Here is a 72,089-nt window from a genome sequence, read left to right as displayed (position 1 = left end):
GCCCAGGATATGTAGGAAACCTTTGAAGCAAAGGTTCGGTCAAATCTTTTTCAAAAAATGCTTCAACGGAGTACTCGGATGGGCAAAAATCGCTCGCTTTATCTTTGCACGAAAACCCTTCGTGTCTCCGGGCAAAGAGGGGCAGCTGTAAGCACGTGATTTTTGCCCTATATGAGAATTACTCAAAAAATTCAAAAATAAAATGATTTTTCTTTGGTGTGCAATTTTGTGATATTTTGTGATATTTTGAAGAATTATTTGTATTTGTATGTGCGTGTTTATTCGCTAAATTAATAAAAAATACAAAAATATGTCGCATTTTGCATGTAGGATTTAATTCTACAATTGTTAGTAATTAAAATTGTTTTACAAAAATTAAAAATTACAAAAATAGGCATCGTTTGCATTTTTAGCATTTAATGTCCAAATATACAATTTTATGCTTAATTAATACTTAATTGTGCGTTAATTGTTATTGGGAGTTAATTTGCGCCTTTATAACTTAATTTAGTTCTTAATAATAGTTTAAGTATTTTTATAATTTAGTTTTAGAAAAATAAAAGAAGAAAAGAGAGCGAAAATATAAAGAAAGTCGGAATTGGGCCTCTTCTTCAATTTCAAGCTATAGGCCCAAAAAATGGCCCAATCTTCCCTACGACCCAGTCCATTTCGAACTGGGTCGACCCAGTCCATTAACCCAACACCCCTTCTTCATTTTTGTCCACCACAAAACAAAACCAAAAAAAAAAAAAAAGTGAATTATCACTATTAATAGTTTTATTTTTTGTTTTTTTATATATATAAAAAAAATCCGAAAATATTTTATTTTATTTATTATTTTTATTTAAAAAAAATATATATATATATATATATATATATATATATATATATAGTAATTTCGGAAATGATTTTAAAAAAATAAAAAATAAAAAAATAAAAAAATGTAAAAGAATGTAGAAAATTTAAAAAAAAAAAAGTTTTAAAAAATTTAAAAGTAAAAGAAGGTTGGAATTAAAAAATAAATATAAAGATATCTGAAAATTTAAAAAATTTAAAGTAATTGAAAGTAGCATTTTTAAAAGAAAAAGAAAAGATAGTGGTTTATTTTTTAAAGAAAAGTTAAATAAAGTGAGATTCTCTTTTAAAAAAATAAAAAGTGGGATTTTAAATAAGATAAAGTAATTAAAGTTGGAATTTTAAAAATAAAAGTAAATAAAGGTGGGATTTCTTTTTCTAAAAAATAAAAGCAATTTGTAAGTGGGATTTCTTTTAATTAAAAAAATAATAAAATAATAAAAAACAAATCTGAAAATTTCGAAAATTTTGCTATAAATAGAAGAGAAAATTTAGGAAGAAGGGTGGAAAAAAAGAGAGGAAAAACTAGATAGAGAGAAGAAAAAAAGAGGGGGCGGAGTGAGAAGTATACACCCGATATACATTCTGTATACACTGAATATACAGGGGCAGAATTCATTTTGGAGAGTTTTGAAGTTGAAAAAAATAGTTACTGCTTCATTGCCTCGCTTAAGATCTGAAATAGTCAGAACCTTCCTGCCTTTTACTTCTTCACTATACTTGGAGTCGTTTATAGTCTCCTGGGTTTTCTGCTATTCCTACTGTACTGGTTTGCGATGTTGCTGAATCTGTTGTTGCTGTGTTATTACTGCTGCTGACTTCTCCTTCTTTTGTTCTTGTACTGCTGTTTCCAGGTACACATTTGTACAATCTCGGCTTGAAGCAAAAAATGAAATATTAATCAGGCTTTGTTCCTGTTGAATTCCTCCTGTTTAGATTTGTGGTTGAATATAATTTTTCTTTCTTCGTATAAAGATGTAGTTGAATGATTAATGAATAATGAGGTTGCATATGTATACTTTCTTCATCTAATAATGTTAGTTTAAATTACGGAGAATAATTAATCTGTTTTGATATTATGGTCAATCTCATGTTCTAGTATTATTGAATAACAGAATATAAAATGAAAGCAGTTTTTCTTTGTACAAACTCGATCGCAATTTTCCATTCGCATTAGCCGTAAACTAATAACTAATAAGTTACGTTTTTCAGCATGTAAATAATTAAGAGATTTTCTTTTAGTTTAGAGACGAACTTAATAGAAAATATAGTCATTGTAGGTTTATCCTGTAAAAATAAAAATGAGACGAGCCTCGCCAAATAAAACGTATAGATTGCGGGGCCCTCACAAAATGTATGGTTTAATTAGAATTCGGAAGGACCGTTTAGCGAATTTCACGGTCTTCCCCAAAATAATAACGCGATAGTCTCTTTAGGCGCGTGTTTAATATTTTACTTTCTTAAGCCTGGGTGTGCATTTCATGTGACCCGAATCCAAATCCCAAAACATCAAATAAAACGTGTTCCGGATTGTGGGTGCATTTCATGTAACGCAGTCCAAAGACGTGTTTTAAGCGATGTTCATATTTCTTTTAAAAACAATAATAATAAAGCGGTTAAAAGATAAAATTTGCACATAAGTTCATATTTGTATAAAATCAGACAATCAAGCCGAATATAACAGTTGAGCGACCGTGCTAGAACCACGGAACTCGGGAATGCCTAACACCTTCTCCCGGGTTAACAGAATTCCTTATCCGGATTTCTGGTACGCAGACTGTAATATGGAGTCATTCTTTTCCTCGATTCGGGATTAAAATTGGTGACTTGGGACACCCTAAATCTCCCAAGTGGCGACTCTGAAATAAATAAACCAATCCCGTCTCGATTGTCCTTTAATTGGAAAAACTCCCTTGCACCCTCGCGGGTGCGGAAAAAGGAGGTGTGACAACAATGGCTGACCATTATGCTTAGTGATTCTGAGGTAGCCCACGGACATTTTCTTCTTTTATTGGATTGCGTATATAGGATTGACATTCATCATTTTAAGAACACGTATACTTTTATTTTATAGTTCAAACATAATCTTATAATATAATATTTATTTAATTTTAATACAAATATTTACATGTTGAGATAGCAGGCACGCACAACACGAAGCCACTATCAATCAATATGTTATTCGCCTTTTTAAATCGTGTTATGTGCATTCCAAGTTGGATATAATTATAATTGTGATCACCAATAAATTTTAATTTTGGGAGAAATAAAAAATTGTCGTGCATTTAGGTTTAGTATTCTTAAGTTTTCTTTGTTAGGATTAAGATTTGTAAAGTTAAATAATTAACATTTGAATAGAACACAACAATTACATATTGGCTAAAAATAGAAATCCAAAAGTTACGACTAGGTCGCTATTTCTGATGACTCAACTTCTCCTATTTTCTTCTGACATCAACTTTGGCTCTATATTTTCAATCTTCTTTCTAAGCTTTATTTTTTTTCTATTGAGTTGGTGAATATTATGATATTTTCTTGATTTTATGACCAGTATCTAAATGTATTGATCCAAAGTATCAAACGAAAAATTAAGATGTTAAAAACAATAAACTGTCAAATCTTGAGATTGATTTTGATGGCAGAAAGGTGGTATAAAGAAAAAGATGGGGAAAAGGTAAATTAAAAAAATCGAAGAGATTTTATAGGGATATTTTGAAATTCACAAGTGGGGATATTTTGGAATTCACAAGTGAGGTTGGCTAATTTTTAATATTAAGCATGTATAGATGACAAATTGGTTCGATGTAGCTGAGATATTCCATTCGATACTAAAAATGGATGATGGATTAGACTTGAGTTCAATTACTATATTAACGTAATATTCATTTTACCATTTAAATGAATATAACGTTTATCTCGACAACATTAATATTATTTATAATTTATTCTTATTCTATATTATATGTTATATATATTTTTTATTGATATACGCAAAATATAATGCAATGCACGTACACTACGTAAAAACATTTGATACATTTTTGCTATATTTGCTTAGGTAAATATAAAAGAATTTTGTCATTTTTATCAAGTTAAACGATTTTTAATATTAGAGTTTTATCAAGTTACCAATTATATTTTTTCTAGTTATTTATCTATATTTACCTTATTTAATAATCATTACAGAAGCACACTCATTTTTCTTTGTTAGCCCCTCTTTCATAACTATATATACTATGTTACTAAACTCCATTCGTAATCAAATACCAAAAAATTAATTTAAAATAAATTCTCTTTGCTAACATATTTTTCATGGAGGGTATTTTCATGCAAAACATTTTACATCATATCAAACAGTTAACCACTTGTTTTCCACTGTGACTTCTCATGATCATTTCTCAAAAGAAACATATCAAACGATATTATATGGAGTATAAAATAGAGCGTGGACTATAGGTGTGTTTTTGTTTTCTTCTTTTTCATGAGGTTTAGGAAGTGATATGCGGACATTCATAAAATGTTTTTTATTGTGAACTTCTCATGATCAAACCAATATTTATACCAAACAAATTAATACTGTGTAGCAACCCTATAGCATGATGTCGTGATTGAATTTAAAAGAATGAAGCATTTTCTCCATTCCCTTTTTTCCCCCTAACTTTGTAACTCAAAATGCATATACTATACTGGACTTAGTTGAAGTCAGTGACTTGAAAATTAAAGGGGTTGAAGTCAGTGACTTGAAAATTAAAGGGCAAGCCCAAAAGATAATGTCATTATGTATAGCCCTAACAGTATTCTGCAATAGGTCGACCAAAGCTACGCTGATGTTCCTCTCATATCAAAATAAACAAATTGAAAACACGATGTAAAGCTAACTTTATGAGATAGAATTGCATTCGAATAATTTGACGTTTGTTATAAATATATTATATTATGGACGTTCATTTAGTACTCCATTGTAAATAAGCTTCTGAAGAAGCTTATCCATATGAGACTCTGCCGTAAATATGTGTATCTATTTAGTACCTTATTGGAAATAAGCTTTATGAAGAAGCTTATCACTTCGGTACCCGGTTATGGATAAATATTACCCTCGGTAGAAGATTATCCATACCGGGTACAATGAGCTTACCCTTTCAGTACTCCGTTATGGATAATTATTACCCTTAGTAGAAGATTATCTATACTGGGTACAATGAGTTTATCCATTTAGTACTCCGTTATGGATAAACATTGCTCTCAGTAGAAGATTATCCATATCTGGTATAATAGCAACTTACACAGCAGCTTGTAGTAGCAGCTTGCAGAAGCAGCTTACACAACAGCTTCCTTTCTTCTATAAATAGAAGAGATTTCAGTTAATTATGTACATCAGTTTGAATTCGAATAATATATCAGTTTCTCTCTATATTTATCTTTATTTTACAGTCTTTATTTTATAACACGTTATCAGCACAAGACTCTGCCATCTCGAGCAAATATTTTGGAAGTATCTGAGGTAAGAACTTTCTTTTCCTAAATAATATCAAATCTTTCTAAATTTAAATTTATAGCCCTGGATAAAATCGGGCAAAAGCTACATGTCTTGGGTATTTGATGCTGAAATTCATCTTGATGCGATGGGTCTGGCAGACACCATCAAGGATAAAAATCAGACATGAAACCAAGACCGTGCCAAAGCAATGATATTCTTACGCTATCACCTTGATGAGGGCCTAAAAATGGAGTATCTTACTGTTAAAGATCCAGTCATAGTGTGGAATAATTTGAAAGATAGGTATGACCACCTGAAGATGGTTGTTCTTCCACAGACACGATATGATTGGACTTATCTAAGGCTATAAGATTTTAAATCTATCAGTGAGTATAATTCTGCTATGTTCAGAATTATTTCCAAATTGAAATTATGTGGTGATAATATTACTGATCATGATATATTGGAGAAAACTTTCACCACTTTTCATGCCTCGAATATGCTCCTGCAACAGCAATATCGTGAGATGGGATTTAAAATGTATTCCTAACTTATCTCACATCTTCTTGTAGCCGAACAACATAATGGGCTATTAATGAAAAACCATGAAAGTTGACCTACTGGTTCTTGTCCATTCCCTGAAGTGAATGAGACGAACTTCCACCAAGCTAAACATGGAAGAGGTCGTGGCCCCAATCGTGGTCATGGCCGTGGTCGGGGAAGAAACTTCAATCATGATAATAATAATGCACCAAAGAAACCTCCTCACCACCAGCAGTGGAAAAAGAAGGAACAAAAGCATGAAGTAGTGCAAGCACCAAATGCAGAAAATGCATGCTATAGATGTGGAGGAAAAGAGCATTGGTCACGTACTTGTCGTATGCCAAAGCACCTGGTTGAGCTTTATCAAGCCTCCCTGAAGAAGACAAAGAAAAATGCTGAAGCAAATTTTATTTCTAAAGATAATTTAGACTTCATGCATTTGGATGTAGCTGATTACTTTGCACTCCTAGAAGGAGAAACGAGTCATGTAATCGGTACTAAATCTGTAAAAATGTAAATATTTTAATTTTTGTTATTTGTAATAGATAGTATGGTTATGTAATTATTGTACATAAATAAAAGTTATGCTTTGATAATGATGTTTACTATAATATATTTTATTTATGTCATTTTGAAGAATATGGATAATCCTCAAATTATGTTTGGATCAAAGACAAATCATGAAGATATTTGTGTTATTGATAATGGAAGAACTCATGCCATATTAAAGGATCAGAAATACTTTTCTTATTTGCATAAGGAAAAAGCAAATGTTTCAATAATTTCTGGTAATATAAGTTTAACTGAAGGCTCCGAAAGAGCCATTATATTTCTGTCTAAGGGAACAAAACTTATTATAGACAATGCATTGTTCTCCTCCAAGTCCCGAAGAAACTTGTTGAGTTTTATAGATATCCGCCGAAATGGGTATCATGTTGAGACAATAGATGAAATGAACAGGGAATATCTTTGTATTACAAAGAATATTTCTGGCCAGAAATGCATTGTAGAAAAGTTACCGACTTTATCTTCTGGCTTATACTATTCAAAAATGAGTACAATCGAAGCACACTCTCTCGTAAACCAGAAGTTTACGGATTCAAATACTTTTGTGCTTTGGCATCGCCGTTTGGGCCATCCTGGATCAATAATGATGAGACGGATTACTGAAAATTCGAGTGGGCATCCATTAAAGAATCTGAAGATTCTTACAAATGACGAATTTTCTTGTGATGCTTGTTATCAAGGCAAAATAATTACTAGACCATCACCAATGAAGGTTGGCATTGAATCTCTTGCCGATTTAGAGCATATACATGGGGATATATATGGACCTATTCACCCACCAAGTGGGTTATTTAGATATTTTATGATCCTAATAGATGCATCTTCAAGTTGGTCTCATGTGTACCTACTATCATCTCGCAACCTGGCGTTTGCAAAGTTATTAGCCCAAATAATTCGATTAAGGGCACAATTCCCAGATTATCCTATAAAGGCTATTCGCCTTGATAATGCTGGAGAATTCTCATCTCAAGCTTTTGTTGATTATTGTCTATCAGTTGGGATAAAAGTTAAACATCCTGTAACTTATGTTCATACTCAAAATGGCCTTGCAGAGTAATTTATTAAACGTCTGCAATTGGTAGCAAGACCACTACTTATGAAAACAAAATTGCCCACTACTGTTTGGGGCCATGCTATCTTGCATGCAGCATCACTTATCCGTCTTAGACCGACACATTATAATAAGTATTCTCCGTCACAATTAGTTTTTGGCCATGAACCAAATATTGTCCATCTACGAATTTTCGGATGTATTGTATATATGCCAGTAGCACCACCACAGCGCAGTAAGATGGGACCACAGAGAAGGATAGGAATATATGTTGGGTTTGAATCACTCTCTATTATTCAATATCTTGAATCATTGATAGGAGATTTATTTACTGCTCGATTTGCAGATTGTCGGTTTGATGAAACAAATTTCCCACAATTAGGGAGAGAAAAAGGAAATCAAAAGAGAAATTGTGTGGAAAGTTTCGTCATTATTTCACTTTGATCCACGTACCCCTATATGTAATCAGAAGGCCCAGAAGATCATCCATTTACAGAATATAGCAAATCAAATACCAGACGCATTTACTGATTTGAAAAGGCTAACTAAGTCACATATCCCTGCAGAGAATGTGCATATCCGAATTGATGTCCCAATAGGACCATCTACTAGCATGAGAGCTAGTGAACCTAAAGCATGCCTGAAGCGTGGTAGGACTTTGGGTTCTAAGGATCGAAATCCTCGAAAAAGAAAATCGACAAATGATCAAAACGATACTATGAAGGGATCTTCTGAAGAAACCCAAGATCTGATTAGTTCTGAGATTCCTGAAGAAATCAATGAACCCGAAGCTCATGTAAGTGAGGAACTTTTAATAAGTTCTACCGGTGATGGGATTAATTTAAATCGATCTGAAATAGTGGTGGATAATAATTTTGCATATAATGTTGCACTTAATATTATGCAAGATAGTGAGAATCTTGAAACTCGATCTGTCGAAGAATGTCAACAAAGACCTGATTGGCCAAAATGGCAAGAGACAATTCAATCGGAATTGAAGTCACTTGCTAAAAGAGAGGTCTTTGGACCAGCTGTCCAAACACCTGCTGGTATAAAATCAGTTGGTCATAAATGGGTTTTTGTACGAAAAAGGAATTATAAAAATGAAGTTTAAAGATACAAAGCTCGCCTTGTTTCACAAGGATTCTCACAACGACCTGGAGTCGATTTGATGAAACATATTCACCTGTTATAGATGCCATAACATTTCGATATCTCATCTTTAGCACTGCATGAAAAGCTTGAAATACATCTAATGGATGTAGTTACAGCTTATTTGTATGGTTCACTTGATAATGAAATTTATATAAAAATCCCTGAATTATTTAAAATGCCTGAAGCGAATTCAAAATCTGAGGAAATTTATTCAATTAGATTACAAAGATCTTTGTACGATTTAAAGCAATCTGGGTGCATGTGATATAATCGCCTTAGTGAATATTTACTGAAAGAAGGTTACATAAATAATGTTATTTGTCCATGTATTTTTATAAAGAAAATGGCATCAGAATTTGTTATACTTGCTATTTATGTTGATGACATAAATCTTGTTGGAACTCCAGAAGAGCTCCAAAAGGCAAGTGAATATCTTAAGAAAGAATTTGAGATGAAAGATCTTGGAAAGACAAAACTTTGTCTTGGTCTGCAAATTGAACATTTAGCAGAAGGGATCTTTATCCATCAATCTGCCTATACAGAAAGAGTCTTAAAACGCTTTTACATGGACAAAGCGCACCCATTGAGTACACCAATGGTTGTTCGATCACTTGAAGTAAATAAGGATTTGTTTCGACCTCCAGAAGAGAACGAGAAACTCCTTGGTCCCGAAGCACCATATCTCAGTGCAACTGGTGCACTAATGTATCTTGCTAATGATACAAGGCCTGACATAGCATTTTCTGTTAATTTACTAGCAAGATATAGTTCTTCTCCTACACGGAGACATTGGAACGGGATTAAGCATATATTGTGATATTTAAAGGAAACTCTTGATATGAGTTTGTTTTATGCTAACAAAGATAGTGCAGATCTTGTTGGTTATTCAGATGCAGGTTATTTATCTGATTCCCATAAATCTCGATCTCAAACCGGGTACGTATTTACATATAGAGGTACTGTCATACCATGGCGCTCCACAAAGCAATCTATTGTTGCTACTTCTTCAAATCACGCTGAGATAATAGCTATCCATGAAGCAAGTAGGGAATGCGTATGGTTGAGATTAATAATTCATTTTATTCGAGAAAAATGTGGTTTGGAATGTGAGAAAAGACCCACAATTTTATACGAAGACAATGATGCATGCATAACCCAATTGAAGGGAGGATTTATAAAAAGAGATAGAACGAATCATATTTCACCAAAATTATTCTGCACACACGATCTTCAGAAAAATGATGACATTGATGTGCAACAAATTCGTTCAAGTGATAATCCAGCAGATTTATTCACTAAAAACTTTAACTTTTGAGAAGATGATATACAAGATTGGAATGTGGAGACTCAAATATTTAAAACAAGGTTTTCATCAGGGGAGTAAAATATGTGATGCACTCTTTTTTCCTTATTAAGGTTTTTTTCCCATGAGGTTTTCCTTGTAAGGTTTTTAATGAGGCACATTATCTTTTAATGAACATCCAAGGGGGAGTGTTATAAATATATTATATTATGGATGTTCATTTAGTACTCTATTGGAAATAAGCTTCCTGAAGAAGCTTATCCATATGGGACTACGCCGTAAATATGTTTATCTATTTAGTACTCTATTGGAAATAAGCTTCCTGAAGAAGTTTATCCCTTCGGTACCCGATTATGGATAAACATTATCCCCGGTAGAAGATTATCCATACCGGGTACAATGAGCTTATCCTTTCAGTACTCTGTTATGGATAATCATTATCCTTAGTAGAAGATTATCTATACTGGGTACAATGAGCTTATCCATTCAGTACTCCGTTATGGATAAACATTGCTCTCAGTAGAAGATTATCCATATCTGGTATAATAGCAGCTTACACAGCAGCTTGCAGTAGCAATTTACACAGCAACTTACAATAGCAGCTTACACAGCAGCTTCTTTCTTCTATAAATAAAAGAGATTACAATTCATTATATACATCAGTTTGAATTCGTATAATATTTATACTTGTCTTTATTTTATAACAAAGTTTTTAATAATCATCTCATTTTGAAAGAGCGATTGCTCACCCGTAATAGAAGATATTGTGGTTTTATTGAAACAAGCGGTCCGTTTTATGATTAAATCAATCAGTGACACTTTCAAAATGCCAACTCAATTATGATAAGAAAAGTAATTTCAATTCCATTTGCTATAACGCCAGATCATCTAGAAGGAAAGAGAAGAAAGGTGTTACATACTTACATCACATGGTTGTCATAATTTTCTTAGATCATCTCCGGCCCTAACACTAAATTTCACATTAAAATAGTGTAACATTAAATTTACTTCAACCATTACACCATTTTTATACTAAAAGGGAATATTTCTTCTCTCTCTTCAATATTATATTATTATCTTCTATTTATATTTTTTTTATTTCCTTCAAACAAATTCTATCTTTTTTTCTTTTTTCCATATTCATCACATATAATTCACATTCACCATTTATATAATCATTTATTATAAAATTATTTTAAAGAATAAATCAACTAAAAGTGAAATCATTGATAAAAGATAATTAAATAAATATTACATCATAGTCAAATTTAATTTAAGTACCACATGAATATTCAACTTTCGCCTCTATTCTCCCATAAATGCTTGATTAATGCATTACGAAGTGCGAAATGCGCATCTTTATCCTTAATTTTTTTTTGTCGAGCTAAAAATTATTCAAATCGGTGATCTTCATCTACTGTCATTTTTACCGTAGGAGCTGGACATTCACGTGCATCTTGAATTGGTGCATTAAGATCACGCTCGTCCTCAATTATCATGTTATGCAGTATAATACATGTGTCATTATATCACCTCTTGAGGCGATGGAAAAGTCTAAGTAACTCAAGAAATGAAGCTTCGAGACAAAAAGAATTCAAAAAAGAAATAAAATTTTATTGACGAAGATGAATTCCATTGACGATCCAAATCTTCGTGAATTTTTGCGACAAGAACAAAAATGAATAATCGATAAAAGAAGTCAATAATTTCAACAACCACAAACACAACAATTTTCTATCCCATTCTCTTAGTTTTTTAGTAATTTTGGTGCACTGGAAATGACATACCAGATTACTAAACTTATGTTTTATCTTTTTTAATGTAATTTCAATTTTAATGTATCCTCTTTTGATGTACTTTTAATTTTAATGTATTTTTATTTTATGTATTGTTCATTTTCTTTTTTAAATTTTAGTTTTTACTTTTTAATTTTAGCAACATTAGATATCTTACATTTGCATTTTTTATTTTTAAATAATGGTTATATTTCTTTTTATACAATAATAATAATAATAAAATTAATTTATAATTTTATATAAATATAATATATACAAAAATTAATATATAAAAAAAGATATAAAATTAAAATTATAAAGATTTTAATATAAAAATTAATTATATACACAATATATGATAAATTAAAAGTTCAAAAAAATAAAATAATAAATAAAATAATAATAAATCAAATTTGGAGCTGATGAATAGTGTCACACCAAATTTGGTGTGACACTATTCACACACTAAAATGGTCTATAATTTGGTGTTTCATTGGAGCAAAAAAAAATTAAATTTTACACCAAATTTAGATTTGGTGCAAAAAATAGTGCACCATTGGAGATGCAACAACAACAACAACAACAACAACAACCCAGTATAATCCCACTTAGTGGGGTCTGGGGAGAGTAGTGTGTACGCAGACCTTACCCCTACCCTGGGGTAGAGAGGCTGTTTCCAAATAGACCCTCGGGATCCTTCCCATATTCGATTTTTCTATTTTTTGAAGGAAAGGGCTACATACTTATCATAATTAGATTTTTCTTTTTCTAGAAGGAAAATATAATTCTTCCATATTTGGCTAGTTCCTTTTCTTAGGGGAAAAGATTTGGACTTCTATAAAGTGAGAATCCTTCGACAGTATCCACAATGTAGGGTTTGGGAGTCTTGTTTAGGAAGAAATTTTTCCGGGACAAGTATTATTGCGCCACTTGTATTTGCCTATTTGTGAGGTTGTTCTCTCGATATTTTATACTCTCTTTTATTTAGTAGATTGCTCATTTCCGTCGTGGATGTCAATTAATTGACCGAACCATGTTAAATGTTTGTGTATGTTTTGATATATTTATCTTTTGTTGTGTGATTTATCATCGTTCAAGGTTGCTTAACTAGATTTCGCATTGACAAGCGCAAAACACAACATAAAATTAATGCTCGCTGGTCAAAGATAGTATAGTTAATTTATCATCTCCACGGGGATTGAATTTAAATAATGTTCAATTAACTTATGGTTTTCTGCTATTCACAATGATCAACACTTGATTTAGGGTAATTACTAACTACACTTAACTACTAAATTAAGATTACAACTAATTAGACTTGACCACAGATAATATAGTTAAACTAAAATGGTTTGTAAACAACATGAAAAATAAGGGCGACAGAATAGGTGTATGATAACTATTCAAGATCTTAACTCTGTTTAAATTCACTTCTAATGTTTTAATGATTTTCACGAATTCACTCGATAATAAGCTTAAATGTAAGGTCAAGATTCCTTTCTCGATTAAATATGAACTATACAAAATAAACTAATATGAAGCACTATGAAAATATGCAAGAATACGTGAATGGACTAATCTTTAGGAAAACGTCTCTCGAATATTCTCCTATCTTGGTTTAATCAATAATTTAAAAAGTTCTCTCGATTACTTAGATGAATTACTAAATTAAACCAAACCAAATAATATAAAGATAATCACCAACATATTTCTCTTTCGATTAAATAAACCGGTGAATAATTTTGCAATCAATTCAAAGCTCCATAAATATATTCAAACAATTAAACTAGAGTTAAATCTACAAACAACACTCAAAATACCATATTCGTTAAAACCCTAGGAAAGATCTATACCATAGATGGAGAAAGTCATCACAAATAAGTTTAAGAACATATAGAACATCAAAGACAACTTTGTAATACAAACTCACGTTTTGCCTGATTGTTGGCAAGAGAATTGATGAAATCTTGTGTCTTCAAGCCGTGGTAGCTCTCCAAAACTTTTCTAGGTCGAACGTCACCTAAAAAGCGTGTTTCCAGTGTATTTATACCAAGTAGGAACGAACTCGGACGAAACTACCCTCTTTGAGCCGAAGTGAAAAAACCTGCAAACTTATTACACTTCATGTGTCGCTCCCGCGTCGCACTATGCCTTGCATTAGTGTAATTTACTCAGTTGCAAACCCTCTGAACTTCGCTTGTCTGACAGACTTTTGTACTACTGCATCGCACTATACCACGCGCCCTGCGTTGCATTAGTGTATTTTATGTCAAACCCAAGAACTCCAAGTCTTTGAACTTCTAACGAGCTTTTGTACTAATGTGATGCTTAATGACACGCTTTATATGATGCAATAGTACATTTTGCTCCAGCCCATGCGTTTTCTTTCAACTTTCATAAGCAACGCTGGTCCACAAGTCCCGGATGCGATCCCGGTTTAATTCTTTGGCTTTTACACAAACTTCAAAGCTCCAAATTATTCGATTTAGCTCCAATTTATCTTTTTAATTCGGAATCATTTCCTGCAAGGCATAAACACGTAATAAGTACAAATCACCATCATTTAAGTTCAAACACACGTAAATTGCAGTAATTAAAATATAAACTACGGTTAAAACACAGGTTTCTAGCCTACCATCACGCATGACACCCGATTACTTCAATCCTATATAACAAAAGGCCATTCTTTTCAACCCTCCAAAGCAAAACTTATCCAAGCCATTTATTGCATCTTGTAAAGCTACCATAATATTTTTTGAATAGAGAATATGATTTTGAGGAAGCTACGTACTTTTAAACAAGTAAAAAAGGATGGGCGTGAAACTTTAATAGCCAATGCTGCAATCATCAAAGTTGGTACGATTTCTTGTGAGCAATTGATATATGAAATCTTTTTATATTCCCCGATCGATTGGAATAAAACCAAAAGACAAGCAAATAATACTTAACAAAGTATGTGCATACAAATACCTTGAGGTTAGAATGGTCAAAAACAGCGTAAAACTCAATAACATGTAGAGAAAATTGCTCACCAATACTAGGACTCATTGTCTTTTTATTCATATGTGTTTTTTAATTTGGATAGCAAGCATGTTCGGATAAGTGTCTTTTTATTTAGAACAAGGAATCTTAATAGCTCGGTTGTGAGGGTTTGATTCTTACCTTATAATCCCCTTTTCTATTTTCCCTTTAGAAAAAGACCTACTTTATGATTAAACCAACAACACCACTTTGAAGATGCCATCTTGTTTACAAGAAAATTTCCAATTCCATACGAAGCAAAACTTATTCGACCTATTAATTGCATCTTGAAAAATTACCCACACATCTTTCCTTTAAAGAGAAGCTTTGAACAAAGTAAACAAGGAGGGCCATCAAACTTTAGTAGTCAATGTTACATTAGCAATGGTTAAAAGAAAATAGTTATTCGTTTATAATATTCACTAAAAAATATGTTAGATAATAAAATTTTTAGTAACAGGTCCAATATAGATAAAAATCATATTATCTACTTAGAAAATAGATAATCAGATGGATAACTAATGGGTTAACTTTTACATCTGTAAAGACTCAAATTAGAGATTCCTCAAGTTTGGAAGAATAAAAATTCTCCCAAAAATGATCCTATTCAGGAAGTCAATGATAATATGGATATCCATATTATCCTCCGAATAACCCGTTTTTTATCTATATTAAATATGAGTCGGATCGAATAATTTACCCGTTTTTTAAGTTATACATCCGACCCGTCCGTTTGCCCCTAGTCAAAGTTAATACGAATTCTTGTGAGCAATTGATATGTGAAAGTTCTTTTTGACATTATTCGTGTATATAATTGGAATTAAAAAACAAACAAACCATACTTGAACTGAAAATTAACATGTTCAATGAAAAAACACTTGTATGTTATATATCTGTCTATTTACAAGAAGCAAGAGAGAATATGTTGTACCCCTCTTATATTAGGAAAACAAAATTGGCTGAAATAATTTTCCATGTCGCTTAATCTCGTATTCAAGCTATGTAAGTTGGTAATTAAAGAACGTTATAACAGAAACCAAAAAAGAAGTAACCTAAATATTAATATCAGAATTACTTGCTATATTTGTGGAGAAAAAGTAAAAATAATATATGCATCATTAGATCAGACAGCGGTAAGGCCATTAATACTGTATCTTGGTCTTGTTCTGTCTAGTGATAGATTCTCTTCTATGGCCTTCCTCTTGTTATTATTATTGGCTTGTAATTTCTGCTGTTGATTTTGTTCTGTATTTGACTCTGTTTGTGGTACTTCTTCTGATGCAATTTCTATTTTTTCTTGTGTCACAATTTTCTCAGCTTCTTGTTGCTGGCTTTTACTTCTGGTTTTCATCATATGAGGTCTAAGTTTATTAACATCTGATAATCTTACTGGCTTCAAGAAAAATTCTTCTGCCCCTCCTTCTAAACATCTGTAAATTAATACAAAAATAAATTATTTTTCCATCAACATACAGGAAGATAAAATTTATTTATTTTTTACTCCAAAAGAGATTAAAATTTTCTCATTTCTCACCTATTGATTCTTGAAGGAACATTTTCAGATGACATAATCACTACAGGTATGTTTCTCAGAGATGAAGATTCCTGTCATAGAAAAAAAACTTTAAGATTAAGTAAACACAAGATCTAAATACAAAGTTAAAATTGGGTTTTAAACTGAAATTTGCAAGAAAAAATACCTTAATTTTTTTGAGCAAATCATAGCCTGTCATCCCAGGCATACAGTAATCTGTGATAATAAGATTGATTTCAGCTTCTTGATGATTGTTGCCATCTTCTTGTAAACCCAAAAATTCTAAAGCTTTACTTCCAGAATCAACAGTAGTAACTGCATAAACAAAACACAAAATACCAACAACAAAAAAATCAGTACCAAAACAAAATAAACCATAAATTAAATACACTTCAATAAATTAAAATGAAGAAAGTACCTTGACAAGATGAAGTTTTTAATAGCCTTTCAACGAGTTTCCTGTCTATTATGCTATCATCAACAGCTAAAACATGAAACTGAGACTCTGCTTCTGCCATTCCCATTGTTCCAATTTTTCAAAATTAAAAAACAGATCTTTGAAATATGAGAAGAAAAAAAAGTTGGCTTTTTTTTTTTGATGGGGTTCTTGTTTTTTGGCTTACTTTAAAATGGTGATGAGTTTAGCTTTGTAAAGAAGTAAAAAACGCAACAAAATCTCCACAACTCACAAAGCAAGATCTGACCAAATCTTTCCAAATTTCTAAGCTGATTTTGAATTATAAGGCAAGCAATGGGCAAGTCTAATAAAAAAAAGGAAAATAATATAAAAGAAATCAATATTTTTACCAATCTAGAACATGGGGGTTGGCTACTTAATATTGTATTGGTTGAAGAAGATAATGATTCTTGGAGGTTGAAGAAAAATACATATAGCTACACTTACTATAAATATTATAGAGAAGAAAAGTTTTGAGGATTAGAAAGGAAAAAAAGGAAGGTAGGGGTCGGCTGTTTTGGAAGGAGGAGGGAGCAGGGTGGGTGTGTGTGTACGATGTTGGACCCACAAAATCCACCCAAAAGATACAGGTGATGTCAGTAGTGATACTTTTTTCCTGGTGTGAAATCTTGTGCGATTACCGTATCTTGAGCAGGTGGTAGGTGGTGCAAATATGCAAAATATTTCAGTCTTTTATTGTACAGTTTTCTGTCAATTTATACGAATGTGTGAAGATTTCGAGAATAAAACAAATTGCTATTTAACCGTTATTTTATAGTATATTTTTTAAATAATAATTATTATAATTTATAATATTTTTTATGTAGCTTCTAAATATATAAATCTCTTCAATCTTAATTAGAAATTTTAGGTTCGAACCCCAAAAATAATCCCAATAAGAAGTGCTTTCTTATATGAAAACTGAATATCTAGTGGGAAACTTAAAAACAACATTTAAATATTAGAATAAAGAGTTTAATTATAAGTAGTGGTATAGTTAAAATATTTATATAATAATTTTACTTTTGAGGTAACTATAAATAAATATATGGTTCAACTCAAGACCAATAAAAAAGTAAAATTAAATTAACTAAAACTTTAGTGCGTACACATCTAGTGGCTAAGTTTTCAATACGATATATCCCCATTAGCATATATTCTGATCCGCTGTTATTCATGTGTTGATGTTTTTATTATCAACTCATTCACCATCTAATGCTCAATAAATACTACTACCAGAAACTGTTGCTAATTAATTTTTTAATTTCGCACTTACGCTACTATTTAATAATCCCATAAAGCTGAATCGCATTTGATTTCGTTTACTTCCATTAATTGTTCTTTATTTAATGCTTCATTAGTTAGCTGATATAGTACCACTGCATTTTTATTGAGGAGAGATAACATATGCAAGTACAAATTTGTTGTTTTGAACATGGAGATTTGGTAACTTAACATAACTCCAATTTATGGGGAAGCGCACGGTTGACTACTAATAATATATGTATTTACTTTTAAGTCACCGTTTAAAATATTTTTAGTTTTTAGCCACTGCTTTAATAAATTTTAACTGCCCGAACGAAAATACTCTTCTGTTCATGTCCTTAACTTCAGGATTTCAGGACTACATGTCCTTAACTTTTGAACTTGAAACTCTAAGTTAAGGACTACATGTCCTTAACTTTTGAACTTGAAATTCTAAGTCCACGACTACATGTCCTTAACTTTTGAACTTGGAACTCTAAGTTCAGGACTTCAAGGCTACATAAGCGTCCTTAACTTTTGAACTTGTCACTGTAAGTTAAGGACTGCTTATCCTTAATTTTTGAACGTGTAACTATAAGTTAAGGACTGTCTGTCCTTAACTTCTGAACTTGGAAATCAAAGTTAAGGACCTATTGTCCTTAACTTTTGAACTTGTAACTGTAAGTTAAGGATTGTCTGTCCTTAACTTTTGAACTTGTAACTGTAAGTTAAGGAATGCATGTCCTTAACTTTAGAACTTGTAACTGTAAGTTAAGAACTGTCTGTCCTTTGTGGACATGTAATTTTTGACTCGCACAGTTTTAAAGTTTGTCATGGTCTTTATAGTTTGTCATGGTCTTTATATTTTTATTTTTAGTATAATTCTTGAAAAATACAAAAAATAATATATATATATATATAGTTTCATGTTTTACCTTATTTCTATTTGGTTAAGGTAATTAATATTTTTATAGCAATATATTTTGTTTTACTATGATTTTTACCTTTGTTTTTACATAACATAGATATATAAAATATATATATAGTCCATAGTATGATATATTAATCACAATTAATTTTATTTAAAAGAAAGGTTCAAAGCTTTATTTGTTTATGGACTTAAAAAGGGGGTTAAAAGTCCCAAATTTCGGCCCAATTTCGGCTAAGACAAGGCCCAAATTTGGGCAACCCAATCTCCTCCTTTGCCCCGTCTGCCCGACCCGCGCAATGCCCGTCCAGACCCGCCCCACTCCCCTCTAAATCCTAGCCCTCCATCCCCTTCAATCCCACGGCTAAGATCTATCCCCGCCTTGGTATAAAAACCTAATTTTACCCAACCCTAAACCTAAACACCCCTAATCAAACCGGCGCCCCCCATCTTTAGCCTCTGTCGCGTCCCACACCAACTCGCCGGAAAATTCACCAAACCCGGCGAGTTCACCAGTCCCACTGGTCCCCCCATCATCTCTTTTCCTTCTTCCACGTAGCGATGAAAACAAACTCAGGATATTTGCTAATGATTTCACCCAAATCGAATCCGCCTTCTCCCTCACGCGCTTTGGTTTTCTTGAGCAAATCTCGGATAAATGGGAGCGGTTGGATGTGAGTGAAAACATCCACGCCTTCCATTTTCCCGATTTTTGGTCTTATGGAAATATTATGAGGATTTTCAGATTTTTGGGGAGGTTTTTCGGATTTTTCTTGGAGAAGAAGAATAGAAGTTTCTAGGGTTCCTATAAATAGGGGGATTTTGGAAAAGGAAGGGGGAGAAGAACTAAGGTTTTAGGCTTCAGAGATCTTTGTTCGGATTCCACAAAAAAAAATCAAAATCGTACGGTTTCTTATTTCTGTTTCGAAAAAAAACATAAGAATTAGTTCATAGTTTTCTTTGAGTTTTTGTTCAACGATGGAGACTGATTGAGCCGAGGTCGAGTTCAGCGTTCGAGTTTTTTGTTCGTGTTCGCCGCCTCTATTCGTTCGTGTTGCTGTTTTTTTTGTGTTCGACCTTCGCACAAGAGATTGTACTCACCGATTTATCCTGCTATTACTAAAGGAATTTTGGCTCAAACAGGTTCATTTCTTTCCTTTTCGCTCTCATTAGTAGTGTGATTGAAAAAATGATAAGAGCCTAGTTAGTTTGCAATATGTTAAAGAGTCTGTTTAGCCGCGCCTTATTTGGAATTGATACTCTGTTTTACTTTGATATAAATTATATTTCTGTTTTTGAAGTTAAGTTCGTTGTTGGCTTAGCTCGATCTTTTTGAGTTTCTGAACTTTGTTTGTTGTGTAACTTATGGATCAGTGATGCGTGTCGTTTGCAAATTCAATTAGTGTCTTGTATGCTGGTTTGAAATCGAGATCGGGGAGGAATGAATATATAGATTAGTCGTGTTGAAATCTACTTGGATATTTAAATTGATACGTTTGGTTTCATTTTCAAGTTTGTATCCATGTTTTAAAGACCATGTACCAAAAGCACTGTTGAATAGTTTTGCTCGTTTAGTTGAGCTCGAACTTGAAAAGGAGTGTCGGGATTGTCGTTCAAAGTTTTCTTAGAGCCCAATGATCCTTTGTCACGTATCTAAGCACGAAAATTAGCGTGTTTACTTGAATCGACACTTGAGTAGCCTGTGATTACTTTGTTGGATCCGATCCTTGTTCTGCTTGCCTCCATAATTTTTGATGAATCAATTTGTTTAAGAATTACTGTTTATATGATCATAAAAGGAAACAAAAACGGTCTTGTGCATAATTAGGGTTCCTATTAAGGACATGATCACATTTGCTACTTAATAATTGTTCGAGGAGTCTCTTAAACATTTTGGATAGCAGCAGGACATAAATTGGCTCCGCAAGGTTTAATGTCTGGTAAAAGGGTGCTTTTGAAACCAAAGTTATCATTTTCAGAAGTCTAACCTTTGGTACATTAATCTCCTAAATGAGAAACTTCACATTTAGAAAACTATAATGCTTAAACCTCGTTAGGGACAAGCTACTTTGCTTAGATTTGTTTTGCATTGATTTCAAATTGCATTCTTGTAGGATTGCTGATTATAAATGTTAGCAGCTTAATCTATCGGCATGTGTTCAAAATTCTCGATCACAAAGAACCATGAGTTCAACTTGGTTTTGCCATTTGCTATTTGTCTTGGTAGAATCGTCAGATGTACTGCGATTAGTCTGAGTGTTCTTTTGAAATATAGTTCTTTGAGCTGAGAAGTAAGAATAATCAGTAATTAGAATCTTAAGAGGCTCTTATCATATTTTGATCCCTCATTTCGCTTTATTTCTTCTCGTATTCTTTGTGCTCTTGATGCTTTGTTGGACATCTTGAATGATTGTTGGGCCAGGGAATCGGGACAAGGCTGAGCTCGCTAGTGGTTTTATTTGTTGGCATGCTTTAAGATTGGGCTCAGTTTAACAAATAAAATCAACAGTTTAGAAAATGAGCATGATTTAAAATTTTCTTTTATTCGTTTGTTTATTTTGCTATATGGCCCTTTAGGAGCATGTTTTAGGCCGACTACACTTGGGTAGGCAAGCTTTAGGATTTTGTTAGCTTCGAGGCGAGAGGTCATTCCCTTAGTTAAATTTATCTGGGGAATGTCCCGAAGGACTTGCATATATTTTATTCCGGGGAATGTCCCGAAGTACTTGTATTTGGAGACCTAAAGTAGAACTCGTAGTATTTTATTTTCATTTTTATTTTTATTTCTTCTTTTATTAGGTGGGAACGACCTCGAGCCTCTTGTGTGTTTATTTTCCCGTTTCTGTGTTTTTACCTTAATTCGAATATCCTAAAAAGTCAACTTGATCATGTACGCAACCGTGATTTTCACGGGACTTGGGGAGTGCCTAACACCTTCTCCCCGAGTCAAATGAACCCCCTTACCCGAATCTCTGGTGCAGATTTAGTTTTGGAGTCTCAAGTATTTTGAAAGGAAAATATATTTTTATAAAAACGATAACCTGACACACCGAAATCAAATGTTAGGTGGCGACTCTGAGTTATTTCTTTTTAAACAAATTTTGTCACTTTCTAATTGAAAACCCTTTTTAAGCTTTACTAAATCTTTTTATTTATTTAAGAGGGTTGGTGAAGTTTGGTTAAAAAAAAGGGTGTGACATCCTTAACTTTTGAACTTGTGTCCTTAACTATTGAACTTAACTTTAGGACTTCAAGACTACATTTCCTTAGCTTTTGAACTTGAAACTCTAAGTTCAGGATCATGCCTTAACTTTTGAATTTAACTTTAGGACTTCAAAACTACATGATCTTAACTTCTGGGAAGGAATTGCATTTCCTGTTTACTCATCACTCTTTTTCTTATTTCCACAACGTCATATCTTAATCTTTTTTTAAAATCTCGAACCTCTCCCCATTCTCCTTTTGCTTTTGTAATCGTTCCCTTATGTTTTTCATGCTTGTTTAGCTTATCAACAAGAACTATAACCAAGGGCATTTAACACTCAGTAGCATTAATAGAAGTTCGTACCATTTGGTGCTCTCGTTGACCTTCCTTACCAATGGGTGAAGGTGAGGTTCCGAATACACGATTGCGCACCTTAGATGCGAAAATGAAACAATATAAATACACTGCATTTCCATTTGGGAAAAGAGATAGAAGAAAGGGTAACATAGTCTTTTCATATTAATTTTAATAGACTAGTGACTACTATTGCTAAACATTAAAAATGCTGGATAAAAAGTAAATACCAGCTTAAACAATGGCTATCCCACGCCATTTCTACCCAATTTATTGCCTTATAGTTGTGGGAAATCCATTAGTTGAGGTTAGAGCTGCCAAAACGAGCCAACCCATCCTAAGTCTCGTGGGCTTTTGAATTTGGCGGGCTAGGACGGACCGGCCCGCCATATGAATGAGCCTTAAAATGGTCAGCCCAACCCGGTCTAAAGAAGATCGCGGGCTAGGACGGGCTGACCCTTCAATTTTTTTTAGAAAAAAGAATTTCTTTAAATTCTTAAGTAATTTTTTCGTGACATAATCGATTAATCATATAACCTTCTTTTTGCTTAGAGCGTACAAAAAGCTTGATATTTGACGAGTAATCTCGTAATTGAAATGCAAATTCTCCATATCTCTAGCTCTTCTTTTTTAAAGTTACATGAATATTTTTTTAATACTTTTCTTTCGTTTTCCTCAAATTCAGGGATTGCTTCAATAAGTTTATATGTTGAGGTATTTTAATTTAGGATTAACATCATTTGTTGATTTCATCATTATAGTCCATAAAATTTTTAAAATTCCTGAAACTTGCTAGTGGTCAATTTTTTTTTTGTGTACTTAAAATTGATCTTTTTCTATGTTGAAGAGCAGTCTAAATATTAATAATATATTAAAGTAATCCAAACTTATCATTGACCACTTAAAATAATATTTTCTTTTGAAAAAAAATTATTATTAGCCACCTAAAACTTTTCGAGTTCGTTATTAATTAATAAAGAAAAATTAATTTTGTTAAATTACATGCATGTCAAAAATCTAAATTCTAGTTGATATGGAAAGGTAAATAAGAAATCTAGAGTTGGGGAATGAGGATTATAGTTAATAATTTTTTAGTTTTTATTTTTTAAAATATTAAATAGTTAATTAATTAAAATTTAATTAATTTTTGGCCCACCGGCCAGCCCAGGCCCAGCCTCGATCAAGCTTCAAGAGCCAACGGCTGACTTGGGCCGAGCTTATAAACCTCAGTTTTAAATAGGCTAAAAAAATTCCAGTCCAACCCTACTCAAATAGCGGACTGGGTTGGGCTGGCATCACGGGCCAAGCCTATTTTGAAGGGCTCTAGTTGAGATAGACTAAAAGACCAAGTAAGGTTTATAGTATATTCCTTTTTAAGTTGGATAAATTTCATTGGTAATTACTCAATTTAATTTTATTACATTAAAGTCATTAAGTTATTTCTCGTAATAGAAGAAATTAAATTTACGTTGATTTCTCAACTTTTATTTTGTTACAGTAAAGTTATCAAGTTATTTTTCATAACAAAAAAATCACTCAATTTTACCTAAGTATCACCGGAGTTCTTTAAACTATATCTTTTTGTAATAATTAATATTATTCAACTTAGCGTTCGTATCATTAAAAAAATATTATGTTCATTGTCATTATGTCTCCTTTGTTTCCTCATATGGCTTTCTATATTAGAATTTTTTTGTGAAATTGTGAATATTGTGAGAGAATTTGAACTATAAGTCCTGGTTATTCAGATTCCTTAATGAGATAAGTCTAAGTACTACAAAAAATTAAGACGAATTTTTAGAAATCACTATTGTTTAGTGGCTTTTAATTTCCTAATTCTATCATATACATAATTACTTCATATAGCCACTATTCAATTGTTACTGTATTGTATTCGTTGTATTCGCACTACTGTATTCATGAATACAACAGCAAAAAGCGCCTAAAATCGGGGTAGTCCAGCTGTACGCGCATGTATTCACATGTATTCGCGCTTATGTATTTATGAATACAACAGTAAAAAGCGCCTAAAATTAGGGCAGTCCAGCTGTACGCACATATATTCGCGTTGTTGTATTCATGAATATAGCAGCAAAAAGCGCCTAAAATCCGGACAGTACAACTGTACACGCATGTATTTACGCTATGTATTCATGAATACAACAACAAAAAGCGCCTAAAATCAGGGTAGTCCAGCTGTATACGCATGTATTCACATGTATTTGTGCTGCTGTATTCACGAATACAACAATAAAAAACGACTAAAATCAGGGTAGTCCAGTCGTACACGCATGTATTTGTGCCATGTATTCATGAATACAATAGCAAAAAATGCCTAAAATCAGGGTAGTCTAGTTGTACGCGCATGAATTCACATGTATCCGCGCTGCTGTATTCATGAATACATCAGTAAAAAACGCCTAAAATCAGGGCAGTCCAACTGTACGCGCATGTATTCATGAATACAGTAATGATAAATCACCTTTAAAATAGGCATGTCCAGCTGTATAAGAGAGATGAAAAACATAAATAGCGTATTTCATGCATCAATAGTAGTATATACCATAAATACTTATTTTGCTATAAAATATAAAAAGTAGCTATAGAAAATAACATTTTAAAATAATTTTGGTTTATAATAAATAAGGTGATACAACTGCTATAGGATAAATAGATATTGGGTGCACCAAGGCCAAGTAAAAGATGCTCCATCCGTTTCAATTTATGTGAACTTGTTTGATTGGACACGAAGTTTAAGAAAAAATGAAGACTTTTAAAATTTGTGGTTTTAAACAAGTCAAAAAAGGGCATACAGTAATTGTGTGGTTATAAAAGCTTCTCATTAAGGGTAGAATTGTAAGTTTAAGCTAAATTATTACCAAATTTAGAAAGGGGTCATTCTTTTTAGAACGGACCAAAAAAAATAGTATTGACTTTTGACCATTCGAAGAAAAGGGATTTGCTCGTGCAAAAAGAAAAATTCAATATAGCAAAATATGATATGGACCCACATAAGATTCTTCAAAATATGAAATCCTATAGCTGTCGAGATTACAGCCACTTAATTTCTAACAGTGATGAAAACCATTGACAGTGATTTTTTTTTAAAATGAGAAGTCAATTGAATGCTAAAATTAAGCTTAAGAATGTCCATTGCACTAAGATCTTTTATAAAAAGCCACTGTAAAATACTTTCTAGTGCTGAGAAAAAGTAAAAACGTAAAAGGAGAAACCAAAAAAAATATTCTCACCGATTCATATTATTTACCTTTTAATGTTTTTGCGCACGCTTTAAAAAATTATTTAATAGATTTAATTACAGAGATATATGATTAAATTAATACTATCCTAATTAAATAGTAAAGATAAATATGAAAAAAGTAATAAGTGCACATTATTTAAAAGTAAAATTTATTTCTTATTAATAGGAGCATTTAAAATCGGAGGGAATATTATTTGTGAGCTACCAGTTAGAATCAGAAAGACATCCTGCCAGAAAGCCCACATGTAACGTACAACAGTTATTGCTGTTTGTAGCTACTAATAAAAGATTCCCCGACTCAGTGTACAAGCTGTCTCATTGACGTTCACAGTGGAGAGCGAGCTGATGTGGTTGGTTAATGAGGAGAACTAACAAGCTTTTAGGCATGAAAAATGTGCATATAACTAATCTCATATTGAAAATGAGAGACGTGTGAAGTATTTTATTATACTGCAATTGATTACCATTTCAAAGAAACTGCATAAACACTGCTAGAAATTCGGCAAAAACCATCAACTTTGGTGGGTCAAAAAACCGGCCAAAACCGATCAAAGTTGGTCGGTTTTTCAAAATATTTGAATTTTTAATTTTTTTTTGACGAAACCAACCAACTTTGGTCGGTTTTCTTTGGCGCAGAAATGCGAAAAATTATTTTTGAGTCCCGCGAAATTTATTTTTCAAGAAATCGACTAACTTTGGTCGGTTTTTGCAATTAAAATAAATAAAAATTAATATTAAAAAAACCGACCAACTTTGGTCGGTAAATTCGGCCGGTCATTTTAAAAAACCCACCAACTTTGGTCGGTAATTTTATTTTTTAATAAAATCGACCAACTTTGGTCGGTTATTTTCGTGCGAAAATACAATTAGAGAGTATAAATAAAAAATAAGACAATCTTAAAACAAAATGCACCAATGGTCTAGTGGTAGAATAGTATCCTGCCACAGTACAGACCCCTTTGATTACATAATTAAAATACCGACAAACTTTGATTTTCGGTTTTTTTTTTTGCAATTTTTTTTTTTGAATTTAATTGACCAACCAACGTTGGTCGGTAATTTTCGACCAGCTTTGGTCGGTATATTAAAACGACCATCAAAATACCGTCCAAGCATATTTCTTCGCGTTTTAATTGGTAATTGGCCATAATTGACCAAAGTTGATCGGTATTTACCGAATTTCTAGTAGTGAGACTCAAAAGGTCACTCGTATTCCTTGATTGTTTTCCTTTCAACCAAACAACAAATTCATGTTATAGACAAGGAGAACGTTAGTATCGTGCAAATTGTCTGTAATTTTATTCAGGGTGTTTGATATATATTTTGATATATAGATATATATACGGTATAAGTTTTTATACATAGTAATATGTTTTTTCGACGAAGAATATTCAATTTATTGTACGTGGCTTAGCCGCTGCAACCATGTACTACGCTTTGAAGAAAAAGCAATCTCGAATCCCAAAAAGAAAGAAAAGAAAATAACATTACTTGTCACTAAACAAACCAAACAGCTAGGGCAATACTGGTGAAGATTAACGAGTCCTTTTCCAAAACAAAAAGATGAAATGTATATACATATGTAGAATTTTTTTTAAATTTCTAGTGCTTTCTCTAGATCGGGTGGGGTTACCACCAAAGGATGTGGTACAGTGGATGAAACTGTTCTGCCCTTAACTAGAGGTCTCGAGTTTATGGAAAAATTCTTGGTTGGGACCGCTTCCTCCCGAATGGGGCCCTGTGCGGGGCAAATCCGAATATAGTCGAACTTTCATGCGAATACCGGACACCGAATTGGAATTCAAAAAAAAAAGGATAGGGTGGGGTTATAAAGGTGGGTGGTGGGTTAGAGCAGGACCTTTCTAGGCCACTATCCTTTGATTTTTAGGACAAGCAGAGTATTATGAATACTACAACAGATAGATTCCAGCAGATTGTGTCCACCCCTTGAGGAACCTTGCATGTTTCCTCTACCTATTTTTCATCATCCCCTTTGACCCCACCAAATGTTTCACGGACATTCCCATGTTTTCTGGATCCACAAACCAATTTATGGTCTCTTTTAGCTTAGGTTATTATCATGGGCGGAGCTAGGGGCGTAGGAGTTTATCCGAATTTTCTTTACCGATAACAAAAATTATATATATATATATATATAGTTAAATGTTACCAAATATCTGTTGTGTGTATTTACTTTTTCATTTTGAATTCTTTTTGTGAAAACACTAGCTTGATTGGATTATCCCCAAAGTTAAAATGAACTTAATCTCTAGAAAATAACCTAATGGAAAATCGTATGAATAGATGCAAGAAAGCATTGACAGGAGGGGTCTCAAGGAAAAATCGTTACGAATATTTTCCTATCTTGGTTCAATTAATAATTTAAACAATTCTCACTGTTATTCAGAAGAATGCTAACTTAAATCAAATAATAGAATACTATATATTCACCAAACTATTCCTCTTTCTATTAAAATAAAACAATAAATAACATTACAATTCAATTCAAAGCTCCATCAACATCAAATAATTAAACAAGAGTTAAATAAGGAAAAACTACTCCTTAGATGAAAAGAAACACATCGCATTAAATGTATGAGAACTAAAAAATATTACAATCAATTTCAATTCAAGCTCGCACATTGAATCAATTGTTAATTGAAAAATTGATGAATCCGTGTGTCGCCAAGCCTTAGCCGCTCTTCAATCTTTCCTAGGTTGAAAGTTTCTTTAAAATTATATTCTTTATAGGAATAGTTACCTCCTATAACAAAGGTTAATACCTTATTTATATTAAATAAATACCCTTTTAAAAAATTATATTCCATAGCTACTTTTTGATTTTTTATAACCAAATATTTATTTATGATTACCTCCTACCCTTAAGCCATAAAATAAGCTTTGTATTATTTTTCTCTCTCATATTCCCTCAAATTTCTCCTATCCCCTTCCCCATATCTATTATCCCCTCTCTCTCCGACTAATGCTAGATGATTATGTATAAATCAAAAATTGGGTTGTATTTGACATTGGCAATGAAATTAATCTTGAACGATCTTTTTTTTTCCATATTAGACAAGTGAAATGCAACCAATGGAGGCCTTTGACAACTGATGGTGCCTTGTAGGAGGCACCACCACTGCAACTCAATGCCTTAATCAGCCCCCACATACCCTTCTTCTTCTCTTTGCCTCTATCATATTTATCTCTAACATTTTCTTCACCATTTTTGAATGGACCCGAGCTGCCGCTTTCAATAAGGAGAAATTGGGCGGCGTCAACACCATAGTGACGGGCGATTTCACGGCCAGTGGCGTGCCACATTTTCTGATGCAACATATCAGATCAATAAAAACCTCCGTTATTTTGCTTGTAATTATATGCTAATCGTCGGCAATCGGAGGCAACAGTGACGACGAGCAAGGACTGGATATTGATGTTGCTTCAACGAGACGACATTAGGGTTGTTCTTGAACAAAGACGACGGAGTTGGGGGCTGAGCAACTTGAATTTTCTGTTAATAATTTTGAATGTATCTCGTTGTATTTTCATATATTTCATTGTATTCATTGTCTTTTTTTCATTGTATTTCAATATATCTCGCTGTATTTTATGTATTTCATTGTACTCATTGTCTTTTTTATTGTATTTCAATGTATCTCGCTGCATTCTATGTATTTCATTGTATTCACTGTCTCGCTATATTCCATGAATGTATTCATATGTTTTTTTAATTAATATAATTTATGTATTCAGATATATTATATAATTTCTCTCAAGATTGCTATGTTTTTGGGGGTATTTTTCGGTTGAGAATCTTTTTTATAACCGGAAATACAAAATTTGTGTGTTATAATTGAGTTTGTTGAGTTATATTAGGAGTCTATTATGTTAATTGATTCACTTTCCATTTAAAAACAGTGTAATCCCCTGTTTCACGCCGTGAATACAGTCGAATACAATAATATATCCAGCTGTAATACATCTTATAACAACAGAAAACATATCTACAATCCGTAATATAGCAAATGTTATCTACAGATAGCTAATTACCACTAAAAGATAGTGTTTTATGAAAATTTATTTTGAATTTATCATGTGGTCTAAATAATTTAATGGACTTAAACTCAAATAAAATTCAATCGTCTACAAGTATAATACAGATTGTTTTGTTTAATTAATTACTAAGAAATAATACATGAATTATCTCCAACATATTAGAAAAAGAATAAATTATTATTGCTTGTTTTGTATACTCAAATTACAAATATACGAAGAAAAGGAGTTATGAAAAATGAAAGATCTACTTAAACTAAAAACTTTGTTACTCGTAAGCATTCCTAAAAGTGTGAAAGAAAAAGGGGTCTTGACACATTTGCCCACAAAAACAAAACTATTTATCCTTGTCTATCTATTTGTTTTTCTACCCATAAACTAATTACATTTCCTATCTATAGTAGGTTTTGTGGGGAATTTTCTCTTTGTTCTCCAATTCTTTTTTATTTCTATGCTTCTTTTCTTTTCTTTTTCTTTTCTCCTTTTCTTTTTTCTTGTTTTCTTCTTATTTTTTTCCTTTTTCCTATTCTAAGTTCATTTAACTTCTTTTTTTTTATATTCTTTTTCTCTTCATAATCTAATTTCATTTACTATTTTCACTATTTTTTATTATTCTTTTTTTATATTATTACTAAAGAAAAATCAAATTATGTACCAATTAAATGTAGCTAATACAACCAAAAAAATATTAAATAACATTTGATACCAGTATAGTATATAGTTATACCAACACGGTATACAATTGTACGCAAAGAGTTAAAAAAAGTTTAATTCAATTATTAAACTGAAATAATATCAGTTGTTAATAAAAATTTAAAAAAAATCTAAAAGGATCTAATTGTAAGAGTATACCGTTACATTATATAACATACAATAATTTATTTATTTTTGCATTTTCAATTTGTCGCTCACGCTAGGTAAAAGCTTAAAACAAATTAAAAGGGAAAAGGCAAGTGAATTTACGGGTAATAAGTATACTATTATAGTATATTGTATACTATTACAGCATATTGTTACAATATCTTGCATATTATTACAGTATACCATAACAATATATTTGTATACTATAATGGTATACTTTGTAGTATAACTATATACTCCTATAGTATATTAGTATACTGTAGCGGTATACTATTAGGTAATAGTGTTTTTCTTCGATTATTACAATATACCGTTGCAGTATATTGTAAACTATAATAGTATACTGTTGCAGTATATCTATATACTCCTACAACATATTGTATACCGTAGCGGTATACTATTGGATAGCTGTGTTCTTCCATTTTCAGCTGAAAATTTCGATCTCAATCACCTCAAATCAGCTCCAAATGCTATCAAATTTCACTATGAACTTCAAGAAGGTACTATAAGCAATATTTAACAGCACCCACTTTGAATCAAACAAGAAATCTTCAAAAATAAAATTGAGCTTCAAGCTCAACAATGGTGGATATTCAAATACACATAAAAATTTAGACCTGAGAAGCTTACTCGAAGATACTATAAGCAATATTTTATACCACCCACAACGAATCAAACAATAAATTTTCAAAAAAAAAAATAAAAAAATTCTGGAGCTTCAAGCTTAACAATGGTGGGTCTTCATACACACATTATATAAAAAATAAAAAGAACAAATATGTAATATAAGACGTACATACATACAGAAAAAGTAAAAAGAAAATAATTGTATAATTAAGTGAAATTGATCTATATGAATAACATAAAACACAAAAAAGCATTCAATATAGAGAAAAAAAGAGGAGTAATATAGGTCGTTTCACCTTCCTTTCTTGTTTAAATGTTGTTCGTAAATAATTTTATAGATAATAAATGATAATTAATATTGTTGTATTTAGAAGTAAATGTTATTAACAAATAGTAGTATTAATTGATGTAAGTAATAGTAATATTTATTAGAGCCTTTTGGTCTTATATGCAAGTATTGTCGCTTTTATTCCTATTTAAATCCTAGTCATAGGAGATATTATTTATTCTGTGTATATATACACAAATCGCTACCATAACCGAGATGGTTAATTTGATAAGCCAAATCACAGATCTTCCTAATGTGACTTGGATCCGATATCAAGAAATCATGTGGGACGGGTAAATAGTATTGGTTGCATAGGTAGGAAAAGTAAATGGTTTAGGTTTGGATATTTAAGGGTAAATAGTTTGGGTTTAATGGGTATAAAGTGAGATTTTCTGGTTTTGACACAGTTACCCACAAAAACAAAACTATTTACCCTTGTCTACCCATTTATTTCTCTATCCATAAACTAATTACATTTCCTACCCATAGTAGGTTTTGTGGGGAATTTTCTCTTTATTCTCCAATTTTTTTTTATTTCTATGCTTCTTTTCTTTTCTTTTTCTTTTCTCCTTTTCTTTTTTCTTGTTTTCTTCTTATTTTTTACTTTTTTACTATTCTAATTTCATTTAACTTCTTTTTTTTTATATTCCTTTTCTCTTCATAATCTAATTTCATTTACTATTTTCACTATTTTTTTTATATTATTACTAAAGAAAAATCAAATTATGTACCAATTAAATGTAGCTAATACAACCAAAAAAAATATTAAATAACATTTGATACCAGTATAGTATATAGTTATACCAACACGGTATACAATTGTACGCAAAGAGTTAAAAAAAAGTTTAATTCAATTATTAAACTGAAATAATATCAGTTGTTTATAAAAAATTTAAAAAAAAAAATCTAAAAGGATCTAATTGTAAGAGTATACCGTTACATTATATAACATACAATATTTTTTTTTTTGCATTTTCAATTTGCCACTCACGCTAGGTAAAAGCTTAAAACAAATTAAAAGGGAAAAGGCAAGTGAATTTACGGGTAATAAGTATACTATTATAGTATATTGTATACTATTACAGCATATTGTTACAATATCTTGCATATTATTACAGTATACCATAACAATATATTTGTATACTATAATGGTATACTGTTGTAGTATAACTATATACTCCTATAGTATATTAGTATACTGTAGCGGTATACTATTAAGTAACTGTGTTTTTCTTCGATTATTACAATATACCGTTGCAGTATATTGTAAACTATAATAGTATACTGTTGCAGTATATCTATATACTCCTACAACATATTGTATACCGTAGCGGTATACTATTGGATAGCTGTGTTCTTCCATTTTCAGCTGAAAATTTCGATCTCAATCACCTCAAATCAGCTCCAAATGCTATCAAATTTCACTATGAACTTCAAGAAGGTACTATAAGCAATATTTAATAGCACCTACTTTGAATCAAACAAGAAATCTTCAAAAATAAAATTGAGCTTCAAGCCCGACAATGGTGGATATTCAAATACACATAAAAATTTAGACTTGAGAAGCTTACTCGAAGATACTACAAGCAATATTTTATACCACCCACAACGAATCAAACAATAAATTTTCAAAAAAAAATTAAATCCTGGAGCTTCAAGCTCAACAATGGAGATACACACATTATATAAAAAATAAAAAGAACAAATATGTAATATAAGACGTACATACATACAGAAAAAGTAAAAAGAAAATAATTGTATAATTAAGTGAAATTGATCTATATGAATAACATAAAACACAAAAAAACATTCAATATAGAGAGAAAAAAGAGGAGTAATATAGGTCGTTTCACCTTCCTTTCTTGTTTAAATGTTGTTCGTAAATAATTTTATAGATAATAAGTGATAATTAATATTTAGCAGTTCAAGTAAATGTTATTAACAAATAGTAGTATTAATTGATGTAAGCAATAGTAATATTTATTAGAGCCTTTTGGTCTTATATGCAAGTATTGTCGCTTTTATTCATATTTAAATCCTAGTCATAGGAGATATTATTTATTCTGTGTATATATACACAAATCGCTACCATAACCGAGATGGTTAATTTGATAAGCCAAATCACAGATCTTCCTAATGTGACTTGGATCCGATATCAAGAAATCATGTGGGACGGGCAAATAGTATTGATTGCATAGGTATTTAAGGGTAAATAGTTTGGGTTTGGATAATTAAGGGTAAATAGTTTGGGTTTAATGGATATAAAGTGAGATTTTCTCAAAGAAAAAGGGTAACAAGGACACCCGGAACAAAAATTTATACATAAAAGTAATACTGATAAACTTAAAAAATACTCGTAAGTCTAAAAAATGGAGTGATAAGTGAAGACTCCTAAAACGGAAGGGAATTGAGAAAATTCGAATCAATAATATAATTTTTCATGTCAAACTCCTAAATATCAGGCAAAATAATTAACTGATCATTTATAAATTAGGAAAATAATTAAATAATAATTTCTATATATTAGGAAAATAACTTAAACAACTATTTTATCCAATGTGAAAAATATTTTTAAAAAATAATAAAGACGAACGATATTTCCCTAAGGGTCTTTTAATATAGTATAGATAAAATAATAATCCCGAGTATCAAACATAAAAAGGGATAGTGGAAAAAATTCCTATAATTGTAAGACACTATTGAAAAGGAGAGGTAACTGTCTTAACTGTTTCTATTTTGCATCCGGGGTCAATTCATAATTTTACAAAAATAGTGGGGTCCCAGTGACAACGATATGAGAAAATAGACACCGTATAAGGACCTCGTCATCGGTGATCTCTTCGAACAACTTTGCAGAAAAAGAGAAAAAACGAGGAAGCGGTGAACAGAATCAGAGTGCCGGCACCGGCGGCTTTTCCGATTTGTCTTCGCCGGCGATTTTCTTCTAGCTTTGGTGATTCCGCAAACTAATTAGTGTAACAGAGGTAAAGTTTCCTTATGACTTTTTCTTTCCAATGATTGCCCTTTATATCTTGAACTCAACACATTTGATAACTCAAAGAGCTTCTAATGCTAGAAAAAAGTTATTTACATTAATATTGGACTGACACGGGTGTAAATTGAGCAACATGCACAGTGAACAATTCACACAGCAGAATAAGCTGATTCCGACTTGCTTTTGTGATTAAGGCGTAGTTTGTACATGTTTGAAAACGGTGAGAAATATTTGATTGTTGTTTATTTTGCATTTTCTGAAATGTATAGTTTTCCTTATAGATCATATAGAGTTATGGTGGTTCTGTTCAGTGGCAGAGCCAAGAATTTTAACAAGGGGATTCAAAAATTTCGAACTTGCGACCTAAATTAAGTCGAGAGAATTCAAAAGTGTACATATATATGAAAAAATTACTTATTTTTTCCTTTTTGCGTAGTATAATTATTGAGCGAAGGAGATCCTATTGAACCCCCTTCTTTGGCTGTTGCTCTGCCACTCGTTATGTTTATGTGTCTCTTCTCGGTATCCCTGGAATAGTTATTACTTCCAAGTTAATTATTTTAAAAAGATTGTTACATTTGATTCTCTTTGTGTTATGCTATACATAACACAAAGCAAGTACCTTATGAAGTTATGATAATATAAAGGAATACCTAACATTCTACAAGGAGATACCTGTCTAAATGAAGCTATAGGCTGAAAGAATATTGCGAAGATGTAGTGTTTCTGAGAGATATCTAGAAGCTATTCTTGTTCTAGTAGTCTACGGTTTGTAATGGAGTTAAGTTCAAATTACTCCAATGAGGTGTACTTTATCTGCTGGGTTACAGTCGGGCATTTGCAAAAGGTTTCTAATCTACCCTTGTGTGATTCCTGTTGAAGCATGCCTCCCATAGAGATCACTTCTAGATGAACGAAACATTGTATTTTAATTTAACATATTATACGAGCTTCACCTATCATATCTTTGTTGACATGGACAAGTTCTTGCCTATCTCAAAAAATGTGTTTAAGGTTCTCTTCATGCCCCTCAACACCTTGCCCAAAATTAAGACATCCTAGCTCTGCCGTAACTTATGGTTTAAGTTTTTATATTGGAGGAGTGATTTTATGAGGTGAATAATGAGTGTTCGTTGCTCCCTGGGGTCTGCTGAAGCTTCATACCACTTGGCAGCTTAGCATATTTTAAAGGGAATGATTTAGGCTCATGGAATTTCTCTTTCTTCTGTTACTTTGCCTGCTCTCTCCTTGCATAGCTCCGAAGCGTTACTCGCCATCTTGCTGCAAACTTTAGTATCAACAAAATGTCCTTTTGACTTATTGCCTCTCCATATTTGTCTTTCAATGCCTTTACATGTTCCTCTATTCGTTTCTCTGCAATTCATCAACATACTGGAGTTTCCTTCCGTGCATCTCTTTTCCTGACATCCATCTTTCTTATTATCCAACTTGCTGTAGCTCTTTCCACTGCTTTATGTAGAACTCATACTATATTCAACAAGATATAAAGAAAGGTCCATACGCTACCACATAACTACGCTGAATATAATCCGTATTCAAGTTCTCCTTAGCAAAAGAGTAATCTGCATGCAAAGCTTCAGACATAGTCCATATCTTACAACTGGTTTTTCATGAATGAAATTGATTTGTGTGACGACCCGGTCGATCATCTTAAGAATTTATGCCCCGATCCCCTATTAACTTCTTTCCCCGAGTTTATTTGTACTATTTTAATTTGTCGGGATGTTCGGTTTTGAGTTTTGGAGAGTTATGAGACACTTAGTCCCTAAATGAGAGCTTAAGTGTTGGAAAGTTGGCCGTAGTCGGACAGTGTGAAGACGGCATCAGAATGGAAATCCGATGGTTCCGTTAGCTTCGTTGGGTGATTTCGGGGTTAGGAGCGTGTTCGGATTGTGTTTCGGAGGTCCATAGCTAATTTTGGCTTGAAATGCCGAAAGTTGAATTTTTGAAGTTTCCGGTCCGATAGTGTGATTTTGATCCGAGGGTCGGAATGGAATTCCGGAAGTTTGAGTAGCTATGTAGTGTTGAATGTGACGTGTGTGCAAAATTTCAGGTCATTCAGACGAGGTTTGATAGACTTTTTGATCAAAAGCGTATTTTTAGAGTTTTTGGAATTCTTAGGCTTGAATCCGATGAAAAATGAGTGTTTTGATGTTGTTTTGAGCTCTCCGAAGGTTGGAACAAGTTTGAATGATGTTTTAGGGTTGGTTGGCAGGTTTGGTTGAGGTCTCGGGGGCCTCAGGTGTGTTTCGGATGCTCAACGGATCATTTTAAGTTGTAAAAAAAATTGTGTTGCAGAGGAATTTTACTCTTCGCGTTCGCGAGTGGGCCCTCGCGTTCGCGAAGAGTCAGTTGAGGAAGGTGAAAATTAAGCCTTCGCGTTCGCGAGGAAGGCACCTCGTTCGCGAAGTGCTAAGTGTTTGTACATCGCGTTCGCGTGGGTGGTGTCGCGTTTGCATATAAGAAAATGAGCGGCTGAGTTTCAGTAGATTTAATGCATCGCGTTCGCGATAGGTGGAACGCGATCGCGAAGGCCTGTCTGTGCAAAGCATCGCGTTCGCGAGGTATTGGCCGCGATCGCGTAAGAGGAAAAATAGTCAAAGTCATTTTGTGCTTCGCGAATGCGAGGGTTTGACCGCTTTCGCGAAGAAGGAATTACCTGGGTAGATATAAGATTTCAAAAATCGAGGGTTTAGCCATTTTTATCAAAACTTAAGCTTAGGAGCTCGGATTTGAGCGTGATTTTGAGGGATTTTCAGAGATATCGATTGGGTAACGATTCTAGACTCCTTTTTGCTTGTAACCCATTAATCTAAACATGAATTCATCCTTTAATTTCGAAATTTGTATGAAAATTGGGGAAAAGTTCTTTGACCAAGAAATTGAGTTTTGATTGGGGATTTGACATCGGATTTGGATAATTTTGGTATGGTTAGACTCGTGAGAGTGTGTGGATTCTGAAACTATAAATTTTATCCGATTCCGAGATGTGGGCCCGAGGGGCATTTTGGTCATTTTACATAATTTCGCCTATTAGCTTAGAATTTAATTGTAGAATCAGTTACTTGAAGTGTTATTTACATTATGCAATTGAATTGAATAGAATTGGGCCATTTGGAGTCGAGTACTCGTGGCAAGAGCGTGGTTTCGGGTTGATTTTGAGCCGGTTCGAGGTAAGTCGCTTGCCTAACCTTGTGTGGGGGACCTTCCCCTTAGGATATGATATATTTAATAATTGAAATGCCTTGTACGTGAGGTGACGAGTGCGTACTTGAGCTAATTGTTGAAAATCCGTTTTTTCTTTAAGTATTTCAATTGAGTTCCTTTTTCCTGTTTTATTCCACTTGCGAATTTAGCCTGTTGTTAGTTTAGAAAAGCATGTTTAGATGACTTAATTGCCTATTTGCTTAAACTGCCTTAATTGCATTACGTGAAGCATGTTAGGCTAGAATTATCTGTTTACTTAGTACGAAATTTAGCATTTATTGAGTATTCTTGTGTTGCTACTGTGTGTTTTTAATTTGGGACTACGGGACGGCATCCCGGGAGATCCCCTGTACGTATTTATGATCTGAACTGAGGTGCGGAATACCAAGAGATCCCTGGCACGTATATTGAGGATACCAAGAGATCCTCGGGATACCAAGAGATCCCTAGCATATATTGAGGATACCAAGAGATCCCTAGCATATATTGAGGATACCAAGAGATCCCTTTTGTATATATAAAGGATACCTAAAGATCCTCGGGATACCAAGAGATCCCCCGTTATCATCCTTGTTATGACTAGTACTTCCTTGTGCTTTGCCTTTATCCCTGTTTCCGTTATTGTACCCTTATTATCTTGTATAGATTCTTACTGTAGATTCTCAATTTTACTGCTTATCTTATCCGGTTATTTTTATATTTATTTAATCTTAGTAGGGCCCTGACCTTCCTCGTCACTACCCGACCGAGGTTAGCTTGGCACTTACTGAGTACCGCTGTAGTGTACTCATGCCCTTTCTGCGCATGTTTTTCATGTGCAGATCCAGGTGCCGCTACTCAAGCCTACCATCCTTGAGGGAGGCGACTACTCTAGAGACTTCGAGGTACATCTGGCGCGTCCGCAGACCGAGAAGTCCCTCTCTATTCCTGCTTTTTAGTACTTAGCCCTTCTGTATTTTCTGTTCTTGTTAGACATTCCGGAGTTAGAGCTATGTAGTACTTCTTAGCTTGTGATTCGTGGGTTTCCGGGTCTTGGATTTATGTTTTGGTATTGAGAGTTAAATACGGTGTAAGCCGAGCGGCACATTTAAACACTGTTATTACTTTATTACTGTTTTAAATTGTTTTACTTCCGCAAATTTTGGTTTTCTTCCGCAATTTAGGCTTACCTAGTCGTAGAGACTAGGTGCCATTACGATGGTTCACGGAGGGCGAACTGGGGTCGTGACAATTTGTGCTTGGGGGTCAAGAGAATGCCATAGCAAACTACGGTCTTGCGTCTACTTTAATCCATGTGGTTGATCAGGTGGTCATCATATCCTTGACTTGTGAACCATAACTGTACTGGAACTTCTGAAGAGACATGATTACTTCTGCCGTGCAATTTAACAGCAGTAATTGTAGGATACGAGATTGACTAGAAAAGTATTTCTCACAATTTGATTTTGTAGTCACCTCTCTCTCGTTTTCTTTCCCTTTGCAGTAGAACATAGGAAAAATTGAAGTTACACAGATGGAATTAAAATCCTGTCTCTGGTACCATGCAGAGAAAAGAGAGATGTTTTGGAAATATTTCAGCTTGATTGTGCCATCAAGCTAATAACAGTTTAAACATTGATGTACAGTATTTTCCTAAAATAGAAGGAATTTACTGAGTACATAATTACAAGCAAAGCATCTTCTTAATTGACCCTAACTGATAATGAATCTCCCTAATTGATATTGCGATATATCATATAACTACGATATTCTTAACATGTATGTTCACGTGCATTTAGATATTTCTCCTCAAACTCTACTACCTGCATTTTGCTGTGGTTTTGCTTGATGCCATAGTGTTGTGTCTTTTGTATGTGTATTACTAGCTTCTCTGTGTATTCGTTTAAATTTACCTTTTAGGGTGTTTTGGTGACTACATCCTAATTATCTAGAAGTTACATATCTTATCAGGTGATATCAATTGTAGTGGATTTTTCCTTTACCGGGGCTTGTCAACAGGAATTGCGTCGAGTTTCTGCTGAGCGTATTTGGCATTGGAAGATTGAAAAATGTCTAGTGGGGAGGTTAAGAAAGTCTCACGTGAAGATATACAACTGGTAAGCATCGAGCTACAATCATAACATTGGCTTTCCCATTTTTTTCTGTATGAATCATTTTAGGATGCCTGAATCAAATGGAAAGAGATAGAGCACACATTTTTCTTTGAGCATATAGAGCACGTACTTGATTGAGTTGTGAATAATTTGATAATCTTTATATATAATTTTTGATACTTACCACTCTCTAAGTTACTTCAAGGCAAAAGATACTTCACTCCCACAAGAATTGTTGCCTAACTCTGTAAAACAAGAATGTATATTTCAATTAAAGCAAATACCAGAATATGCAAGCAAGGCTGTTATTTGGAACAAGCAAGATTGTTGTTTGAAAATTGTCTTCCTTTAATTTAGCCTGATTCCCAGTTTTGTCCATTTATTTTGTGTTACCTTTAATTGTGGTCATAGGTTAGGTGACAGATCATCACTGCTAGAGTCTATATTTAGAACCATAACATCTAGCTTATTTATCGGTCTCCAGTAGTTATATGAGTCACAGAGCATTAGGGAGGAAAAAGGAACTATGGAGTTCTCTTTCCTGTTTGAAGGGTTATATATTGAAGGGTTATATTCAGAGGCGGAACTAGGATTTGAAGTTTGTGGGTTCTAACTTGACACCGAATCCATAGCATGTTTTAGTTACTGGGTTCACAATTATATATTAATACAAATTTAATAGATTTTCTAATACAAATAAAGGGTCTACGCAAAAGCTAGTGGGTTCGGCCGAACCCATAAAGAATACCCTACCTCCGCCCCTGGTTAAATTAGATTATCATAGAGGAGAATACTGTAATATTCTTATGGACCTGTATGCTATTTCACATGTTGTCCAAGTTCCATGGGGAATTATCATAAAGAACAGCATTACAATCTTCTGGTGGACCTTCTAGGAAATGGGCTTCTTGGGTCTGATATGGTTCATTCTTACTAATAATGACTTGGAGTTCAAATTTAGTTCTTTCGTATTTTAAAATTGCTTGCATTGCACAAGCTTTACTCTCCTAACACTGACCTTCTTTGATTTCAGGTGCAAAATCTCATAGAAAGATGTTTACAGCTTTACATGAACCAGAAGGAAGTTGTTAACACCCTCTTACATCAGGCAAAGATTGAGCCTGATTTCACCGAACTTGGTGCATACTCTCTATCATAACATATGAAAAATATAAGCAAATATCACCATAATACACGTTGTGTACAACCTTTGCTCTACAGGCCAAGCAGCTAGGAAGAAGTGTAACGAACGAGAGTTGTTGAAACTAGCATATTGGAAGATCAATCGGCCAAAATAACCATGAGCGGCTACGATGTTATAAGTTTCTTCCTCTTGACCGAATCTGTAACCTTCATTAGCAGATTCATTTTCTGTGGTTTCCCTGATCAAACTAGAAGTTACCAAGGAACCATGCATAGCACTGAATAGGGAGCCGCCGAATACACCAGCTACGCCTAACATGTGAAATGGGTGCATAAGGATGTTGTGCTCAGCCTGGAATACAATCATGAAATTGAAAGTACCAGAGATTCCTAGAGGCATACCATCAGAAAAACTTCCTTGACCAATTGGGTAGATCAAGAAAACTGCGGATGAGAGTGAGAATAGAAAGGAAGCTGGGAGGAAGAATGGAGTATAGCATTACCTCTAGAGTACAACCCGGACAATCGCTGTTGAAGCTCTACCCTCCTTTGGATATCAGGAAGGAGAGGTTGCTCTAATTCCGGAACGAGGACCTCGCCGCCCGCATTGATCAATATCAATAAGAATAGCAATCATTTCCCTTTTTATGGAAGGCGTTTCCTCCCTACTTATATTTCGGAGAAGTATTAGTTACCTATCGAAAATCAAATATTTAAGCTTAATTCTGATAGAGATGAAAATATCTGAGATTATTTGTAGAATTTCTTTCAGACTCTGCTTGGCCTTTCTTATCTCAAGTATCTGGTTGTGATCTATGTGCTCCATGTGTGTCTACTGGAAGATATTTGACATCCTGATCTCTTTTCCAGTTTGGCAAAAGCTTGAAGAAGAAAACCAGGAGTTTTTCAGGGCTTATTATTTGAGGTTGATAGTGAAGGATCAAATTCAGAAATTCAATGACTTACTTCAGAGACAGGTCGAGGCAATGCAGATGTATGCAACTGGATCCGTCCCCATTTCTAATGGATCTCAGATTCAACCAGGTAAGACATGAATATCATAGATCCCTATTGGTCTTCTTGGAAATAATTTTCTGCTATCATTCTTCTTTTCCATAGTGAAATTTGTCATAGATCCCCACCCTTTTCTAGTTTTCAGCTTCCTTGCTTTAATTTTTCATACAATTGCCCTATTATGATTCTGGGTTGGATAGTCAAAGGAAAGGTCTGAGGCTTTTGAAGTGGAAGATGAAATGTAAATCATATGGATAGTTGTGGGAAGGATTTTATCAGAAAAAACATCCGAGAGGGATCTGTCTTTGGGCGCTGTGGTTGTGTTTTCAATATGAGACTGTGGGCATTTGTCAAAGTTGGTGATATGATAAAATTAGTTTCTGGATCTTCATATGTGAAATTGAGTAAAAGTTTGATAGAAATAGAGGGAGCTATAAATGAAATTTTGGCTTTCTCCACAGCATCATATTAGCAGTCTCAAAATCTTTCCTTGCAAAATCTTTGGATATGTATCCAATGTTTTCCATCTGGAAGTTAATGAAGTTGATAGATCCTTCAATCACCTGAATACATTATTGACATCCCATCTTATTAGGACAACATTACTGATCTTTGGACTTACGGTTAAGTGATAATGTACATTTCTAGGCTTTTACAGTTTTAGTTCTTATATTCACAAGTACTTTAACTTGATGCCCTTGGGTTTGTTTCCAAATTTAAAAACTGTTGAATGATAAAGGAATGAGACATTTTTAGGAGTGTTCAGCTTGATTATCCCTCAAGATATTGGGCCTTAAGTAAGATATTGGGTCTTAAGTAACATTTACTTAGACCAAAATGTGAAAAGATATTACGGGCATAAATCTTCTTAATTGATACATACTATTTTCATATCTAGCCCGGATGGTTTTGGTTCGGTTGTTAGGACACAACAGGGTATGTATGGATAGGTTCTCCACGAGTTCGAACTCTACCATCGGCAAAAAGCCTAGTATTTAAGAGGGACCATGGTAGAGGGATGGACCCATACTCCCCAAGTTTCAACCTGTGAGCCAACTGAGATTGCGCGAACTAACTCATAAGAGATTACTTGGTTATAAAAAAAAAAAAGAAACTAATAAAAACTTTTAACTAATATATACTTACAAATATTTCAAACGAGCCCCTCAAGATGCAGTTTATATATCATTCACTCCTTGTCGCTGGTGTGATTAATTTTGGAGCCTCGAAGTGATTTGTAAGGTTATCCAGTAGTTGGTCATTTGAAGCGATGAAGCTGTGGCAATACATACTGGCTTAATCATAAAATGGCAATCTACTGCTATCTGCTTCTTTTGTGAAACACGAAATGTGAAGCAATACTTTGTGCTGCTTATTTGTTAAAAGTCAGTTTTGGTACTTCACCACTTTGACATTCCAAATGTAGAAAAATCTGGTTTAACCATTTAAATTAAACTCACATGTGGCTAAAGTCATGAGTAAATATTCTGTTTCCGCGCTTTATCTGCTACCACATCTTGCTCCCCCTCCAATGGAGAAAAATGGAAAGAAAAAAAATAAGAAAAGGGAACCCCATCACCTGTAATGGTGTATTTGGTATTAATCATGTATATTGGGTAAGTTCCTGCATTTGATTGACTAGCATTATACAAAATCGAAAGACAGATTTTTTGATGAACATTATAAAGCAGGTTGTGCTGTTAGTTACAATAAATTCACTTGTGATAACTCTTGTTGGACATATGGCTAAGCGCAAAGGTAGGGAATAGCCCATCATCAAGCTCCACACTTTTATTATGGATTGTAAAGAAAGCTGTCTACCTGATTAGGAAGTGTATATGGAAATTTTTTCTTTTATCTTATTGTTTTATGAAGTATAATTCTAACAAGGATTGTTAATAGCAACTTGTCACGACCTAAAATCTCACCTGTTGTGATGACGCCTATCGTGGTACTAAGCAAGCCTCAACTCAACATCTCAACACAGAAGAACTTTTTAAATAAAGGCGAAAGCAGTTAATATTAAATAAAACTTTTTAGAACAGAATATAACTCCAAAAGTACTAAACAATCTATCCCCAAAACCCGGTGTCACTGAGTGCATGAGCATCTAAATGATAATAACATCCGACTGATAAAACACTGTCTGAAAATATAGAACAGTACAATATGAAAGGAAAGGAGAGTCAAGGTCAGCGAACGCCATACAACTACCTCAATAGTTTCCTGAGTCTGACTCCTCAATCAACAACCGCCGTGACCAGAAGTGCCTGGATCTGTACACGAGGTACAGGGGGTAACGTGAGTACACCAACTCAGTAAGTAACAGAAATAAATAAGGAACTGAGAAGTAGTGACAGGCTATACAATAGAGTTATCTCAATAACTTTCAAATAGGATTAGGCATACTTTCGATTGCAGTAATTTAGGCCCAAACAGTAATTTCATATCAAATTTGACTGAGCAGTAAATAATATCCTTCAATAATTTTCAAAACAGTGATATATGGCAACTACGATGCAACAATAATGTAGCCAATGCTTTCTCTCAGAATAACAGTCACTCTGTCCTCCCATTCACTCCAACCTCACAGTCACTCATTCCTCCCAATCACTCGGCACTCGCACTCAGCAGTCGCACTCAGTAGGTACCTGCGCTCACTGGGGGTGTACAGACTCCGGAGGGGCTCCTACAGCCCACGCGCTATAACAAACCACCTCGTGGCATCAATCACTCAGGCCCTCGGCCTCACTCAATCATAAATCAATAACAACATGCTGCGGCGTGCAACCCGATCCCATAAATATCCTCATAGATCAGGCCCTCGACCTCACTCAATCATAAACCTCTCAAGCCACTCGGGCTATCAGTAAAACGAGATGCTTAGCCCAAAACAACATTTCATATGTTTCAAAAACAGAGTAATAAAGACTGAATTATGAAATCAGTAAGTATAGCATGACTGAATATAGATTTTCAATCAGAACAGTGAGGGGATAATAAGTAAAAGACCCCTAAGGGTCCAAACAGTTCTGGCACAAGGCCCAAACTTGGCATTCAACCCCATTTATAGAAACTCTTTCCAAAACACATAAGTATCATATAGTTTCAGTCAAATACACAACTTTATAGTTGCTACATGACGGACCAAGTCACAATCCCTAACGGTGTACGCCCACGCGCCCGTCACCTAGCATGTGCGTCACCTCCAAAATAGTCATACGACACAATGTCCTGGGTTTCATACCCTCAGGATCAAATTTATAACTGTTACTTACCTCAATTCGAGCAAAATCCTACTCCGCAATGCCTTTTCCTCTCAAATCGACCTCCGAATGCCTCGAATCTAGCCACAATAATTCGATTCAATCAATAAAAATTATAGGAATTAATTCCATATGAAATTCTACATTTTTCACTAAAAATCCGAAATTGCACTAAATATTCGCCTGTGGGGGCCACGTCTCGGAACCCGAAAACAATCACGGAATATGAACCCCCATCCAACCACGAGTCGAACCATACAAATTTTACCAAAATCCGACAAAAATTCGGCCTCCAAATCATCAATCTTATTTTCAAATCTTTAGGCTCAAATTCCCGATTTACACCTCAAAAACATGTAATCTAGCCGAGATATTCAATGATAATTCAATAATATTGACTAACAAGGATCACAAGGGACTTACCTCAAGAATTTCCGTGATTTCTCGCTCAAAATTGCCCAAAACCCGAGCTTGGCAGTAAAAAAATATGACCAAAAACTGGACTGCTGGACTTAAAACTGTCCAGAATTGTCGTGTTTGTTGTTCACGCTACTGTACACGGATATTGTTCACGCTACTGTATACGGCTACTGTACACGCAGGTGCGGTCATTGTTCACACGTGCGAAAAATGCAGAAGTTGCCCAGAAAATTTCTGCAGTTAAATTCAAGTCCGAATTGATCCGTTAACCTTCCGAAATCCACCCGAGGCCCTCGGGACCTCAACAAAATACACCAACAAGTCCTAAAACATCATACGAACTTAGTCGAAACCTCAAATCACATCAAATAATGCTAAAACCGCGAATCACACCCCAATTCAAGCCTAATGAACTAAGAGCGTCCAACTTCTATATTCGATGCAAAAACCTATCAAATCAAGTCCGATTGACTTCAAATTTTGCACACAAGTCATAAATGATATAACGAAGCTATGAAAATTTTCAGAACTAGATTCCGCCCCCGATATCAAAATGTCAACCCCCAGGTCAAACTTCCAAACTTAAATATCTTATTTTTGCCATTTCAAGCCTATTTTAGCTATGGACCTCGAAATAAATATTCGGACACACTCCTAAGCCCGAAATCACCATACGGAGCTATTGGAATCATCAAGAAAATCTATTTCGGGGTCGTTTACACAAATTTCACCTTCCGATCAATTTATCCAACTTAAGCTTTCTTCTCGAAGACTAAGTGTCTCAATTCATTTCAAAACCTCACCGGACCCGAACCAATTACCCCGGCGAGTCATATATCAACTCTAAAGCATGAATTTAGTAGTAAATAGGGAAAAAAGGACTGTACTATTCAAAACGACCGGCCGGGTCGTTACATCCTCCCCCTCTAATACAAACGTTCGTCCTCGAACGGGTCTAGACAAATACCTGGAGTCTCAAATAGGTGTGGATATTTGCTCCGCATCTCCTGTTCAGTCTCCCAAGTAGCCTCTCCGACTGGCTGGTCTCTCCACTGCACTTTCACTGAAGCTATGTTCTTTGACCTCAACTTTCGAACCTACCGATCTAAGATTGCCACTGGCTCTACATCACAAGTCAAATTACCATCCAATTGAACTGTACTGAAATCCAAAACATGGGACGGATCCCCAATATAATTCCGGAGCATAGATACATGAAATACTGGATGAACACCCAATAGGCTAGGTGGCAAAGCAAGTTCATAGGCCACCTCTCCGATCCTTTTAAGTATTTCAAAAGGTCCAATATACCTAGGACTCAACTTGCCCTTCTTCCCGAATCTCATAACGCCCTTCATAGGCGAAACCTTTAGCAGAACCTTCTCCCCAACCATGTAAGACACATCACGGACCTTCCTGTCGGCATAACTCTTCTGTCTGGACTGGGCCGTGCGAAGCCGCTCCTGAATTAATTTAGCCTTGTCCAAGGCATCCTGAACCAAGTCAGTACCCAATAGCCTAGCCTCACCCGGCTCAAACCAACCCACCGGAGACCGACACCGTCTCCCATGTAAAGCCTCAAACGGAGCCATCTGAATGCTGGTAGCTGTTATTATAAACAAACTCCGCTAGCGGTAGGAACTGATCCCAAGAACCCCAAAATCAACGACACAAGCACGTAGCATATCCTCCAATATCTGAATAGTGCGCTCGGACTGCCCGTCCGTCTGAGGGTGAAATGATGTACTTAGTTGTACCTAGCTCTCGCTGCACTGCCCTCCAAAATTGTGATGTAAATTGTGTGCCCCTATCTGAAATAATAGACACTGGCACACCATGAAGGCGAACAATCTCGCGGATATAGATTTCCGCTAACCGCTCCGAAGAATAAGTAGTGCCAACTGGAATAAAATGTGCGGACTTGTAGCCCGTTTGGCCAAGCTGCAAAAATCAGCCTATTTTGAGAAGTGCTTTTTTTCAAAAGTGCTTTTCTCAAAAGTACTTTTGGTGAGAAGCAGTTTGTGTTTGGCTAATTAGTTTGAAAAGCATTTCTGAGCAGCAATTAGTGTTTGGCCAAACTTTAAAAAACTGCTTCTAAGTGTATTTTTCTCAAAAGTGCTTCTCAAAAAAGTGCTTTTGGAGAGAAGCTACTTTTTTCTGCTTCTCCAAAACTGCTTCTGCTTCTCCTCAAAAGCACTTTTTTCCCTTCCAGAAGCTTGGCCAAACACCTCAAATTGAGGCCAAAAGTGCTTTTGGCAAAAAAAAGCACTTTTGGCCAAAAATAAGCTTGGCCAAACAGGCTATTGGTCAATCTATCCACAATCACCCAGATGACATCAAATTTCCTTGAAGTCCGTGGAAGCCCCACTACAAAGTTCATGGTAATACGCTCCCACTTCCACTCTGGAATATCAAGTCTCTGAAGTAGTCCGCCCGGTCTCTGATGCTCATACTTTACCTGTTGACAATTTAAACACCGAGCTACAAACCCAACTATGTCTTTCTTCATTTTTTCTCCACCAATAATGCTGCCTCAAATCCTGGTACATCTTTGTGGCACCCGGATGAATAGAATACCGCGAACGGTGGGCTTCTTCAAGAATCAATTCACGTAACCCATCTACATTTGGAACACAAATTCGACCCTGCATCCTTAACACACCATCATCTCCGATACTAACATCCTTGGCATCGCCGTGCTGAACTGTGTCCTTCAAGACTAGTAAATGGGGATCATTGTACTGGCTCTCTCTGATGCAGTCATATAAGAAAGACCGAGAAACCACACAAGCTAGAACCCGACTAGGCTCCGAAATATCTAATCTCACGAACTGATTGGCTAAGGCCTGAAGCTCCAATGCTAATAGCCTCTCTGCTACCGACAGATATGCTAAACTGCCCAAACTCTCTGCCTTTCGACTCAATGCATCGGCAACGACATTGGTCTTTCCCGGATGATACAAAATAGTGATCATAATCCTTAAGTAACTCTAACCACCTCCGCTGTCGTAAATTGAGATCCTTCTGTTTGAACAGATGTTGTAGACTCCGATGGTCAGTATAGACCTCACAATGGACACCATACAAATAATGCCGCCAAATCTTCAAGGCATGAACAATAACTGCTAATTCAAGGTCGTGAACAGGATAATTCTTCTCATGCACTTTCAGCTGTCTGGACGCGGAGGCAATCACCCTACCGTCTTGCATCAACACCGCTCCGAGATCAGTACGTGATGCATCACAATACACGGTATAAGAACCGGAACCTGTAGGCAAAACCAATACTGTAGCAGTAGTCAAAGCTGTCTTGAGCTTTTGGAAGCTCTCCTCACACTCCTCGGACCATCTGAACGGCGCACCCTTCTAGGTCAATCTGGTCATAGGTGCAACAATAGAAGAGAAACCCTGTACAAATCGGCGATAATACCCTGCCAAGCCAAGAAAACTCTGAATCTCTGTAGTTGAGGATGGCCTAGGCCAACTCTGAACTGCCTCTATCTTCTTCGGATCCACCTTGATTCCTTCACTAGACACTAGGTGTCCCAAGAATGCCACAGAACTAAGCCAGAACTTACACTTACAGAATTTGGCATAAAGTTTCTCCTCCCTTAGCCTCTGTAATACAATACCCAAGTGTTGTGCATGTTACTCATGGCTACGTGAGTCCACCAGGATATCATCAATAAATACCACAACAAATAAATCAAGATACGACTGGAATACACTATTCATCAAGTGCATAAATGATGCTGGGGCATTGGTCAGCCCAAAAGACATTACAAGAAATTCATAGTGGCCATAACGAGTCCTGAATGTCGTCTTTAGAATATCTGAATCCCGAATTTTCAACTGATGATAGCCAGACCGCAAATCAATTTTTGAAAATACCTTAGCACCCTGTAGCTAATCAAATAGGTCATCAATACGAGGCAATGGGTACCTGTTCTTCACTGTAACCTTGTTCAGCTGTCGATAATCAATACACATGCGCATGGAGCCATCTTTCTTCCTTGCAAACAAGACCGGAGCACCCCACGGTGATATACTGGGCCGAATGAAACCCTTATCAAGCAACTCTTGTAGTTCTTTTAATTCTTTCAATTCTGTTGGGGCCATACGATATGGTGGAATAGAAATGGGCTGAGTGCCCGGTACCAAATCAATACCGAAATTAATATCTCTGTCTGGTGGCATACCCGACAAATCTGTAGGAAACACATCCAGGAAGTCTCAGACTACTGGTACAGAATCAATAGTAGGAGTGTCCACATCAACATCTCTTATAAAAGCCAAATATGATAGATATCCCTTCCCAACCATTCGTTGGGCCTTTAAGTAAGAAATTGCTCTGTTTGGAACATATTCTAGAGAACCTTTCCACTCGACCTTGGAAAATCCCGGCATCTCCAACGTCACAGTTTTTGCATGACAGTCTAGGATAGCATGACATGGAGACAACCAATCCATATCCAAAATCACATCAAAATCAACCATACTGAGTAACAGGAGATCAACTCTGGTCTCTAGTTCCCCAATAGTTACCACACACGACCGATACACATGGTCCACAATAATAGTATCGCCCACTGGTGTAGATACACGAACAAATAAAGTTAAGGACTCACGGGGCATATCCAGATAACTAGCAAAATAAAATGAAACATATGAATACGTGGAACCAGGGTCAAATAATATAGAAGCTTCCCTGTGGCACACTGAGACAATACTTGTGATCACTGCATCGAGGCAATGGCATCTGGTCTGGCAGGAAGGGCATAGAATCGGGCCTGACCGCCACCTGATCGGCCTCCCTCTTTAGAGCGACCTCTAGCTGACTGGGCTCCACCCCGAGCTGGCTGGACGGGTGGTGAATCAACTGGTGCTGGAGTCTTAGTCTGACTCCTCTGCTGCACTAGAAGTTTGAAGGACATCTAATGAGAGTTCAAATGGTGCTTGGTTGAGAACATCATGTTTACTGCTCTTGTTTCGGGAAGACAAACTCCAGTCTTGGATAAACGAACTATCCACTTCTGTTTTCCTTTTGGATTGTTTGCTTTAGTTTCATGTCAAACTTGAGAGACGTATCATATTTGTATTATTTTAGCTTTCCCTTTTTATGTTTGTCCGGATTCAACATGGATTGTACATCGCAACGCGAAATTAAACACGTCCTATACATTTGTATACCTATTTTATTGTTTAACGATGCGTAATTTCATCATATTGACAGTACCACAGAACCCAACATGGGAAGCAACAGAGCATGCTGGGCAAAATGTACAGCTTGAGAACATGCACCAGACTATTAATGGCAATTCACCTCATATTTACACAAATGGTGCATCCCCAGTCCAATCATATGTGCAAGCTGCTATCGATGTTTCTGCTCATGCAAGAAGATTTGATGTATCACCAAGCATGCTATTGTCTCAAAGCTCAAACCTCGGAATGATGCAAGGACCAAATGATGGGATGATCAAATCAGTTGGTTATTCAGGCGACTCGTGCTTCCTATATGGTAGTGACAGCAATGTCCTGGAGGCTCGTCCTGGAATTGGGGATCCATCTGTTCCACCTTTCAGCAATGTAGGGTCAAATTCACAAGCTCTGAATGGAAACGGCTTGGGTGCTGATACTTCTTCCTTTGGTTTCTTGGGACAGATTCCTCGAAACTTCAGTTTGTCGGACTTAACAGCTGATTTTACTAACAGTTCTGGTTTGTGCCTGTCTTCTCTTCTGGATTAATATCTTGCTCACTTTTACATTGTTTATATGTTTTGACTTTCTGTTCTATACAGATATTCTAGAGGGCTACTCTGGATCAGCGTTCCTTGCAACAGATACTAGCAATTTTTTGGACCCTCAGGGTAGGGCAGAACATCAAGGTAGTTGTGTGGCATGTAACATTGAATTCTTCAGCTTAGTGTACCAGTACTTATATCTGTTCCTATTTTTTGGCAGACATTAACGGGTTGGATAATATATCAGAAGGCTTGAGTTATGAAGATTTTTCTAGTGATTGAAGGACCATTCAGATTACCATCTTTCAGGTTTAGGGTATAATTTATTCGAATATTCTAGCTTAACATCCTTAGCAAAACAAGTTGTGGTTTTGACTGTTTTCTATTTTTCTCTATGTTAATAAATTGGTTTAGCACCTAGGACTATGTTTTTACTTTTTTGGGTATGGCTTCATTCTGTAGGTCCAATTGCTTGTAGATAAAGTTTTGAAGTGCTTCGACGTCTTTTGGAGTATTGATTCCTGTGGCTCTTGGACAAGTAAGAAATGATATAAGCAAATATATTCTTGAAACGAAAAGGAGAGAAATCACCCGAAACAGGGCTACTGTTCACGTCCAGTTTTGGGAAGTTCCAGATAGCAAAATCTGATCTTCACCGTTCAAATCAAAGAACAGGATATTGAGAATCTCCGGTCCAAATTTGAGTACGATCAAACGGTTAACGAATCAAGAATCGCTACAAGAAGAGGACAGCCTGGAGCAAAATTTTATGGAGCAAAGAACAATGTCTTCTTCTCCCTCAAGTCACCAAAAATAGCCACCTCTCAATTTGAGAACACAAGAACTAAGTTGGTCATATATATATATAGTGGCTTTACGGCAAAGTGGGTTAAGTCCAAAAGATATTTTGTTTAGGGATTTCCTAATTTTATATATTATCCGCCCTAAACAAGAATTACTTACAAATTATATATATACATTCCATTATTAGTGCCTTAAGTTAGGGGATTTAGTTACACCATTTTTCTTTTTTTCAATTCTCTCCTCTTTCCCTATTCTCTCTCTCTCTATATACACAATCCATTACTAGTGCCTTAAATTAGGGAATTTAGTTACATCATTTTCTTTTTTTATTAAAGTAGAAAAATATTGAAAAATGTTGTTTTTCAACTGCGTTTTAAAGGTCATTTCAACTGATTTTCATGGTTTTTGTAAGCTCTTTAGACTGTTTCCGAGCAGATTTTTGCGGCTGTTGATGGATAGTTTTGGGCTTGGTTTTAGGTGTAAAAGTGTGCGATTTGTTGACTATTTTCTGGGTTTAAAAGTGGTTTAAGTGGCTGAACACGTAAGTCGAAATTAAGTAAAATGTTCAATGCCTCTATCTCCGTCGATGTAGCACCGACAACATCAATAAAAATTCGATAGTGATAGATTTGTATGGTACGACAACATACAAATTAAAAATAAATTTTCGTACAAATTTGATACATATACAATAATATATAAACTAAAATAAATTTTATACAAGTAATTATATATTATACAACATATTTCCAATTTATCTATAATTTTCATACATTATTTTTACTCAGTTAAATACATCTACAACATCATACAACTTAAATACAATTTTCATACAAAATTTATACAATATGTCTTTTGTATGTATTTTGTATCTGATTTATATTTTTTGTATGTGGTGTGTTCTTCTTCCTCTCTAAAATTCCAATCAAAGCTTTCTCTCTTTATACAATTTTGATACATATCAACAACTTTATGTAAAAAGATAATATTTATTACTTAAATACAAATTTCATACAATAATTCATACAGTATACAACTATTTTCAACTTCATACAACATTCAAATAACGAAAATATATAACTACAACATAATACAACTAAAATACAATTTACATACAACTATAATACAACTTTAACACAATTTTGTAAGTATATTATATGTCATGTGTTCTTCTTCTTCTTCTTCTTCTTCTTCTTCTTCTTCTCGAATTTTCACCAAACACCCTCAAAATTGAGATATAAACTCCAAAAATATTCTAAATTATTTGCAATAACACCCAATCCAAACAAATAATAGTTTTTGAAAATTCAAATTCAAATTCAAATTCAAAGCTTCGAAGCTTTTTAATGGCTGTCAATGGTGGAGAATCAAACATCTTCCAAATTTATTGATTGATAATTTTAATTCGAACATCAATTGTACAACATGAAAGAGAATTGATAAGTTACAACAATTAAAATCCATTGATGAATTCCATTAAAACACTATACAATAAGAAAGTATAAAAAAACAAAGAACATCAAAGGAAGAAAAATGGGGGGGGGGGGGGGAAGAGAGAAGAGAAACAGAGAGAGACGGAGAGAGAGAGTGGGCAAGTATAAAGAGATAAGGAAATAACTGATATTCCTTATTCAATTACTAATATAAAAGGATACTCATTTAAAACTTATTTGTATATAATTGGTAAATTGTATATGATCATGTACTTAGGTTAAAACTTGATTAGGGAGAGTAATAAAGTTTCATATGTAGTATAGGAAGGTAAAAATTCTTTTTATATTTATCCACATAGGAAGGAAAAATGGCCCAAAAACCCAACAATTACTAGTACTAAATTGGGAGAAATTCAAAAATAGCCAGATTTACAAGTAGTAATTGAAAAAAATAGCCACAATTTCAAAAGTAATCGAAATTTAGCCACTTTTCATGTAGAGATAAAATCTGAACGAAATCACTGTTCAAACTCCGGAAAATATTCCAGCATAATATACTGGAGTTCCAGGATAATATACTAGTCCAGCATAATATGCTGGAAGTTCATATACATGTGCATCAATCTCCAGTATATTATGCTGGAACTTTCCATGTTACAGCAAAATAATAGTAACTATTTTTAATGACTTTACAAACGCCGGTTATTCTTCAATTACCAGTTCGAAAACTGGTTAGCCTATGGTATTTTCACAAAATAAGCCGGCGGAGTTAAAGTAGACCTTTTTTAACTCTTGGATTTTGTACAGATTGTGCATCATATGAAGCTAAATGTATATGTCAAATTAATTAATGCACTAAATATGCTTTATGATTTGATGTAAATATTGAGTGCGAATATATTTTTGTTTTGCAGCTTCTCCATCGACCAACGCTGATGCTTTGAAAATCCATTTGTCTCTGAAGCAATTAAATTAGAGTATGAGTTCTCTTTTCAACTTTGCTTTATAGGCCCAAAACGCTGGAAAATTTCAGGTGACATAGCCTACACATAAGTTTATTTATCGAATTCAAAATTGAAGCCAAAACAAAAATAATTTTTAGCATGTTTTTTTTAAAAATTTTTTAACAAAACATTTTCAAAAAGCATAATTTTATTTACTCTTACAATAATGTCATCGGTTTGACCTTTAATTTTATAATTTAATTTTTCTTTTTATTCCCTTATTAGTACTTTGTCAATATTAAGGATTCGTTCCATGTTTAGCTATTCTTTTCTAAAATGTAAATTGTTATAATATATATTTCTAAAATCTTTTGCTACAACTCGCTATTACCTGATAAGTGTCTTATGAATATTTTATATTGTTTACACCATTGGGTCCTGTTATTGTTTGCGTGTAGGGGTGTACATAGGTCGGGTTGGTTTGGATTTTGCAATTACCAAACCAAACTAATTGTGTCGGGTTATTAATTTAAAGACCAAACCAAACCAATAAAACTCAGGTTTTTCAATCTCGATTTTCTCGGGTTTTCTGGTTATTCGGGTTTTTTTTCCGGCAAAATCTTCGTAGTACAAAACATATAACTTGTGCTCAAAATATTTCTTTAATCTTAGTAAGATACAACTATATAAGGTATTTTCTAAGAAAATAATACAAAATATGAGATGTGTCATGGCATTATCCTAAAATATTCAACAATAAAGACAATAAAATTATGTAATATAAATATTGCTAATTAAAAAGCCATAATAAAAATAAACATAATCTAAAAGTACTAAGTCATGCTAAAATAGGTATATTAATAAGAGAGTATTAATTACATAACTAAACGCTAAAGAAAAAATAAAAATAGGTTATGCATTTTTATCTAATTAAATTATCGCAAAACAAAAAATAGATATTCAATGCGTTGTCGTTCGTAATATTGAATTGAATATCTTTTGTTAACATTAGTATTGATCTGATTTTGATTTGTGCTTTTGTTTGCATTATTTAAGTTGCTAATATTAATGACTATGAAACTTATTGGAACATACAAAAATTCTAAGTCCAACCTTGAAATAATTTTACCTTAAAAGATAAAATTATAAAAAAATTTAAGAAATATTTATAAATTACATCACAATAAGTATATTTATATATTAAATATATCTAAACTTTCTATATATGTAATGTCGGGTTGATTTGATTTCGGTTTGATTTTCTTTAGTTAAAATCAAACCAAACCAATTATGATCGTTTTTTTTCCAATACCAAATTAAATCAAACCAAATCATATTCAGAATTTGTTTTTACCCATTTGACTCAGATTATCGGATTGGTGCGGTTTCTTTATACCGTGTACAACCCTATTTGTTTGTATTCAAGGCCAAACATGAACTAGAGATAGTTTCGGGTTAAATTAAAACAAAACAAATTTCCTAGAGAGTCCACTGAAAAGCTTTACAACCATAGGAACACACCATCTGAAGAAGGTAGAAGAGTAAACACCAGCAACCTGGGAGAGCTCACGGTAAGAAAGTTCCCCTTTTCCTCTCTCTCTCTCTCTCTCTCTCTCTCTCTCTCTCTCTCTCTCTCTCTCTCTCTCTCTCTCTCTCTCTCTTCAAATAATATTTTGCGGTATTGGGTGGGTGGGAGGGGGTCGTCTTCGGTAAAAATTGATTCTTGAAATTGGGGTTTGGCTTTGGAACATGAAATTAAACTATGGCTTGAATTCATGATTATTGGACCTTTTAAGTGGAAACTTTTATTTATTTATTTATTTATTTATTTTGATTTGGTGAACACCCGCAAAAATAAATAAATAATAATACAACAACAACAACCCAGTGTAATCCCACAAGTGGGGTCTGGGCAGGGTAATATATACGCAGACCTTACCTCTACCCCGAGGGGCAGAGAAGCTGTTTCCAAGAGACCCTCGGCTCAAAGAGGCAACAAGATACACTATATTAGTACTATCAATAGACTCATAATAAAACAACATAAAGTACCATAAAATCCATAACATAACATAAATACCATACAAAACAAAGTACCAGCAATATAAGAGGTATAGGAAATACGAGAAAGATGTAAGGTATTAATACACAGAAGATAAAGCCCATCATCAGTAGTTGATCAATAGCATCCTAAGACTAATTCTTAACTGGCTAGTCTCACTCTAGTGCGCTGTAAAAAGACATCACAATTTCCCTAACCTACAACCTTAATGCTCGATCTCCACAATTTCCTGTTTAGGGCCATGTCCTCAGTAACCCTAAGTCGCGCCATATCCTGCCTGATCACCTCTCCCCAATACTTCTTAGGTCTCCCCCTACCTCTCCTCGTACCCACCACCGCCAGTCGTTCACACCTTCTCACCGGTGCATCAGTGTTCCTCCTCTGAATGTGCCCGAACCATCTGAGTCTTGCTTCCCGCATCTTGTCCTCCATGGGGGCCACACCCACCTTCTCTCGAATATCTTCATTTCTAATCTTATCCTTCCTTGTATGCCCGCACATCCACCTCAACATCCTCATCTCTGCAACTTTCATCCTCTGGATGTGTGAGATCTTCACCGGCCAACACTCGGTCCCATACAACATAGCAGGCCTAACCACTGCCCTATAAAATTTACCTTTCAGTAACAGTGACACTTTCTTGTCACATAGGACTCCCGTCGCTAACCTCCATTTCATTCACCCCACCCCTATACGGTGTGTGACATCCTCGTCGATCTCCCCGGACCCCTGAATAAACGACCCCAGGTACTTGAAACTACCCCTCTTAGGGATGACTTGAGAATCAAGCCTCACTTCCACTCCCGCTTCCGTCGGCTCTGCCCCAAATTTGCACTCAAGGTATTCCGTCTTCGTCCTGCTCAACCTGAAACCTTTGGACTCAAGGGTATGTCTCCAAACCTCTAACCTCTCGCTGACGCCGCGTCGTGTCTCGTCGATTAGGACTATGTCATCAGCAAATAGCATGCACCATGGCACCTCCCCCTGAATATGATGCGTTATAGCATCCATCACCAGGGCAAATAGGTGATGGATAATAATAATAATAATAATAATAATAATAATAATAATAATAATAATAATAATAATAATAATAATAATCCCTCCCAGGCTCAGCATAAAGACTTGGATGATTAAGTTATTGATGAAACATGAATATGTATTACAACAAAATGAAGGCAATTTGGATGGGAAAGAACTTTGCTTGAGCTTTGGCATTTGTAGTATTTATTTATTACAAGTTTGTATACAGCACATGACGATGTGTAGCAAAAATAATTTCCATGTACATTGTCCTTGTGTACAAAATTTTGTTAGGTGCTAGCTAAGTGTTGTATCAACTAGCTAGCTTAGTTCAATTGGCAAAAGTTGATGGATTTGGGGCTTAGGTCATTGATTCGAGCCCATGCGCCAAGCGAACTAAGCATGGTATTTAAGTGGAGAAGGGTGGAGGTGCAGATCCATTATCCCCGCGTTTCGGATGCTGCAATTGGTCCTAAGGGGTTGACCCAAATAGATTTATCAGTCATAAGAAAAGGGGTTGTATCAACTGAGTTTCTCTTTCGCCAAAGAAAGATAGTGGGGAAACAGATAGCAGGAGTCGAGGAAGGTACAAAAACAAAAGTTCCTTTGAATCGCGAGGCACAAAAAGACAGTGGAGACTCCTTTGTTAGTAACGTTATTAATAGTTGCACCTGTGTCATATTTGTTTTTTGAATAGATCCTGTGTCATATTTTTTGATAAGTAAAGTAGTTTAATCACAACTAAATTGAAAGCACCTAGGGCTATAAAAGCATTGCGAATTTTCCTTCTGTAGCTATCTAGATTTTTCATGTTTCTTACCTATATCACGATAAATTTTGCTAATCTGTTAGAATCTCAAGTTTGCACTTTTCTTGAAACTTCTGCAAAGCACCTCAAGGTGGTTGAACACTCTATAAGACTATAACTGCTTTAGGCGTTGTCTAATCAGTTTCAGAAAGAAAATAAATTCCAGACATCTTTTACTGCCTTAATTTGCAAATAAGAGATGATTCATTGTTTTTCCCTCCTTTCCCAGTTCACATGACTATGTGCTTTTTCAGTATCCAGCTTACAAGCTAGTTTAGGAGTGCATCTTCCAATCCACACCCAGATATTGATTTTCTATTGGGGATGAGCGTGACTCTTCCTTGCTTTCACAAATATGTTCTGCACATCCGATTCAATATGGCTATGACTTCTTCTAAACTCAAAGACAACAGCTTTGGTAAAGTCTTTTATTAAACTGGTACCAAGCTGATACCGGAACAAGATTAATCTAATAGATGTAGACATACATACTTCCAAGTTACCAACTAAGCTAATTGAGTGCAAATCTGGTGCTCAATCAAGCTCATCTCATCTCTTGAAGATGCATCTATCCTGAAAGTAAAAGATTCTCAGAACGTTTTTCTTACCTATTGCCAAAATTTCTAAAATAAGCTTCACTGGGAAGCCATCCGACCTTCATAACATTTCTCCTGCTCGTGAATTTACTGCTTCAATAACTCTCTTCTGGTACACCTGGTAAAATGAATTTCTTCCACTTTTGGCCACTAGTGCTTAGTGTCAGAGAATAGATTCTGATGAAAGTACGAGATTTCGTTCTTATTCTTATTTGCGTCCTTAATTGTTCTACCATTAATGAACAATTTGAAGATACTGTAGTAGCGATAATGTGCATTTGCCATTCTACACAAAATCTAATGTTTTTGTCTGCTTCCTTGATGGGTGATGCTCTATATTTTTGTTGCCATATGATGTCCTTTGTTAATGCCAATCTGCCCAGGTATCCGTTCGGCATTTTCATGATAAATCCTTTTGGTCTACTTCTTGGACTTAGTTGCGATGTCAAGAGGTTGAGAGTCCTTAACTTTCCTGGAATCTCGAGTTTCGTCTCTTCCAGTTCAAACACTTATTTACTTTCATTTTCGAACATCCCCTTTCCTATTTCAGCATCACGACCAACACAGAATCTGTGTATCCCGTTGCATGGTAGGACTCCAACCAGTTCTTTACTTGGTCTTCAGGCCCTTCCTTTCATAACTGCATGTTCTCTAATCTACGAGGTCTCTTGATTATCTATCCAAATCCAGCATCATGGGGAAGTGATCATAAAGAAGTCTTCGCTGTAAGACTCTTGTATTTGTATATTCTCTTTCCAATTACCTGAGATTAAAATTGTTCAAGCCTGGAAAACTTCCCTGTGTTTCCTCCACTCAAACCAAGTGAAATTTCCTTACCGTCAATGGAATATCTATCAAGTCCATATCCAGAATTAAGTACATGACTTATTTGATCTTTCTTCCAGAAAATTCATCTTAGGTCCATGGGCCTTGGAAAACACCAGGAGAAATTGCTAATGACAATTTCAAGTAAATAGGAAATAGAGTAGTTCCCAGCAAGTTTGTCTTGACATGGTTAACCTCCTATCTCGCATAACTACACTTTTACAAACACTGGTGCTACACACTCTGCTTGTATAGCTCATAGGATTTTGTCTATTTTACTGCCAGTTTTCACTCTTTCCCATTGTCAATGAACCTCTCCAATATCACAGGCAAGTCCCTCACTGCTGTATCATTTGCCAACTCGGCAATGATTACCACTGCTCTTCTTATCTTGTAAACCTGAACGTAAACAAATCTGCCATAGAGTTAGAATTTCTTATGAATTGCTACTCATTTTTGGTTTTTGCATCTTTTCTCCATTTGTTACCTATCTAGCCTTTGCTTTCTGATGCTAGTCATAAGACATGCCAGCACTGCCTGAAGTTCTGTTTATCCAACTGTTATTGTGCTTGCCGATCCCCTTCTCTCCGATGATGCTGAACCGCACTGTTTCACCATGTTTGATTTCCTCAAAGGGTTTCTCTCCAGCAAGGAAGAAAGTCTCTCTCTCTCTCTCTCGTTGGGACTGCCATTTCTCTTGGGCCAAAAGAGCAGAAATAACTGGAGAAGACAACTGAGGACCCTGGTGCCAACCCGTTTCAGCCACGATCACGGTGCTGCAACTCGTGCCGGTGTACACGGACATCTTCTCTTCCGATGATGCTGAACCACACTGTTTCACTATGTTTGATTTCCTCAAAGGATTTTCCTCCAGCAAGGAAGAAAGTCTCCTTCTCTCTCTCTCTCTCTCTCTCTCTCTCTCTCTCTCTCTCTCTTCGGGACTGCCATTTCTCTTGGGCCAAAAGAGCAGAAATTATTGGAGAAGACAACTGAGGACACTGGCGCCAACCCGTTTCAGCCACAATCACGGTGCTGCAACTCGTGCACACCGGCACGGACACACATAGTGCTCTTTTAATCGCATTAAGTTGGTTGCAGCGTGATTAGCACTAAGATGATATATTTGTTTCATGAGTAATTTTTTATTCTATCAAAATTATGTAAACTGTGGTTACCGCTGTTTCTAAGATGCTGGTCAATTGCTTGTGTTTAGGTGAAATTTGGCGTTACTCATCATGGAAACTTCAGATAAAGAGTATGTTGCTTTTGGAGAGAAAGTGAAACGTACTATATTTATTGACAACCTTTCACCTGTGGCTACTGAAGCTGTTGTTAAAGCTGCTCTTGATCAATTTGGGAATGTCATTCAGGTCAAGTTTATCCCAAACTACCTTGAACCAAAGAACATTGGACAAGCTGCATTGGTTGAGGTGGAAAACGCAGACCAGGCGAAAACTATTATCTCTGAGTTAAGCAATTCCCCGTTTATGATATGTGGTATGCCAAGGCCAGTCAGGGCACGTGCTGCTGAAGCAGAGATGTTTGATGACCGTCCTAGAAAACCTGGTCGTAAGATAGTATGCCGATGGTTGGACTCTAGCGATCCGGATTTTGAGGTGGCTAACAAGATCAAGCTTACGGTTAGAAAACAGGCAGAGGAATCCAAGTTTTTGCTCAAGGTAAACTTTCGTTTTTACTTGCAGTGTATATCTCACATTTAAGTATTCCTGATGTTAGTTCATTTTCTCTATGTAGCATCAACTGGAGGAGGAAGAAAATCTTTCGAAGAAGCAGATGGAGACCTTGAATGCAAGCTATAAGAAGTTTGAAATCATAGAAAGTGTTGTTAGCAACAGAGTCGCTACACGGTTGGCAGAACGTTACAGAGTGCGTGTTGCAGATGCTGAGCATTAAGCTCATTGTTCGAATACTTGCACAACAAACTAGCATAGACCTAAAGATTCAACTTCTAGGCGATTGGCATGTTTTGCTTTTTATGAAGATCATATTTCAGGCAGTAGGGTTGAATCTATAAATCCCTGTATTCACTTGATCATGAATTGTAATTTGGCCTAAATTTACTTAATTATGTTTCAAGTAAACCTGCAGGAGATTAGCTTATATCTAATTATCTATGAATATTGTAAGAGTCTTAAAGCTAGTGTGTGTGTGGTTTTCTTTTTCCTTTCTGTGGCCAGGAGAAAGATGTAGTTATAACTAGGAGCGCAAACGGGCGGGTTGGGTCGGATATGGTTCGAGTCGAAAACTGGTAATGAGAAACGGATAAATTAATCGACCCGGCCCATATTTAATACGGATAAAAAACGGGTTAACTAGCGGATAATATGAGTAATCATATTGTCACGACCCTAAATTCGGACCCGGTCGTGATGGCGTCTATGAAACAAGGCCAGTCGACACAAATCCCCAATTCATTTAAGCAGTTATAATAATTCAATTTAAGTCATTAATAAGTGATAAACCCTAAAATACAGTGAAATAAAACAAGTGCGGAAATAAACACAGTCTGACATCGGGGTGTCACAAGCCATGAGCATCTAAAACATCCGTCTAAGAGTTCGAAAAGTCTACACAGTCTAGTACAAGGCCAGTACAAGGAAAATAAAGATAGGAAGGAGAAACACTGGGTTGCGAACGCCGAGCAACTACCTAGTGAACTCCAATCAGCCTGCTGGAAGCAATCAGCCCTCGCTAGCGGGAGCCGAAGCTCCTGAACCTACACACAGGGTGCAGGGAGTAATGTGAGTACGTCAACTCAGTGAGTAATAAAAGTAAAGGCAGCTGAGCGATAAGAAAAACACGTAAAACACATAAAAATGCTACAAAGAGGCAGTGTAAAAATCAATACAATGCAATAAAATAGTGAAAACTTATAAAAACACCTTAGTTCAGTACAAGCTTCTTTAAAACATCTTTTAACAATGAAAAACAGTGAGAAAAGATAAATACATAAAACCAGCCTCTCGGGCAAAGTACCAACAGAATCAGCCCCTCGGGCTATCTCACAATCATTCGTGCCCCTCGGGCAATAACATGGAACAACATCAGCCCCTCGGGCTATATCACATCACAAACTGGGTACCCGCGCTCACTGGGGATGTACAGACTCCGGGAGGGGCCTTTTACGGCCCAAGCGCAATATCAAGCCATCTCATGGCATAATCAATAGGCTCTCGGCCTCATATTAAGCCACCTCGTGGCATAGAAACTCAGGCTCTCGGCCTCATAACCATAAATCAGTACAACACTATTGCGGCGTGCAGCCCGATCCTATAATAACCTCACAACACAGGCCCTCGGCCCTACTCAGTCTGAAATGTCTAAAAGCCACTCGGGCACAGTAAAATATGATGCTCAGCTCAAAATATCATTTAAGATGTCAAAATAGAGTAAACATGGCTGAGTTATGAAAACAGAAGAATATGGCATGGCAGAGTACAAGTATAAAGTCAAAACAGTGAGGAATAGTAGTAAAAATCCCATAAGGGTCCAAAACAGTTGGCACGAGGCCCAAATATGGCATTTAGCCCAAACATGATGATAGCAAACAGTTTTCAACCAAATACGCAGTAAAACAGTCATTCGGGACTGACTAAGTCACAACCCCCAACAGTGCACGACCTCACGCTCGTCATCTAGCGTGTGCATCACCTCAAAATAGCACAACGATGTGAAATTCGGGGTTTTATACCCTCAGGACAACATTTACAATCATTACTCACCTCTATCCGGTCCAAACTCTAGCCCGCGATGCCTTTGCCCTTCGAATCGGCCTCAACGCGCGTCGAATCTATCCAAAATCAGAATCATGACGTCAAAGTATGCTATGAAAATGAAGCCCATGCGAAAATAATCAAATTACAACATAAATCCCGAAATTAACCAAAACCCAATGTAACAGCCCAGCCCGCTAGTGATATTATCCGCCCTGGGCCTAGGCCCTCACGGATTTAAAATGCGTCACTAGGGTCTAAGGCTTGTTAACTTATATACCCAGCATCCCTCTTGTGTTTTGCCGATGTGAGACTCTGTCTAAAGCCTGGGGTGTTACATACACTCCCTCTTATGGACTCAGCGTCCTCGCTGAGGTTTGCCCCACCGCATGGGATTTGCCTAGACTCAACATTGAGGTTTGCCCTACCTAACCGGGATTTGCCTAAACTCAGTTGAACTCTGACCCACCATCGGCATGGCTGACACAAGAGTGACTCTGATACCATCTGTAACAACCCAGCCCGCTAGTGATATTGTCCGCTCTGGGCCTAGGCCCTCATGGATTTAAAACGCGTCACTAGGGTCTAAAGCTTGTTAACTTATATACCCAACATCCCTCTTGTGTTTTGCCAATGTGGGACTCCGTCTAAAGCCTGGGGTGTTACACCCAACCCCCGAGCCCACGTCTCGGAATCAGATAAAAATTACATCAATTAACTCCTTATCATCCTACGAGTTCATCCATATCAAAAGTACCAAAATCCGAATACAAATGACCCCTCAAACCTTTACTCAAAGGTCTCCAATCTCAAGCCCTAATTCCCAATTTTTTTAACCCTTAATTCCCATTAATTTCAAGTCAAATCAGTGAAATAACATCATAGAAATGAGTTTAGGGTCCAAAAACCTTACCTCTATGACATCCCTCTTCAAATAGTTCCCTCAAGCTCAAACCCGCATGAAAATGGTGAGGAATAACTCAAAAATCGCGAAGGAAATCTTTTATACTTTCTGACCCAGGCTTTTCGCATCTGCGATCCTATTTCCGCTCCTGCGGTCCAAGCCACCGCATCTGACGTTTTCACTTAAAGCCCCAGCTCCGCATCTACGATGGAACTCTCGCACCTGCGCTATCACATGTGCGCTCACCCAACCGTTTCTGCAGTTCCAGCTCCCCAGGGCCAAGTCCGCATCTGCGACCCTCTGGGCGCTTCTGCGATCCCGCACCTGCGGTCCCCTAGCCGTAGGTGCGGTTATGACAGCAATGGGAAATCTTCAGCTGCCAAACCCAACTCAAAATCTTCCGTCAACCATCCGAAATCATCCCGAGGCCCCCGGGACCTCAACCAAAAGCACCAACAAGTCATATACCACTATCCAAACTCATACCAATCTTCAAAACACCTCAAACAACATCGAATCAACCAAATCACATCGAATTCAAGCCTAAGGTACCAAAATCTTCCGAATTTTGTTTTTGATAAAAAAGTCTATCAAACTACGTCCGAATGACCTGAAATTTTGCACACACATCTCAAATGACACGACAGACCTACTGCAACTCCCGAAATTCCATTCCAACCCCTATATCAAAATCTCACCTATCAACCGGAAAACACCAAAATATCAATTTCTCCAATTCAAGCCTAAACCTACCACAGACCTCCAAAACACGTTCCGATCACGCTTGAAAGTCCCAAATCGCCTCCCAAAGCTATCCAAACCATCGGAATTCACATCCGAGCCCTTTAGCACATAAGTCAATATTCGGTTGACTTTTCCAACTTAAGCTTACTCAAAAGAGACTAAGTGTCTCAAACCTTACCAAAACCTCTCCGAACCCGAGCCAACCAACCCGATAACATATAATATCGCTGAACAAGACAATAAGAAGCAGAAATGAGGGAAACAGAGAGGTAACTTAAGAAACGACCGACCGGTTCATTACACATATTATCCATGAATTCTTTCATATGATCACTTTTAGGAGAATTCTTAATCTCCCTAATTTGAGGAACTCCTAATTAGAGGCTTTACAAATGTAAAAGTTAGACCCATTGGTTATCCATTGGGCGATGTGCATAGATAGCCATTAATAGCACATGTCTTTATTTTTAAGCCACTGTTTTAAATGTCTTTAGTATTTATCCACTGCTTTAATAAATTTTTACCTACCTGAATGAAAATACCCTTCTGTTATAAGCTTATACCTACGCTCCTTATTAATGATCAGCAGCAGCAACACGTAACTACCTTCCGAAGCAGCAACAACGACTGTGATCGTTGAAAATTGCAGAAGCTTCTCTTCCGATTTCAAACTATAGAATTCAACTTTCTCGTCCAAAAATCGACATAAAATTACAGTAAGTTATGCTTTTGTGTGTTTCTGTTGATTTTTATTTCGTTACTAGGAATTCGATGCTAGGAATTTGATTTTTTTGCTTTTCTGGATTGATAACGTTAAGGACATCATGTCCTGTGATTATTCTATAAATATTGAGGACATAATGTTAAGGATTTGGTGTTCTTAACATGACACATATTGTCCTGATTTTGCAAATTGTATTGAAAAAGTTAAGGACAATGTGTCCTTAACGTTTTTGCTGTTGTTCTGAATATTAAGGACATAATGTCCTAGTTTTGCAAATTGTTTTGAAAAAGTTAAGGACACTTGGTCATTAACTTAGAATTCCAAGTTTAAAAGTTAAGGACACTTCGTCCTTAACTTACAGTTACAAAGTTCAAAAGTTAAGGACACATAGTCCTGAAGTTAGACTAACAAGGTCAAAAGTTAAGGACATTTGGTCCTCAAGTATGAGTTCCAAGTTAAAAAGTTAAGGACACTTGGTCCTGAAGTTAGACTAATAAGGTCAAACGTTAAGTACACTTGGTCCTTAACTTTGACTTACAAGTTCAAAAGTTAAGCATTCATGGTCCTGAACTTCAAGTTTCAAGTTCAAAAGTTAAGGACACTTGGTCCTTAACTTTGATTTCTAAGTTCAAAAGTTAAGGACACTTAGTCCTGAACTTACAGTTCCTATCCTTAATTTATATAAGGATTGCTCTATAAATATGTCCTGAATTTCCCATTCTCTTGACTTGCAGGATGGAAACAATATGTATTATAGTTGCTTTTAATGGTAGATGGACTGAAGACTATAAATATCTTGATCATCAAACAAAGCTTGTTCTAGTACCTGAGACAATTCGATTTGAAGATTTCATTAAACAGGTCTTTGAAGTTATTGAATTTGATAGAGACAAGTTTGAAGCAATGATATGGTTTGATATCAACCTGGGAACAAGCAAGGGAATAATTGTATCCAGAGATTTAGATCTTCACACATGTATAGAGTTACTAAAAAGTCATTCACTCTTCAAGGGTTGTCGTTTTATTGTTGATATTTCGGAAAGAGTTTTTGGATCTACAAGCACCTTTGAACATGTCAACAGAGAAAATCAACATGACAATCAAAATAAATGCCAACAGATAATGGAAATATATGTGGTTGAAGCTGAACCAATAACTAAAGAGGTGCTTCAAACATTTGATTCTATTCAAGTGGAAGGACAAAGCATTATAGAGATTGACAACGAACAAGCTTTGGGTATTCATGTCTTAGAGAGTGCACAAGTAATAGAAGAAGTTGCTGAAAAAACCTCTACTCAACTAACTAGACGAAGCTCAAATTTGAAACAAAAAGAATCCCCAACTACGATATTAAGAGAAAATGCTTCATTGGATGAAATAAAAGTGGGATCAATATTTGACAAAAAGAAGAGTACAATTAACTGTTTTTCGAATATAGCAATTAAAGGACATTTTGAATTCAAGGTTGTTAGATCAAGCTCAATGAGATATTCATTGAAATGCAATGATGATAGGTGTGGGTGGTGTGTGCGTGCTTTCAGAGTTAAAGATTCAACACTGTTCAAGATAGTAAAGATTGAGAAAAATCATGACTGCTCAGTTAACACTATGAAAGCTGATCAAAGGCATGCAACTTCAAAGTTGATTAGTGGTTACATTTATTGACAATCTTCAAGACCCAAGTTTTGAAGTTACACCAGCTTTTGTCATGGCAGAAATGCAAAAATTATATGGATTAGACATTGGGTATCACAAGGCGTGGCGTGCTATTCAACGTGCTTCAGCTTTAATAAGAGGAACTCCTGAAGAGAATTATGAATTATTGTCTTCATACTTGTATATGATGAAAAGTAAAAACCCCGGAACATATACTAACATAAAGATAGATGACAACAACATGTAAACAATCAAAAAGTTAGGACATGCTGTCCTTAACCAGTGAAAAAGTGAAGGACGTGATGTCTTTAACTTTGATGTGTGCAGTCAAAAAGTTAAGGACACTTGGTCCTTAACTTAGAGTTGCAAGTTAAAAAATTAAGGACTGCCTATCCTTAACTTTTGTACTTGTAACTCTAAGTTCAGGACTCCATGTCCTTAACTTTTGTTATACTATATTTTCAAGTTTCTTTATATATTTTATGCATATGGATCATCAATAACTGGTTGGAATCATTGTAGACCAGTGGTTGCTGTTGATGCAACTTTTTTGAAGTCAAAATTTCGTGGTGTTTGAATGATTTCAGTTTCAAAGGATGCAACTAACCAAAATTTCCCACTAGCTTTTGGAATTGCAGAATCTGAAAATGACAATTCCTATGAGCGGTACTTTAGTGAGCTTCGAAATGCAATTGGGAGTCGTGAGAATTTAATTTTTTTTATCAGACAGGCATCAAGCTATTGTATATGTCATTGCAAAGGTATCCTGAAAGCCACCATGGGATTTGTATCTATCATTTGGAGTAGAACCTAAAGCGAAGGAAAGTGAAAAGTGAGGTCATAAAACTTTTCCAAAGTGTTGCAAGAGTATACATGCGCAAATAATTTGATCTATACATGTCAGATATAATAAAAGTAGATAAGAAGACTTATGACTACTTGATGGAAGAACCACCGGAAAGGTGGGCACGTTCTTGTAGTCCACGACGAAGATATGACATGCTCACAACATACATAGTTGAGTTAATGAATTCTGTGCTATTAGAAGCAAGGGATCTGCCTATATTAAGAATGATGGATTTCATCCAAGTGAAGCTACAACATTGGTTTTATGAAAGAAGAAATCAAGCAGAAGGAACTTTTTATGACGTTTCTTGTTGGGTAGAAGAGGAATTGAAGAAAAAGATAGATTTAGCATTTACTTTGGATGTAAGTATTATGTTCTTTGTTTAGCTTATTATTTTAATAATAATTTAACATAATGTACTAACTTATAATTTTTCAACATTGAAGGTCTTCCCCATTGATTCATGGCGTTCTAGAGTTGAGGAGGAAGGAATTACTTTCTTGGTGGACTTAAACAAAAGAACATGTGATTGTTTTCAGTTTTAATTGGATGAATTACCATGCATACATGCAATTGTAGCTATCAAGAAGAGAAACATCAAGAAGTCAAACTTTTGCTCGCACTGGTACTTAAAGGAATCTTGGCTGAAAACATATGAAAGACAAATACATCTTGTAGGACATACTGATTCTTGGATTGTACCAGAGAGTATTAAGTCACAAATTATTAAACCTCCAGATTTCAAAGTGCCACCAGGTAGAAGGCAGACGAAAAGGCATATTCTAGCTACCGAGTCATAAAAAATAACATTCAAATGTGGTCGTTGCAGAAGAATTGGTCATAATAGAACACCTTGTATATATTCTCCGGCAGTCCATCCATTCTCAAGGGAGCATAGAGAATAGTATATATATACACTTATCTTTATATACTCTTTTATGTTTTTGCTATAAATTGGATTCATTTAGATTATTTTTATTTGAGCAAATGTCCTGAATATTCAAAGTTTCTTTACGCTTACATGCTTTTTGTTTCTTTTGAGTTCCAAGTTCAAAAGTTAAGGACACTTGGTCCTTAACTTAGAGTTCCAAGTTCAAAAGTTAAGGACACTTGGTCCCTAACTTTGAATTCCATGTTCAAAAGTTAAGGACATCTGGTCTTGAACTTCAAGTTTCAAGTTCAAAATTTAAGGACATCTGGTCCTGAACTTCGATTTCCAAGTTCAAAAGTTAAGGACACTTGGTCCTCAACTAATACTTACAAGCTCAATACACTTAATTTAGGGATTGCAAATGGACAAATCAATACTTTACAAAAACAAAGAAATTAATAGCATGATGCCTTCATATTACTTCTGAAATTGTAATTTGGCATAGCTGTGTATGATGACCTGACTAGTTATCTCATGAGTTACCACTCCATTTCCCCCATTTCTAATTCTTATTGCTTTGTTTATCGGTTCTATATGTGATCGGGTTGGTTGTCTCGGGTTCGAAAAGGTTTCGAGAAGGTTTGAGATACTTAGTCTCTTTTGAGGAAGCTTAAGTTGGAAAAGTCAACCGGATATTGACTTATGTGTTAGAGGGATCGGATGTGAATTTTGATAGTTCAGATAGTTCCAGGAGGTGATTTGGGACTTAGGAGTGTGATCGGAATGTGTTTTGGAGGTTTGGAGTAGATTTAGGCTTGAATTGGCGAAATTGGATTTTTGGCATTTTCCGGTTGATAGGTGAGATTTTGATATAGGGGTCGGAATGGAATTCTGGGAGTTTTAGCAGTTCCGTTGTGTAATTTGTGGTTGTGTGTGCAAAATTTCAGGTCATTCGAACGTGGTTTGGTTGGGTTTTTGATCAAAAGCGGAATTTTGAAGATTTTGGAATTCTTAGGCTTGAATCCGATGCGAATTTGGTGTTTTGATGTTGTTTTGAGCGTTTCGAAGGTTGAAACAAGTTTGAATGATGTTATGGGATATGTTGGCATGTTTGGTTGAGGTTCCAGGGGCCTCGGGTGAGTTTCGGGTGGTCAATCGGATCATTCCTAGATATTGAGAGTTGCAGAAAACTGCCGTTCAGTGTTGCAAAAAATGGCCTTCGCGTTCGCGAGTAGGCCCTCGCGTTCACGAAGGGTTAGTTGGTGAGGCTGAGGATTTAGCCTTCGCGTTCGCGAGGAAGGCTCCGCGTTCGCGAAGGGCTGGAATGTTATGCATCGCGTTCGCGAGGCTGTGCCGCGTTCGCGTAGAGGAAGTTGAGTAGCTGGGGTTCAGGTTGAGTTTGTTCATCGCGTTCGCGAGAGAGGGAGCGTGTTCGCAAAGGTTGGGCTGAGGAACTATCACGTTCGCGAGGGTCTGGTCGCGTTCGCGTAAGAGGAAATTTGGTCAAAGTTGGATTGTGCTTCGCGAACGCGAGGCGTTGACCGCGTTCGCGAAGAAGGAATTGAGGCCTAGGCAGAATGTTTAAATAGTCATCTTGTTTGCGATTTTGGGGTTAACTTCCACCATTTTTGATCGATTTGGGAGCTTTTTGAAGAGGATTGAAGAGGGATTCAAGGGGAAACACTTGGAGTATTCAAAAGTTAAGATATTTGGTCCTGAACTTACATTTACAAGTTCAAAAGTTAAGGACACTTGGTCCTGAACTTAGACTTGCAATCTTAAATGTTAAGGACACTTAACTTTAGGAATTTAAAATTATAAGTTTAGGACACGAATTTAAGCAATTAACAAATAATGAAATACATTTAGGGGCTTACGCTTTTTTGCGACCTTTCCTTTTCTCCTTGCCCAACTACCCAATGAATGTCTTCAATAAGTTTGCATCATCTTTGGCATAATGAAAAATACATGTACGAGTATATTTTGATTTAATCCAGCCCGTATTCTTGGGAGTATTTTCATTGTGCGCCATCGATGTTCCTGTTTTTTTTCTTGTTCAAAAGGAGATTTCAATTGCCAACTAAGCTTCTTATTCCTTTTCCCTCAACCAATATCTTCTTCAACATTTCCTTCAACCTCCATAGACAAACACTCATCATTGCTCATTTGTGTAGTTGGAGGAGTAGGAGTAAGAATAGAAAATGATGGACCATCAAAACCAATACTATCTCTCTTCCTTTTTCTAGTATAATGGTTAGAGGCTTTATTTTTGTTTTGCTCTGTAGACACCACTGTATACATTAGTTTGCTGCAAGTTGTCAATTCTAGAACGAATTGTCAAATGAAGAGACAAAAATTAAGGACATAATTTTTGAAATGTACTGGCAATTTTAATTATGGATAATCTCACTTATGCTTGTTCCTTGGGTATTTTCTAAGTCTTGAGATTGTCCTCCACTTGTCTCTTGATAGTCCACTCCATCTTCTTCCCTTGCAGCTTCAAAAGATTCTATAACATTTATAATTAATTCCCTTTACTAATAGTTTACTAAAACTAACATTCAACATATCATGAAAATTCCATCTAACCTTGATTGGCATCATTTT

At 35.3% G+C, this 72,089-nt stretch overlaps 4 protein-coding genes across 8 annotated transcripts; 3 read left to right on the top strand and 1 right to left on the bottom strand.

Moving 5' to 3' along the window:
• Positions 1-15,611: 15,611 nt before the first annotated feature.
• Positions 15,612-17,157, bottom strand: LOC107807632 (two-component response regulator ARR9). Its single transcript, XM_016632054.2, has 4 exons — positions 16,700-17,157; positions 16,448-16,596; positions 16,282-16,352; positions 15,612-16,177 (listed from the first exon to the last, which is right to left on the bottom strand). The coding sequence occupies exons 1-4, from the start codon at positions 16,803-16,805 to the stop codon at positions 15,871-15,873; spliced, it is 633 nt and encodes a 210-aa protein (XP_016487540.1). The 5' UTR covers positions 16,806-17,157; the 3' UTR covers positions 15,612-15,870.
• Positions 17,158-34,446: 17,289 nt separating this feature from the next.
• Positions 34,447-52,492, top strand: LOC107805798 (uncharacterized). Of its 5 annotated transcripts, XM_075253793.1 has the most exons (10): positions 34,447-34,588; positions 37,724-37,793; positions 38,649-38,711; positions 39,778-39,923; positions 40,954-41,059; positions 41,934-42,107; positions 50,997-51,482; positions 51,565-51,651; positions 51,728-51,823; positions 51,970-52,492. In XM_075253793.1, the coding sequence occupies exons 4-9, from the start codon at positions 39,876-39,878 to the stop codon at positions 51,787-51,789; spliced, it is 963 nt and encodes a 320-aa protein (XP_075109894.1). In that variant the 5' UTR covers positions 34,447-34,588; positions 37,724-37,793; positions 38,649-38,711; positions 39,778-39,875; the 3' UTR covers positions 51,790-51,823; positions 51,970-52,492. The 5 variants fall into 5 exon arrangements, with proteins under 5 accessions (XP_075109894.1, XP_075109893.1, XP_075109895.1 ...); XM_075253792.1 differs by lacking the exon at positions 37,724-37,793; XM_075253794.1 differs by lacking the exon at positions 38,649-38,711.
• A 3,633-nt stretch (positions 52,493-56,125) lies between these two features.
• On the top strand, positions 56,126-62,120 carry LOC107829794 (ASI1-immunoprecipitated protein 1-like). Its single transcript, XM_075253790.1, has 3 exons — positions 56,126-56,259; positions 61,216-61,681; positions 61,758-62,120. Exons 2-3 carry the CDS (start codon positions 61,238-61,240, stop codon positions 61,914-61,916), a joined length of 603 nt encoding a protein of 200 aa, XP_075109891.1. The 5' UTR covers positions 56,126-56,259; positions 61,216-61,237; the 3' UTR covers positions 61,917-62,120.
• A 6,541-nt stretch (positions 62,121-68,661) lies between these two features.
• LOC142180855 (uncharacterized) lies at positions 68,662-69,411 on the top strand. The gene is made up of 3 exons (XM_075252951.1): positions 68,662-68,973; positions 69,058-69,136; positions 69,191-69,411. Exons 1-3 carry the CDS (start codon positions 68,662-68,664, stop codon positions 69,409-69,411), a joined length of 612 nt encoding a protein of 203 aa, XP_075109052.1.
• The last annotated feature ends 2,678 nt before the right edge of the window (positions 69,412-72,089 follow it).

The sequence above is a fragment of the Nicotiana tabacum genome, chromosome 5 (genome assembly GCF_000715075.1).
Source record: "Nicotiana tabacum cultivar K326 chromosome 5, ASM71507v2, whole genome shotgun sequence".
In the NCBI taxonomy this organism is placed as follows: Eukaryota; Viridiplantae; Streptophyta; class Magnoliopsida; order Solanales; family Solanaceae; genus Nicotiana; species Nicotiana tabacum.
Note: the sequence above shows the minus strand (reverse complement) of the source record. Positions and strands in the feature narration are given on the sequence as shown.

Excerpts from the sequence above, each read along its gene's own strand:
- LOC142180855 (XM_075252951.1), top strand. The coding sequence starts at position 68,662 with ATGTCAGATATAATAAAAGTAGATAAGAAGACTTATGACTACTTGATG. Across the intron at positions 68,974-69,057 it reads ATTTAGCATTTACTTTGGAT|GTCTTCCCCATTGATTCATG; the intron begins GTAAGTATTATG and ends TCAACATTGAAG. Across the intron at positions 69,137-69,190 it reads GGACTTAAACAAAAGAACAT|CTATCAAGAAGAGAAACATC; the intron begins GTGATTGTTTTC and ends ATGCAATTGTAG.
- LOC107805798 (XM_075253791.1), top strand. The coding sequence starts at position 39,876 with ATGTCTAGTGGGGAGGTTAAGAAAGTCTCACGTGAAGATATACAACTG. Across the intron at positions 41,060-41,933 it reads GCCTGATTTCACCGAACTTG|TTTGGCAAAAGCTTGAAGAA; the intron begins GTGCATACTCTC and ends TCTCTTTTCCAG. Across the intron at positions 51,483-51,564 it reads TGATTTTACTAACAGTTCTG|ATATTCTAGAGGGCTACTCT; the intron begins GTTTGTGCCTGT and ends TGTTCTATACAG.
- LOC107829794 (XM_075253790.1), top strand. The coding sequence starts at position 61,238 with ATGGAAACTTCAGATAAAGAGTATGTTGCTTTTGGAGAGAAAGTGAAA. Across the intron at positions 61,682-61,757 it reads AATCCAAGTTTTTGCTCAAG|CATCAACTGGAGGAGGAAGA; the intron begins GTAAACTTTCGT and ends TTCTCTATGTAG.
- LOC107807632 (XM_016632054.2), bottom strand. The coding sequence starts at position 16,805 with ATGGGAATGGCAGAAGCAGAGTCTCAGTTTCATGTTTTAGCTGTTGAT. Across the intron at positions 16,597-16,699 it reads AAAAACTTCATCTTGTCAAG|TTACTACTGTTGATTCTGGA; the intron begins GTACTTTCTTCA and ends TTGTTTATGCAG. Across the intron at positions 16,353-16,447 it reads ATTTGCTCAAAAAAATTAAG|GAATCTTCATCTCTGAGAAA; the intron begins GTATTTTTTCTT and ends TTTCTATGACAG.